Raw genomic sequence first — 65,588 nt, forward strand, 5'->3', positions numbered from 1 at the left:
CTCATTCAGTTCCGTTTTTATAAGGTTTTCAATGAAATGGGCCACAGAGGTCCCCTCGGCGCCTTCTTTAATACCGTAAATTCGGACGTTGTTGCGGCGGGAGTGTCCTTCGAGCTCTGTTATCTTTGATTTCAATTCGAGCTGAGTCAGGCGCAGCTCCTTTAGAGCCTCATCAACCTCCGTGCCGAGTGATTCCACCTCTTCAATGCGCCCCTCGGCCTCGTCCGTTCGGCGTGACACGGTCTCTGTTTTCCCCGCGGCCTCCTCCATCCTCCGGTTAATGTCTGCTCTCATCTCACCAAGCTGGTTCTTTACATCCAGTTGAAACTTAAACTGGAACTCCGATAGCTGTTTCGAGATCTTGTTTTCCAGTTCTGTCATTGCTTTGGTCATCGTCTCGCTTATGGTGTCCCGAACAAGAGCTAGCGGGGCCGTTTCTGCTAGCGTAGCCGCGCCAGCGCTAGCTACATCCTCCACATCTGTGTCTCTCCTCTTGCTCCTCAACGCCATGTTGCGGCCCTTTTCGTCTCCCCCTGACATTGGAACGTGCCGAGGGACACTTAAACACAAAATCTCCTGATTTAAAGAGGGATAAGTGGAAGTCCAGTCTGGAGCCGAGCTCTCACGCAGCCATCTTCACCCTCACGTGACCGGAAGTCCTCAAGAAGCTTTTCCAAGACATTTTCTTACTCTTGACTGACGTTTTTGGTTTCGTCAAGTTTCTCACTCAAACTGTCGTGTCCTTTTCTCCGGCAGGCTGCCGACCTCCCACACCTGTTTCAACGCCCTGCTGCTCCCCGAGTACTCCTCCAAGGACAAACTGAGGGAACGACTGCTCAAGGCCATCACCTACGCCAAAGGCTTTGGGATGCTGTGACGGAGCCGCAAAGAAGGTTTTACAACCGCTTTTTGACAACAGAGACAAGAAGGGAGTTTCAAAAAAAGAAAGAAAAACAGACAAAATCGCAATGAGAAAAGTTATTTAAGAAAATGCTGAAATAACTCTGTGCCTAGTCAAACTGTTGCAGTAAGGCAACATCTTTAATCACAGCCTGACGTCCAGACATGGAGGGTCTCATCCTCCACCTCTATGCTGTGTGTTCTATATGTTCTGTATGTTCTATATGGTCTATATGTTCTATATGGTCTATATGGTCCATATGTTCTATATGGTCTATATGGTCCATATGGTCCATATGGTCTATATGGTCCATATGGTCCATATGGTCCATATGGTCTATATGTTCTGTCAGTGCAGCCGTGAAGCTTTTTTACCTCTGAACAGCAGTAAACACACTGAACCAAACACACATCAACTTTCAAGTAATTATTATTATTATCATCAATTGACACCAAGAACCTTCTTATTCAACTAAACACCAGTACCACTTATAGACATTTATTGCGAACTGAATTGGAAAAAGTTGTCGTTTTCTTGACCTCATGAAAACTCGTATGCAGTCAGACAAAACAATTAAATTAATTTAGTGGAAATCAAATGCATGTTTGCTGAGAATTTTGCTGTTTAACTGAATTGGATTAGAAAATGTTTATTGGTGGACATTTTTACTTCAGTTCAATAGTATTAAGTTTTCAAGTTGTCGACCATTTGGTGACACTATTTACTAGTTCTGGGCATCGATTGACTGTTTAATCACAATTTAGCGTTTGATTTCCCGCAATTAATCACATTGTTTGGCACAATATTCACACAACAAAACAATGGTGATAAGTTAACAAAGAAACATGCAACATTTAATTGAAAAAAATCTTTAATTTTTCTTTATTTTTATCAACATTTAGGTTTTACTCTGCTAAAAACTGCTGAAACTTCCACAATCATTCATTAACTAAAAGAAGAAGCTTCACATTGACAGGAGTGCCGTCATGTGTCTGATTTTTTAAAGACTGATTTCGCACAAACTGCTTGTGGATGCTGCCTCGCTGTGAACGCCACCGTTAGTCCTCCCTGCTGACGCCTCGCCTTCTGTAGAGTCACTCGATTCCCCAAAGAGGTCGAAACCGAAGCCTGCTAGTTTGTTTTGATCATTTTTCACGTGTGTTTTTGTTTGATGACATTAATAATATTTGATGTAATAGACTGTGAAAGTGCACTTACACTGAGCACACACAAAATATTTATTAATTCAGTTTGAAGTTGTTTTATTTTGCAGAGCAGTGTTTTCAGGCTCTGGGCATTATGGTGCTCTTTGGGTGCAATTGCCAATGTAGGCTATTGAAGTGAAGCCTTTTGTATTACTGTGGATTCAAACAAGTCTCACAGGCAACTTTGAATTGAAACTTGTGTGTGATGACGAGCACGCCGCCAAACTTAAACCTATTTTAACTATTCCCACGTAGTGTTGTGCCTCTTTTACTATGTATGTCTTGAACACTGTTTGTTGTCGACCTGGCTTGAGTTTGTTTTCCACAGCCGGCAGGCTTCTAGCAAGTTTTCACTGACTCGGTTCAGACTTTCACATCACTTTGAAAGAAAAAAGCCTTCTGTTCCTACGGGTTGATTTGCCGACACGCTGTGGCTGCTACCAGTGTAGGTGCAGTCACCAAAGGTGAAATGCTTTTCTGAATAAAAACATCCACGGAGAATGTTTCTTAGCCAAATATCTCAGGTACATGAAGAACGTGCAAGGTAATGTGAAACTCCTCTGTAAAGCCACTATTATGCAAAGTAAATAAAGGTAAAAACAAATTTACAAACTTTGTTTGAAGCGCCTTAATGAGTGTCGTCCAGCCGTGTGGTTTACGTTAATAATCATATTGTGCAAAATTCACTTTAATGGTTTTCCAGCAGTAATATGTGTCACTATCAGTGTTGCCACAGTTATCTTGAAAAAGTAATGCAATTGCTGATGAGTAGTTACTCCTTCAAAAAGTAAATTAGTTACTTTACTGTAAAAGTAACTGGTTACAAGTAACATTTTAGTTACTTTTAGCAGCTACTGACATCCCCCACCATAGAAATAACAACTGGTTTGACCAAAAACTCAGTTCTGGTCACTGCCTGGCCTCCTGCTGATACATATTTAACCTTTGACCTTCATTCTTTGTATTTATATCTGACTGATTTTTACTATTACTGGTTTTTATTTATCTGATGATGTAGTTGTAGTCTCTTGTTGCATTCTTTATTTGTTTGTGTAGCCCAGCTATTCCTATTCTCTATTGGAAAGGGCTCCGAGTTCTGTGACACATAACTCTCGTATTTTGATAAGTCTAACTTGACTATCTTTTGTGTCTTTCTGTGCTTGGGCTTCTGATATTGTTGACACTAACGGCACAACTACTTATTTGAAATGAATACTTCCTGGAAAACAGCATCCAGCGGTCCTTTCACAGTCCTCTCCCAGATCGTCTCACCGACAGATCTGTCCACCGCGGCACGCAAAACACCCGCTTCGCTCCCTGTGTGCGGACCGGTGTGTCTCAATCACCAACGCGCCTCGAGTCTCCAGCTGACCTCCTAATTAAATCAACCACTCCCTTCACCTGATCTCTGACGCTCCTTTCCCCGTCACAGGTGAAGGTTCACACAACCAATCAAAACAGAACAACCTGAAGCATTGCTGCGATTGAAATAAAAAGGAACTAAAAAATCACAGACTTGAAATTGACATTTTAACTTAAATGAAATACATGAAAAAAAAACATTCTTTTACACAATTTTACACCTGGCTACATTTGTATATTTATTCCGATTCTTTTGTGTTACTTGAATGTGTTAGAGCGAGTTGGCCTGTGATTGGCTGAGAGTGAAGAAGGGGGCGGGTCAAGTGTGCCTGCAGAGACTGCGCGTGTGTGTGTGTGTGTGTGTGTGTGTGTGCGTGTGCGTGTGTGTGTGTGTGTGTGTGTAGGAAGGAGGCTCTGCTCAATAATAAATCGGCTTCACAAACAAGAAAGTCGTCCTGTGAGACTCTACAATAGTAACGCACAGTAACTTTAATCTGATCACTGGTTTGGAGATAGTAACTCGTTGGATTACTTGTTACTGAAAAAAGTGGTCATATGAGAGTAACGCAGTACTAATTAACACGGTGCCGACATCACTGGGTGACGGTGTCAAATGCTGCAGAAAGGTCGAACAGGATGAGGAGGGAGGATGAGGTCCCTCCTCATCCTCCCTCCACATCCTGTTCATCCTGAGGATGAGGGAGGGTTAAGGAGGGAGGGTGAGGAGGGATGAGGAGCGAGGATGAGGAGGGAGGGTTAAGGAGGGTGAGGAGGGAGGATAAGGGAGGATGAGGAGGGAGGGTGAGGAGGGAGGGTGAGGAGGGAGGGTGAGGAGGGAGGATGAGGAGGGAGGGTTAAGGAGGGTGAGGAGGATGAGGAGGGAGGGTGAGAGAGAATGAGGAGGGAGGGTGAGGAGGGAAGATGAGGGAGGGTGAGGAGGATGAGGAGGGAGGATGAGGGAGGAGGGTTAAGGAGGGAGGGTGAGGAGGAAGGAGGGAGGGTGAGGATGAGGATGGAGGGTGAGGAGGGAGGGTGAGGAGCGAGGATGAGGAGGGAGGGTTAAGGAGGTTGAGGAGGGAGGGTGAGGAGGGAGGATGAGGGAGGATTAGGAGGGAGGGTGAGGAGGGAGGATGAGGGTGAGGAGGGAGGATGAGGAGGGAGGATGAAGAGGGAGGATGAGGGAGGATGAGGAGGGAGGATGAGGAGGGAGGGTTAAGGAGGGTGAGGAGGGAGGATAAGGGAGGATGAGGAGGGAGGGTGAGGAGGGAGGATGAGGAGGGAGGATGAGGAGGGAGGGTGTGCAGGCCGGAAACCAGATAGAAACTTTGGAAGAGCTGGTTTGGTTTGAGGTGGTCATGGAGTTGTGAGGCAACAACCTCTTCCAGTCCCTAAGAGAGGATTGAGAGGTTCTCTGGGTCTGAGATTAGTCAAGTGTTCTGGCTTTTTTTCAGGTTTTCATTTGGGAGGGAACGGAGCCAGACTGGAGACACTGACTGACCATGGCGGTGACAACAGGTGCAAAAGTGAAGAAGTGAGTCTTGACCAGGCGACGGTTCAGGGCTCGAGGTGGACTTCATCTTCCTGACACTGTCCTGGATCTCCTGCTGGGAAACAAGGAGGAAGGAGCAAAGAAGCTGGAAGATCTTGAACTGTGTCCCGGTGGTCAGGCCGATGGGAGTGGGAGCAGGACACTGGGCAGTGCGGCTGCTGTGGATTTTAGTAGGAAAGAAGTCCAGGAACTTATTGCAGTGATCATCTGCTACTACCATATATACTGTATAGCCACATGACTGCTGTTTAAACACGTGACTGAAGGTTTCCCTGAGCGGATGAAGCAGCTGCTTAGGATGTCCTCCATGTCCTCATGTTTGACTAAACTATTTCAGTATTATTTTGTCCAACATATCTCCTTGAAAACTCCTCCGGACACACAATTGTTCCCCATGAATCCCAGTTAATCTCTCACTTTCTCACCAGTTTATTCGTTGTTGGTGACGTTTAATGATAAAACCTGATCAGACAGTTTGACTGACAGGACAGATGATCAGAGGTGCAGAGTTTTTACCAGCACCATTACCAAACGGACAGAAGAACGGGAGGAGTTTGCCAGTGAAGCAGCAGCTAGTGAAGGAGTAGATCAGAGCTGCAGCATCTACATCATAGAAAGAGACCAGACCCTCCTCGTAATCCACAAACACCCCCACCTTCTCAGGAACAAACCTCAGAGACAGATCAAGAGAACAGTTCCCACAAGCAACGTACTGATTTCCATTTCTCAAGTGTATTGTCCAGAAACCTTCTTCAGGGCTCAGTGTGATATATCTCTTCCTGTTGATCGACTCTTTGCTCACTCCTAAAGTCCAGCCAGTCTTTCCTTTAACCTGAACCTCAAAGTAAAATTTACCTGAAGAGAAACTTTGTTTTCCTAAAACAATACTACAATGAGAAAATCTTTCTGGGTTGTCTGGAAGCTTCTTCCTCACATCACCATGGCTCACTTGTTTTCCATCATCAGACAGGATGAGTTCAGGATGAGCTGAATCAGGATCAAGAGTCACATCCACTGCAAACTGCTGCTTCTTCTTCAGCTCAGCCTCAGACTGCTTCTTCTTCAGCTTCTTCATCAGCTTCTTCATCTCCGTGCTGAGAGTCTCCTCCAGCTGAGCCACAGCTCTCTCCACAGTCCCCTCATATGATGATGGTCGGACGCTGACCTCCGTCCAGTCCTTGGTGGGTGGAGCTGCTTTCAGGGAGGAGAAGCCTTGGAGGAGGTGGAGCTGGTCTTCAGAGAGAAGGAGCTGCTGCACCTCTGAGCTCCTCTTCGTCAGCTCACAGATCTCCTCTTCCAGGCCTTTGAGGAGACCTTCAGCCTGTTTCTCTCTGGCTTCCTCTTCCTCTTCAATCTTCTCCTTCAGCTGCTTCAGAGCTCTCTCCACCCACTCCATCAGAGCAGTGAACACCTCAACACCTTCTGCTTTCTCTCTGTCTGCAGCAGCTTTACTCTTCTTCAGACTCTCTCTGATCTCCTCCATCTTCACTCGTCTCTTCTGGATCATCTGCTTCATTTCAGCCTCCGTCTTCCTCAGCTCCGTCTTCTTTTCTTCACATCCTTCACTCAGAGGAACAACCTGGTGAGTCTTGTGCTCTAAAACAGTGCACATCATGCAGACAATGGTCTGCTCGCTCTTACAGAACAGCTCCAGAGGTTTCTGGTGCTTCGGACACATCCTGCCTTCCAGGTTCTCCACAGGCTCCATCAGCTGATGTTTCTTCAGGACTGGAACTGTCAGATGAGGCTCCAGGTGAGTCTGGCAGTAGGAGACCAGGCACACCAGGCAGGACTTGAGGGCCTTCACTTTGGTTCCAGTGCAGACGTCACAGGGAACTTCTCCTGGTCCAGCAGCTTGTTGCTCTGAGCTGCTGCTGCTGCTGACTTTGTGTTCAGCTCCATGTCGGAACTGAGCAACAACCTCAGAGAGCAAAGTGTTGACCCTCAGCTCAGGTCTCTTGTAGAAACACTCTTTACACAGGGGACAGTCACATTTGACCTTGGAGTTCCAGTACTGCCTGATGCACTGGTTGCAGAAGTTGTGTCCACAGGGTGTGGAGACTGGATCAGTGAACACGTCCAGACAGATGGAGCACAGAAACTGATCTTCAGAGGGCAGATTGCTGGCAGCAGACATCGTCACACTCTGAGGACAAGAGACAGAGAGTGAACACAACAGAAACAGCAGAACAGACAGTGATCTTACTCCTGATAACAGTGTTGAGAAATGTCCACAGAAATAGAGGAGAGAAAAAAAATATTGACATTTGTACAAAATCGATGATGAACAAGCTGAAATTGTCTGACAGGAAAACAAAGTTCCATGTGAAATGTGAGCTGGAACGTTTCTCTTCACACTAACCTGTCACTTCTCAGAACTCAGGATCTCTGCAGTAAAGGAAGAAATAGGTGTTATGACTTATCAACGCACTAGCTTACATACCAGTATAATCCGCTTGTATCTGTCAGGCCCTCCACTTCTCAACCCTAATTTGGTCCGTTGGCACCATCTGGTGGCCTCCTCTCTCATGGGCATGACCTCGCACTTTCAATAAACTCAACTGCTTCCAGCTGCGGCGGGGAGTGGCCTCACCACCTGCACCTCCTATATAAACACGGCATGACCACTAACCGCCGCCAAACCGTAAAGTACTTCAGCCTGGTCCTATGCGTAACTGGATTCCTGTCTGCCTCCTGCCTGGAACTACGATCCCCTCCAACCTTCCCACTCTGCAGCTGAGTCTCCCCACTCCTGTGCCAGACTCCTCCGCCTGCCCTCTTTGGCTGCGATCATTTGTACTTTGTTTTCTAGTAGTTTTCCGTCAGGAGTTTCCCGATCGTTTTCTGTTTTCTTCTTAGTATTAGTTTTTGCCTGCGTAGGTTTTTCTTGTTTCCGCTCTTCCTTAGTTTGAATAAATCCGTAAATCAAATTCTGTGTCTCCTGTTTTGCTGTCTGCACTTGAGCCTCAGTTCCGTCCCATGACAGTATCGCTTTTGCTCAGAGCTGTTAATAACATGACCATATATGGGAGAATGCAACTACAGGCACCAGTTTGCAACATATGTCGACCTGACATCCTGCTTGTCTGAAGAAAGTACGATTGTGATATCTACAATTTCTCGGGACAGAACACGAGATGTGATATCCACACCATATGTGCAGGGAGGGGTGAAAGAAATGCTTATAAACCAACGTTTTCGTGTACTCTGGGCTCCTGACCATGGAAGCCTGATCCTCCCGGACAGACTGGTGCTTGAGCCCGAGATCTCGCTTTTATTCCATGTATTCTGCTTAAGGTAATGATCAGTGAAACTGTGTGATTAATTCCACTCGTTTCCTCATCAATAAAAGAACACATTAATGACTGTTTTTCCTTCAATTTGGTGACCCCGATGTGATTGGTGTCGGAGACAACGTGCGGACCCTCAGACCAGACTGGTTTCAAGGCGCGCCTCAAAATAACTGGTAAGATTGAAAATTTTAAATTGTGATCTAGTCTGGTCTGTCATCCCACGACTTAAAGAATAATGGTAATGATAAAATACCTGTGACAGAATACAAGTAATAAAAAACTTTGCATATGTTTTAAGGTGATAGAGACTGTTCCCGTTGAGGGCTGATCGACCTAGAAGAAATAAGATAAAAGTGATCGAGACTGTTCCTCGTAGAGGCCGAACGACTTGAAAACTGACGTGATCGAGATTTTTTCCCTGTGTGGCCGATCGACGGGCAGTATTGAAATAGTGTAGGTTAAGGGTAGGATTGCTGTGTAATTTTTTGTGTTTTTGGTTACGTGGTGGCTGGACCACGTGATTTTGAGAACAATAAAAGAGACCCGCCGAGGTCCACCGTGTAGATGGTAGTCATATACGAAGTATTCCTGTCCGGAATTCGTTAATACGAGTGTGTCAAGAAAGGAAGAAAAATATTGTAAGAACTACAGAATCATACAGCAAGTGAAAGGTCTAAAAGAATTTGTGGTTTTGCGAAAAGACGCCCAGTTACACTTTGTTTACAGCTTGTTCACCTGCTATTAGTCCAACTGAGACTATATAAATCACATGTTCCACAATACAGACTTAGATTACAACTGAGTCAAGAATGCTATAGTAGAAATAAACCAAAATATTACTACTGAGCAGCACATTTTATCATGGTGTCACAGGCTGTATTATTCACTTGTAATTCTTTCACCCTAACAGAAGTGGAGAGGCGAGAGAAGAAGACTCCACCCACATGGTCCAAAGAAATACAAATACCTCAGAGACTCCAAATGTACCGCTCCCTCATCCACATACATTGCAAAGGTAGTCTTAATGTTGTCCAGTGGAAGTTTTGGAAATGACTCTTGTAAATATCTTCAATAGCTGCTTGTCAATATTTGAACAAGCCTGAACAAGATGCTGCTGGATCTGCTGGAGAGAAGATGTGAGGAAGACCAGGCTGAATATGGACGTGTTGCTCTCACGTTGGAGGCCATGGCCATCAGAAAACATTTGCAATATAAACTATTACATTACATTACATTATAAAGAGGTTTAAGGCAGGGTGGTGTCCTCTTCTTGTGTTTAACTTGAGGATTTCTATCAATCTAAAGCACTACATATCCTATACTGTTCATTAATACTTCCATATTTGAATTACTGTGGTGAAGTTTAGGGAAACACCTACAAATCATCACTCCGACCGTCGTGCACACTCCAGAAAAGAGCCATCAGACTGGTTCAGAAGGCTTCCAGGACCACACTAATGCCTTACATATTGATTCTGCCCTACTAAACTCTGGTTGAAGTTTAAACAGCAAAATTAATGCACAAAGCTAGAAATAAACAACTAATAGACAACATACAGAAAGTTTTTACTGATAGAGGGGAAGGTTTGATTACAGGAGGAATCTGGACTTCAGAACCAAGAGAGGAAGGGGAGCACTGTCTGAATGAAAGTGTATGAATGCAGACCTTATTTATTCTTTATAAATGTTTACTATATATATATATATATATATATATATATATATATATATATATACTGTACATATGTGTGTGTGAATTTGCATGTGTATATATACGGACTATATGGATATTGGTTAAGTATATGATTGTACTCATGTAAAGTGCCATATGCCTAAAATGAATAAAGAAAATGTTTTAATTAATTTTATGTCCTGTATCAGATCTACATGTATGACGTTTGCAGGAAAGAAAACCAGGTGAAGATCAGTTTAGTATTCAGCGAGTTCTGATTGATTAAAGTCGCTGACACTTCATCGCCCCTGTCAAACGGTCACACTGAGCAGAACGGCGACCAGACCAAGATGGTGATGCGGCGTCTATGATTGTAACCGCCGTGTTTTGAAACTGTAGAATCCATTCTAGTGGTTCACTTGGTGAAGTTTGAATCTTGGTCACAGTCTGTTTTTGTGGGAGCTCATCTCAGGAAAAGACCTCAAGTTCATGCAGATCCTCTGGTAATGGAGCGTCATGTTCTGAAACTCTTCAGACCAACGCAATGGGTTTGACTCGATCAGCATTGGCCCCGCCCACTGAGTTTGATGAGTGAGTTTGACAGATAAAATTCATTCATGAAGCCGTGCAACACCAGACAATGAAATAATTAATTAAATAGTGAAATGATTAAATGTTTTAACATAAAATATTTCATATTTTAATGAATTAGACACATTTATATATTTAATTCCAATTTTGATTAATTAATGACACATTTAGGCAATGAAATAATTAATTCAATGGTGAAATAATAATACATGTGTTTTACATAAATTTAATTGATATTTTAATGAATTAATAACACATTTCATTAATTGTTTTCCAATTTTAATAAATGATTGACACATTTAGTTAATTAATTAATGGTCTATTTATTTATTTAATGTTGGCACAATCAGCCCTCCATAAGTTTTGTCCTGCAGGTTCCAGCTTTAAAGGCTTTTTCCTACAAATACTTCATGACTCCATTTTAAAGTTTACACTGCTAAGAATTTTATTTAAGTATAGGTAGACGTCTCATCCGTGCTGCAGAGTAAACCCGCGTCACCACCATATTGGATGGGGCATCTCACTGTCGGGTAGCACTAGAGTCAAGCGGAGTTAACCCAGAACCAGCAACTTTGTCCCTGTTTTGTTTCCAAAAACTTGAAGGAATTCTGACGAGAGCCGACCAGACCAGTGAACCTTTCTCAGCCTTACCCTGAAAGTGAACCTCAGCCCGATGATGTGAGTATTTATATTTGATATGTCCCATACAGCTGTGAGCATCATGAGTCTACTCACATTAAATTGCCTCCTTGCTTTCTGCAACTCTTTTCACACGTACACTTCTTACATGTTGTAAATAAATAAGTTATTCTCTCTCTTGCGCGCGCTCTCAGAAGAAAATGCACAGGGTGCGCGGGGTGACCCATCCAAGATGGCGTCGTGAGGCGGCAGCGCCAGTCAACGAGGATTGCAGGACAACTCATCTGGACAACTCGTCCACGGATGAGATTTCAGAATATTTGGGAGAAAATAAATCCTGTACAATGTACTTTTACATATTATTTCTAATTAATGTTTCATATAAGTTTCATACAGCTAGTATTTGTCCATATATATTTAGTATAATTATCATATGTCTTTTATTCTCACGAAGAATGGTCTGTCTCGCGCACATGACGCCGTGTACTGCGCATGCATGTTCCAGCTTACTCATGACAGTGTGCACGGTGCGCCCCTGTTGACTTTGCGGCTCTGTTCACCGTCCACAGTCAACGAGGCGTGTCCGTGTATTACGTCTATTGACGCCACGGAGAAGAAAATCAAACACATGTTGTGGATGTTTGCTGTGAATTCTGTCTGCCGGTTGGTCTTAAAAAAAGAACGTCAAAACGGAGAAAGTTTCTCTGGATCATTCTAGAATACTGACCGTTGCTGCTCCAGTTGTTTACGTGTGAGCTGCAACACTTTCACTTTCGATTTAATTCGAGCTGCGCAACACATTTAGTCATTATATAGCAGGACTTTCTGTCAAGTGATTTCTTTCTGTTTTACCCGGATTGATAAACACCAGTCAAAAACCTTCAAAATAGAATTTTCCACCTGAGCTGCATCCCAGAGTTTGTACTTTTCGACTTTTCCCTGAAAGTTGGTGGACTTTGACTTCAATGTGCTTGTTGAAAGTTAGTGTAAACGAGAGCAGCAGTACTCACCAGTATTTGATCGAATCCAAGTGAAATCAGTAGAAAGGCCCTCACACCCAAACTGAAACGTTTGTCTGAAGAACTGAGGGAGCCAGAGGGAGCCGGAGGACCTCCTCTTTCTGGCTCCTCCTCTCAGCTTTACACCTTTTTTATTTTATTGCACTAAAACTTCAACAATATACTCTTTTCTTGCAACCAGAGCAGATAAGTGTGACGTCTGAATGAAATAATGTTTTAATATGTCATAAATAAAGTGGACTTCCTGACTCCTTTCATAAAAACGGTTTGATTCAATGTGGACAGACAGACAAGACATTTCTCACTTCCTCTTCTCTTCTTTCCTTAAATTCCTCAATGCAACATAAACTACAGTTTTGAGTCACAGAGCAAAACAACATATTAAAGCTTGTGATATTCCATTGTCAAAGGGACAAATGTCTCTCCTGGTGGTCAAGGTTGCAGAAACATGTGTTCAGTAAAAACAAACCGGAGCTCATATTGATCATCTTTGATGCACAAAGAGAAAATTAAGCGGTTTGTCTCATTTGGTTTGTCTCATTTCTGAAATGGGATTACTTTGTGTTTTTCAAAACAATGGGTTCAAACATCAGGACACTCGGTTGATGTTTCACTACACTTTTGGATTTCTTCTGCTTTCACAAAAATGCTCCTCTTGTTGTATTTCAACCGCTGGTTTGTTTCAGGACTGTTTGTGTGCATAAAGAAAAACTAATCAAACAGAATCAATCAATCAATCAACATTTATTTATAAAGCCCTCGAGATGACCAAAGTGCTTTCTGTTCAAATCAGACAGTAAAATGAGAATGAAATGAATAAAAAGAGAACAAGAGTAAAAACATACACTATCTTGACAATTTAATTCAATTCAATTCAATTCAATTCAATTCAATTTAATTTAATTTAATTTCACCATATTACTGAATATTAAAAGCCAGCCTGAATAAATGGGTTTTGAGCCTGGATTTGAAGAGGCCAAGGTTGGTGATGCTTATGTCAGGGGGGCAGTTTGTTCCTGAGTCTGGGGCCAGCGGCTGAGAAAGCCTGATCCCTCCAGAGTTTATACCTGGCTCTAGGGACTTCCAAAAACTCTGCTGATCACTGCCTGGCCTCCTGCTTATACATATTCTAACATTTAAACCTTCATTCTTTGTTGTATTTATATCTGACTCAGGCTTTTATTATCAGATTTTTAATATTACTATGTATTTATTTAGCTGCAGATTTAGTTGTAGTCTGTTGTTTCACCATTTATCTCTTTATTTATTCTGATTCTTTTGTGTTACCTGAATGCACTGTTCGAGCGAGTTGGCCTGTGATTGGCTGAGAGTGGAGAAGGGGGCGGGGAAGGTGAGTGCAGAGACTGCATGCAGGCACTGCATCATGTGTCTGAGTCAGTTTGAAGGAGAGTGGAGGAGCGGCCGGTTCTGTTTGATAATAAAGCAGCTTTGCAGACAGAAACTCGTCCTGCGGGACGTTATGATAGTGAGTGAATAGCACAGTGACATGGAGAAGTAACTGTAATCTATATATATAATATTACTGGTTTGGAAATAGTAACAACGCATTAGATTAATTATTAATGCGTTACAGGCATCACTGGTCCTCTCTCTCTCTGGCTTGTTTCAGGTTTTAAAAAGTGTGTTGCTCCAACCAGCCAATCAGAAATCAAACCCTATATAGTGTCATCAGGGGTTTAGCCAATGACAATCAAGGTAGGCTCCTCCCTTTGACTCCTCCCACAGTTAGGCAGCTCTGCTCTGGCACATGGCACCACAAGAGGAAGTACTTCCTCCTCTTCCCAAGATGGGCATGTGTGGGCGGAGTCAGTCCAGCACACACAGACACAGCAGATTCTGAATGTAGCTCCTATGATCCAATATTTAAATGGAGGAAAATCAAGGAAAAGCTGGATTTGGGGCAATAAACTTTGAATAGAACGTTTCTAGAGCATCGAGACCATGTGAAAGTGTTGAAACACTGGATAATATCACCCCATTTAAGAAAACAGCAGTGAGACACTTTTCAGCCTGGGAACTTGTAGGACGCTTCCCTCCGGGTTTTGCTCATGAGAGTGGTTATATATCAGTGTAGTGTTTGGAGAGGGGCTCTGCAGGATTTCTTCGGGGGCCTCCAAAAAAAAAAAAATGTTTGGAATCACTAAACTAGTCAAATCTTTGTTGTATAGAGCTGGGTAGCATGTTATCACAACTTTGCTCTTCCATTTACTTTCACAAAGCTGTGGAGTCCTCAAGGGGCTGGAGCCGATCCTGGCTGACTGGGTGAAGGCACAGGTCAAATGGAAACAATCACACACACTCACATTATCTACAAGCAATTCACTAACCGGTTAACCTTTAGTGCATGTTTTTGGACTGTTGGATGAATCAGGCCTTTCTGAAGAAACGGGAGAAAATGCAACTAACACAAGTTTCATTAACCCCTATAGTGAGAGCGCTATAGGGGCTGGTTGGTTGGTTGATGTTTACAATATGCAGCTTTACTTTGTTCACTTTGTTTTTGCTGCTATTAAAGCCAGACTGTCTGCTGGAACAGGGAACCTCTTTTAGCCAAAAATACTTCTCCCTGGGAGCATCAACAACATGTGCTTCAAATAAATAAATGAAGAAAATGTGAGGCTCTACTGAAGCAGTTTGCTGCCCTCAAGTGGTCAAACATATTTTTGCAGGGTTTCAATTCCATGAAGATTGTAAAAAAAAAAAAGAAGCTGATTGTCTTAAAGGAGACATATCATGCTTTTAAATCCTTCCTTTTTACATATAAATCATACAGTTGTGGTCTATATAAAGCGGAACTGCAATGCTTGGGTCTGAATTCCTCATTATTAGAGCTCCACAGGCCCCTTTTCAACCCCTTTTCTGATGTGCTTCTGAGAGCAACTCGTTTTGGGGCGGTCTCTTCATACCCCGCCTCCTCTCCAGGTTGCAGAGGTGACACTCGGTTCAACTCCACCCTGTTCGGCCATCTTTGTAGTTTGATAGAACAGATACAATTATCTAGCGGCGCAGAAACTTCATATTCACACATTATTTACAAAATGTCAACAAGGGAAGATTTGTCCATCCAGCCATACATGTTGGAGCCAGAGTCGGACCCGGCGGAGCGAGATGAAAATGACGATGATGCACCTGCAGAACAACGTCTTCATATGGATGTAACGCAATGGTGTGTTACTATATTTACACTAACTTCTCCATCCATGCCCACTACTACAATACTGCCTGTATTACAACGACTATTTAACACAGAAGTTACATTATAATCTAAAACGAGCACACAGCGCTAACATATGAAGACGGTGCAACTGCTAATGCTAACAAAACAATGACAGGGACGTCTTATCATCACACTTTTTAGCGTTATATACAGCTTACCGAAGTGCTCTGTTCGTCGTCTCCATAGATAGAAGGAACTGACCGCTCAATCAGACCAAGTCTTTCGGCAAATCCTTCTTTATACTGGCGGAGGTTGCTGAAGCAGTCGTCCTTAAAGTGATTCGCGCACACAAAAATGACCTTACCCACAGATGTGGGTACATTTCTGTGAAAAATAAAACTCAACCAGGCACTTCGAAAAGGTTCTGATGCTGGGAGACGGTGTAACGAAGCTTGTGGGTTACTACATCCAACAACCGAACATTTCGACTTATCCTCTCGTAACTTCGGTTGGACTACAAAATCGCAGCGAGAAACAAAAATGGCGGATTGCTCGAAGTGTCGATGTCCTAATTTGGCAGTTCCGCTGCGAATACTGTGACGTCATTGTTCAAAAAACGTAATAGAGAATAGAAAAATCGAAACCGATCGCAAAATATGACCAAAACAGAATATAAAGATATCAACGGAGCACCTGAAGAGACTACTTTGAACTTTTCTGTACTTCTAAACACTCTAAATATACAACAACATGCATTTAAGGGCTAAAAAAGTGGATTTAGCATGATATGTCCCCTTTAAGTACTATGTATTAGCAAGAATGAGATGGAACATCACCAAATCCATATTTCTATGCAACTCGAACTTCTAAATGTCTTTTTTCCCCACTATGGGTGAAGGCAGGCTGTGTCCAGGAGGAATCAGCAGTGCATCACAGGGACAGACTCACATTCACACCTGCCTGCAACTAATTTACCTCAAATGTATGTTTTTGGACTGTGGGATCAAATCACATTTTGTGAACGTCCATGTAAAAATGCTGCACTGATGAAAGAGTAATTTAAGCACACCCCACCTAGTGATTATGTTGTATGAATCCTCAGTCTTTTCTATCAGGTGGACAAAAGTGGAAAAGGAGCAGGAGTCAAACCATGTTGTCAATATGTCCTCACAATAGTAAAACGCTGGTGTGTAAACATTAGTTCCTGAAGAGGAAGTGTGTGAGAAGGTGATAGTCCCTTCTCCCTTTAAAATAAAGACTTGAGGTCACCTGCACACGGTGGAAAAAGGGGAGTGCTTGTGAACGTTGGGAGTGTGGGTTGGAGACGGGTTGTGGCGTTGCGTCACCCACACTGACGTGGGTGGGGCCGGAGTGCGCATCAGCGCACATTTTGCCACAACAGAGACATAAAAATCAATCCATCACCACTGCGGACAGTAGTTATCCAACATCCTGGGCCTGTAGGGAGGTACCCCCTACATCCCGTGTCAGTGGCACACCGTATAACTTCTGTCTAGTGGCAAAACTCCCAACAGAACTCACCGCACGCACTTCCTGCACTGCCAGTCAGACTTTACTCAGCGGAGCGCGCGCTGCTGGAGTAGCTGCATTTCAGCCGTCAGACTGCAGCTGGCACAGTCCACTGGGTGTAGGGGTGCATTGTTTGTAGATGTATGTGTAAATATGTATAGTGGGAAATTGGTGACGGGTTAAAATAGTGTATTGTATGGAGGTGTAATGTTATAATGGTTTTCTGATGGCTCAGCTACTTTATTATTATAATTTTTCAGTCATGTTAATTTCGGGTGGGTTAAACACCCCTTGGACATTTGTTTTATTCCGGCCTGTCCTGATTGGCTGAATTAAGGGTGGGGCGGGCCTTATTTAAGGAGTCACACCTTCAGTGTGCAGGGGGCTGACAGACTGACAGAGTAAGACTGTGGCAGCCAGCCTGCTGTGAGGCTGGAAACAAATGTTTGTGTCAACTTTTGGAACAAGAACATTTAAAATAAACCTGATTTCATTCTGAAACGCCGACTACCACCTCATCCTTTCCTCATCCTCGCAACCACCACCAGGCCGAACACATCCCGAGTCGGGGTGACCGCCTCGGTGGTCCGTGTACCTTCCGGCCATTCGATTTTCGTTTTGATGTCGGAGAACGAAAAACCGGAAACCATCCGATTTTCTTTTTTCGATTTGATATCGGGAAACTGTTGCTGTTCTTTTTCTGAGCGGTACTTTGTGAAATTGACGTGCTCTGATAATTAATATTCTGATGATTAAATCCTGATGTTGCTTTGCAGGAATGGTATTGTTAAAAAAAATTATGTTTTACTTTATCATGCATTTAAATCTTTTGTTGTTGTTTACGTGCACTCAGAGGTTATTTGTGATATGCAAATCCCTTCTCTTTACTTTCAGAACCATCACATTGAAAGGAGTTGGGGGGAGGATTGTATGTTTTTCTTACTGTGAGCCATTAAGTCCGTTGAACTAAAATTGGAATTATATTCAACTGAGCTCCAACAAAATGTAATTCTCATGTTTGCATGTCTTATTTTTTTATTGGAAAGGTTGTACTGTGACATTCTCTTCTTTCAAGAATAATGGAATAAAATGGTCTTAAACTTTGTGTATTCTGTCTCCCTGAAGTTTTTTCTAGGAAATTCTCCTGACAACTTTGTAGATGAATATCAACTATAAAATAAAGGGCTGCCTGACTCATTTGCTGGATCAAGAGTTCCTCAGTCTACAAGATGGTGTTGCCAGGTTCTTTGTCTCAAGCCTTGCCTGCCAGGTCACCAGCTTTGGCATCAGCCAGTTTGAGTCCTTACTGCCACCGAGTGCCGACCCTACGTCCTTTCTGGAGGCTCTGCAGCTCCTCATCCGGCTCAGCAGTGAATGAAAAAGCAAAGGAAAAAAGTGCAACATGTGATTTTAACAAAATATTCATTCTTAATGAGGGAATTTGCTCTTTCAATAAAGTTAGTTGAAAAAAGGTGGGATTTCCATTTGTATTTAAATCTTTTTTATATTAAATATTAAGACAAGGTTTGTTCATGAATTAAATGAATAAAAAAAAACATTTAACCAACACCTGGGATATGAAATAATGCTAAATTTATTCCATGCTATTTCAAATAACATAACAAAAGTAAGGTTTTATTTAGTCATTTTTTGTTTAATTTCAAACACAAAAGGGAAAAAACATAGATTGCAGTAGAAAAGCTAACATGCTTGAAAAGGAGTAGGGGTACGCTTAATAAATCCTAGCCCCTCTCCAGTCAATCTATTTGCACCGTGTGTATTTTTTATTTATTTTTTTATTAAAACTGCAGCAGCCAGATAAACATCTAAATCAACTGGTGGGCGAGTTTGAAGCTCACACAGACAGCCTGAAGAGGGCAGCAACGCGATGCGCCGTTGTTTACTCTCATCAAGCGAAGAAGAGGGTCGACTTCCGGGTTTTCCGAGAGGCTGCCAGTGGGGAATCCAAAATGGCCGACAATATGGCTGCTTCCTTATGATCGCCGCCACATTGTTCCGCCATTTTGTTCTGAATCACCACCACAGCGCCACTCTCGGTGGGAGGCGGTAGTACATGAAATATGGCCGCTTCCTGCAGGTCGCCGCCATTTTGTTCCAAAGCACAATCACAGCGCCACCGTCGGTGGGAGGCAAGAGTACATGATCCGCAGTGCGACCGTACTTCTCCAGAATTGAAACCCCGCCAGTGCGGTATCAAGATGGTGGCTTATGGCCGCTGACATACTTGTTTGCGGGTGCTGACATAGTTGTTAGCGGTCGCCGCCATAATGGCACACGGACAGCGCCATACTATTCTCAAAATTGAAACCCCGCCAGTGCGGTATCAAATAATGGCGGCGTAAGGGCGCCGTCATACTTGTTTGTGGTTGCCGACATGCTTGTTTACGGTCCCCGCCATACTTATAGTGGTCGCCGCCATATTTAAAAGGCAGAATGACGTCAGTGGCTAAAGTTGCTTCATGGCTAGTTCTGGGAAGAGCTGGGTGACAGTCTGAGCACTGTCACCCAGATCACATCGCACCAATTAAGAACCTTCCTGCAGGTGGTGAGCCCACGGGAAGGTGGTGCCTGGCGTGGGATACGAACCCACTACCTAGAGCTTGTTAGTCTCAGGCGCTACCAACTGAGCTAGCCGGGCAACCATCATATCCCACATTCAGCCTAGAAAGAAAAGATTCACTCTCATGATGAATGGGGAAGAATACTTAGAACCAAAAAGTATAGTGAAGGAGATCTTGAATTTCTTTAGATACCTGTATGATTCTTCTTATTCTAAACAAAATGCTGAATTACTTTAAATCATTTATTACTGTAAATGATGAAACCTTTATGTGAGGAGGATTTAAATTAAAGAATCATGATGAAAACAGCCTCTGACTGATCTCCAGGCTCAGATGGAATCACTACAAACCTTCTGAAAAGAAATGAAAACATTGCTATTTGAGGCAATAATGTATGACTAGAAATGAATTGACAATGAAACAAGGTAGAATTAGTTCAGGATGTCTATTTGTCATATTTCCTCCAGGTCAGCTACCAAACTGATCTGCCTCCTTCATTCATCCGTGACAATGTGGCTGCATGAAGCAAAACAAAGGACCAGAATGGAGAATAACTGTAGTTTCTTCAGCAGGAAGGAGGAAATGTCCATGACAAACCTTCAACAAACACCTATGACACCTTTAAAAGAATAAAGCCATCATAAATCATGTCATTGTTCTTTATTATATATACAATCACTGGGCACTGTAACAGAGAAAACCCAACAAATCCACATGAGCGACTGTGGAAAGGAAGAACTCCCTCTAACAGGAAGAGACCTGCAGAAACCAGACTCAGAGGTGGAGGCTTCCTGCTGGCCGGGTGGGGGGAGAGGACAGAGGACAGAGGAGAGGACAGAGGAGAGGACAGAGGAGAGGACAGACAGACAGATAAGAGAGAGATCCACTCTGTGAAGACTGATCAGGACAGGAGGCTTCAATCCACCTTCAGCTCTACTGTCAGACATCCAGCAGGGAGGTTGAGAGACAGACTACAGGAGAGAAAGGTAAATGTTAGTGACATGTAATAGTGACATGTAATAGTGGTGAATAAAAAAGGAAAGAAGCTCAGTTTAGGTCCTCCAGCAGTCTGAACCTCTGGCAGCTAAACTAGAAAATGGTGTCAGGTGTCCTGAAGCAGCTCTCACTGTAAACTTTAATAGAAAAGTCTTCATCCTAACCTTCAAATGAGAGGCTGTGTCAGACTCTTTAACTGAAACTGGATCTGGTTCCACATCAGAGGAACCTGAAAGCTGAAAGCTCTGCCTCCATTCTACTTTTAGAAAAGCTAGGAACCTCCAGTAAGCCAGCACTCTGAGAACCAAGTGTTCTGGGGAGATCTGGGACCAGTAGTTCTTTAAGATCTTTTGATTTAGTTGAAGACTTTTTAAGCAGTGACTTGGACCCCCTGATAATAGGGAGTTACAATAGTTACTCTGGAAGTAAATGCATGGATTAACTTCTCAGTGTCACTCTATCAATATATTCTTGATTTTAGAGAAATTATGCAAATGTACAGATTCCAATAGATAAGATAGTGTTTAGCGACAGCAGTGCAGCATCACACTACTATCAGATGAACACAGGAAGATGTAGGATTACTACTACATCACCGGATGCCTTCAGACTCTCTTGTTCATCATGTACGGTTGGTTCCCCTGTGAGAGGATGATAGAACTTTCTCCCACTGGCTATGATGACCTCTGCCTCAAGCCTTGTAGGACCTTCGGCCATCAGGATGTTGATGATGATCTGAAAAACATTGACAAGGTGTATGTAGATAGCTTTCCAAAAACTCAATATATTGAGCACTCTACTTCTATGATGTCCTCCATTCCATTGATCATCTTACTTCTGGGAGAAAAACATCAAAACGTAACGGATGAGTCTCTGGTCCTCCTTCTGGATTCCTGTGACTTCCTCCATCTCCTTCAGCATCTCCAAGATCTGCTGCAACACAGAGGAATAAAAGTAAACAAATCAAGCTTATGTTATGTAAAAACTCTCAAACTTGATTGATGAGGTGTTTTCTTACCTGCTGCTCACTGAAAGGAAACATCCTCAGTTTGAGCTGCTGCTTCAGGGAAAGTGATGCTGACGGCATCTTCCAGAGGTTTATTCTGTCTGAACAGACCCTCGACTCCATGACATCATCATGTAAGATCTGAAGACAAAGAGAGAACATATAGCAGCTCTAGGGAATAGAACCACTAACAGCACAGTTAGTTTCACTCACCTTGATCTGCTCTCTGGAGAATACAGTCAGGACCACCCCCCTTCAACACCTCAATCATCCTGCAGATTAAAATGAGTTAAAATGAGATAAAAAGCAGCACCAACTGTGACATTTACACTTTGATTAAAGTCAAAACTACTGGAGTTTATTTGTTCCTGTCATTTAACAAAAGGAATCAGCACACTGTTGAATCAGCTGACATGTTGCTTTCACAAGGTGATCATCAAACTGTTCTATTCAACATAAAGGAGTGCAGCTCAATATGTCACCAGGTGTTTCTCTCATTCTGCCATACCACCTGCATCTATTGAAGTACTGAACCAACTATTGGAGTACCTGTACTCTCTTTTTGGGTATTACATCCACAGCTGAATGATGCATTGGGAAAATTTGTGGATTTTCCAGCACAATGGACATGAAGCCAGCCTCTGGAAACTGTGACCTCCACCCATTCTCCACCCATTCCAGAATGTAAACATGTAGATATAAAATCCTGCAAAACAAACAAAAAATCATTTCCTTTATGTCTTATAAAGAATCAGAGAAAAAAAAAACGTAATATGAATTATCTGAATCCTAGACACACACACACACACACACACACACACACACACACACACACACACACACACACACACACACACACACACACACACACACACACACACACACACACACACACACACACACACACACACACACACACACACACACACACACACACACACACACACACACACACACACACACACACACACACACACACACACACACACACACACACACACACACACACACACACACACACACTGGCTGGAGACAAAGTAATACTCTAACATCATTTCACGAGGCAGAGGCTGAGGAATCAGATGGATTAGGTGTGATCTTTTTATCAGTGGATATGTAGGTGGATGAGTGATGGTTCATGTGTGTTACATGTTGTTAGTTCAAACTAAAAGCCAACCAGGCTGAGCAGAGTCTGGCTCCATGCTGGAGGCCTGAGTGATGCGGTTGAAGGAGTGAGAAGGTCCTTTTGCCACTTCTTTTCATTTCAACAAACAGCTTTTCAACCCACATTTACTTTAGCAAGTTTTCTTGTGGTAATAAAACAGGTTTTTAATAAACCAACACATGGAACAAAGATCGAAAGAGCAACATAAACATTCGAGCTGATCTTACGTGCATTGCTCCTAACAAAACTATAAAACTATTCCTACTCTCATTAATACTGATATAACTACAGCTACCATTTCATTCTTATTAGTGCAGGCTGATATGTTCTACATAGACAAGAAAGCAATTATTTACCTTAACAGAAGAAAATCCTTTACTCCGTTGAGCTTCGAGTACACGTGTGAAGAATCCAAAGACGAAAAAAGAAATGTTGCCCGATTTAATTTCGGTCGAGTGGGTCTCGCCACGTCACTTCTGGCATTTGCGTGTCGTCTACGTAACTTCCTGCATGTTTGGTCCACACGTCACTTCCTGTGGGTCGGCTTTCGTGTACGTATCTTCCTTCACGGTCAGTCCATTTCGTCACATCCGGTGGGTCGGCTTCTACATACGTCACTTCCGGCGCGTCATTTTGCGTCTTTTCCGTCCATGCTTCCGCATTGCACCATTTCAAGATGGCGGCGACCAAGAAATAAATATGGCGGCGCCCACAACACCGCCATCTTGGTTTTCCCCACTGGCATCTCTTGGGAATACACGCATCCGGGTCATCGGTGTGTGAAATCTGATGCCCGCCGCCTTCAAAGCCTTCTTGATTGGCAGGTATGCTTTACGTTTTTCCATCACTCCGGTCGCATAGTCATGGTCAAAGAATATCCGCTTCCCTTCCACCGTAATGGGCTTTTTCCACGCCGCACTGATGATCTTTTCTTTTGTTGAATATTTCAGAAATCTTACAATAGTGGATCTGGGAGGGGCCGTATCTGCAGGTTTAGGTCCAAGCGCACGGTGTGCACGCTCAATACCCAGGTCATTCATTACGGCGCTCTCATTCAGTTCCGTTTTTATAAGGTTTTCAATGAAATGGGCCACAGAGGTCCCCTCGGCGCCTTCTTTAATACCGTAAATTCGGATGTTGTTGCGGCGGGAGTGTCCTTCGAGCTCTGTTATCTTTGATTTCAATTCGAGCTGAGTCAGGCGCAGCTCCTTTAGAGCCTCATCAACCTCCGTGCCGAGTGATTCCACCTCTTCAATGCGCCCCTCGGCCTCGTCCGTTCGGCGTGACACGGTCTCTGTTTTCCCCGCGGCCTCCTCCATCCTCCGGTTAGTGTCTGCTCTCATCTCACCAAGCTGGTTCTTTACATCCAGTTGAAAATTAAACTGGAACTCCGATAGCTGTTTCGAGATCTTGTTTTCCAGTTCTGTCATTGCTTTGGTCATCGTCTCGCTTATGGTGTCCCGAACAAGAGCTAGCGGGGCCGTTTCTGCTAGCGTAGCCGCGCCAGTGCTAGCTACATCCTCCACATCTGTGTCTCTCCTCTTGCTCCTCAACGCCATGTTGCGGCCCTTTTCGTCTCCCCCTGACATTGGAACGTGCCGAGGGACACTTAAACACAAAATCTCCTGATTTAAAGAGGGATAAGTGGAAGTCCAGTCTGGAGCCGAGCTCTCACGCAGCCATCTTCACCCTCACGTGACCGGAAGTCCTCAAGAAGCTTTTCCAAGACATTTTCTTACTCTTGACTGACGTTTTTGGTTTCGTCAAGTTTCTCACTCAAACTGTCGTGTCCTTTTCTCCGGCAGGCTGCCGACCTCCCACACCTGTTTCAACGCCCTGCTGCTCCCCGAGTACTCCTCCAAGGACAAACTGAGGGAACGACTGCTCAAGGCCATCACCTACGCCAAAGGCTTTGGGATGCTGTGACGGAGCCGCAAAGAAGGTTTTACAACCGCTTTTTGACAACAGAGACAAGAAGGGAGTTTCAAAAAAAGAAAGAAAAACAGACAAAATCGCAATGAGAAAAGTTATTTAAGAAAATGCTGAAATAACTCTGTGCCTAGTCAAACTGTTGCAGTAAGGCAGCATCTTAAATCACAGCCTGACGTCCAGACATGGAGGGTCTCATCCTCCACCTCTATGCTGTGTGTTCTATATGTTCTGTATGTTCTATATGGTCTATATGGTCCATATGTTCTATATGGTCCATATGTTCTATATGGTCCATATGGTCCATATGGTCTATATGTTCTGTCAGTGCAGCCGTGAAGCTTTTGTACCTCTGAACAGCAGTAAACACACTGAACCAAACACACATCAACTTTCAATTAATTATTATCATTATTATTATTATTATTATCAATTGACACCAAGAACCTTCTTATTCAACTAAACACCAGTACCACTTATAGACATTTATTGCAAACTAAATTGGAAAAAGTTGTCGTTTTCTTGACCTCATGAAAACTCGTATGCAGTCAGACAAAACAATTAAATTAATTTAGTGGAAATCAAATGCATGTTTGCTGAGAATTTTGCTGTTTAACTGAATTGGATTAGAAAATGTTTAATGGTGGACATTTTTACTTCAGTTCAATAGTATTAAGTTTTCAAGTTGTCGACCATTTGGTGACACTATTTACTAGTTCTGGGCATCGATTGACTGTTTAATCACAATTTAGCATTTGATTTCCCGCAATTAATCACATTGTTTGGCCCAATATTCACACAACAAAACAATGGTGATAAGTTAACAAAGAAACATGCAACATTTAATTGAAAAAAATCTTTAATTTTTCTTTATTTTTATCAACATTTAGGTTTTACTCTGCTAAAAACTGCTGAAACTTCCACAATCATTCATTAACTAAAAGAAGAAGCTTCACATTGACAGGAGTGCCGTCATGTGTCTGATTTTTTAAAGACTGATTTCGCACAAACTGCTTGTGGATGCTGCCTCGCTGTGAACGCCACCGTTAGTCCTACCTGCTGACGCCTCGCCTTCTGTAGAGTCACTCGATTCCCCAAAGAGGTCAAAACCGAAGCCTGCTAGTTTGTTTTGATCATTGTTCACGTGTGTTTTTGTTTGACATTAATAATATTTGATGTAATAGACTGTGAAAGTGCACTTACACTGAGCACACACAAAATATTTATTAATTCAGTTTGAAGTTGTTTTATTTTGCAGAGCAGTGTTTTCAGGCTCGGGGCATTATGGTGCTCTTTGGGTGCAATTGCCAAGGTAGGCTATTGAAGGGAAGCCTTTTGTATTACTGCGGATTCAAACAAGTCTCACAGGCAACTTTGAATTGAAACTTGTGTGTGATGACGAGCACGCCGCCAAACTTAAACCTATTTTAACTATTCCCACGTAGTGATGTGCCTCTTTTACTATGTATGTCTTGAACACTGTTTGTTGTCGACCTGGCTTGAGTTTGTTTTCCACAGCCGGCAGGCTTCTAGCAAGTTTTCACTGACTCGGTTCAGACTTTCACATCACTTTGAAAGAAAAAAGCCTTCTGTTCCTACGGGTTGATTTGCCGACACGCTGTGGCTGCTACCAGTGTAGGTGCAGTCACCAAAGGTGAAATGCTTTTCTGAATAAAAACATCCACGGAGAATGTTTCTTAGCCAAATATCTCAGGTACATGAAGAACGTGCAAGGTAATGTGAAACTCCTCTGTAAAGCCACTATTATGCAAAGTAAATAAAGGTAAAAACTAATTTACAAACTTTGTTTGAAGCGCCTTAATGAGTGTCGTCCAGCCGTGTGGTTTACGTTAATAATCATATTGTGCAAAATTCACTTTCTAATGGTTTTCCAGCAGTAATATGTGTCACAATCAGTGTTGCCACAGTTATCTTGAAAAAGTAATCCAATTCTTGATGAGTAGTTACTCCTTCAAAAAGTAAATTAGTTCCTTTACTGTAAAAGTAACTGGTTACAAGTAACATTTTAGTTACTTTTAGCAGCTACTGACATCCCCCACCATAGAAATAACAACCGGTTTGACCATAAACTCAGTTCTGGTCACTGCCTGGCCTCCTGCTGATACATATTTAACCTTTGACCTTCATTCTTTGTATTTATATCTGACAGATTTTTACTATTACTGGTTTTTATTTATCTGGTGATGTAGTTGTAGTCTCTTGTTGCATTCTTTATTTGTTTGTGTAGCCCAGCTATTCCTATTCTCTATTGGAAAGGGCTCCGAGTTCTGTGACACATAACTCTCGTATTTTGATAAGTCTAACTTGACTATCTTTTGTGTCTTTCTGTGCTTGGGCTTCTGATATTGTTGACACTAACGGCACAACTACTTATTTGAAATGAATACTTCCTGGAAAACAGTGAACTAAAATCCTTCCCATTTTAATAAAAAAACAAACTCCATTAAACAGGTGCGTAAACAAAAGACACTGGCAACAATTCACAATAACTCAAAATTATCCAATTGATATAATCAGGTTAAATAAAATGTATTTTCTATCACAGTGTGCACACTGGTAATTAGTTCATAATCATTTTAACCCCAAAACTCAAAGCGCAGGCCTGCTTCGTTGCCCGGGATTCCACACAGCAAAATAAGGAATATCCTCAGTCCTTTCCTCCCTGAGGAGGAGAAAAAACAAAACAAAGTGGTACCTGGTCCCACAGAACTGGAAGGATTCCCTCCTACCCGTCTGACAGGCTCAGTCCGGGAACAGCTGATCGGCGCCGGTGGAAGTTATCTGTTGCGCATCCAGCTGTCCTTTCACAGTCCTCTCCCAGATCGTCTCACCGACAGATCTGTCCACCGCGGCACGCAAAACACCCGCTTCGCTCCCTGTGTGCGGACCGGTGTGTCTCAATCACCAACGCGCCTCGAGTCTCCAGCTGACCTCCTAATTAAATCAACCACTCCCTTCACCTGATCTCTGACGCTCCTTTCCCCGTCACAGGTGAAGGTTCACACAACCAATCAAAACAGAACAACCTGAAGCATTGCTGCGATTGAAATAAAAAGGAACTAAAAAATCACAGACTTGAAATTGACATTTTAACTTAAATGAAATACATGAAAAAAAAAACATTATTTTACACAATTTTACACCTGGCTACATTTGTTTATTTATTCCGATTCTTTTGTGTGACTTGAATGTATTAGAGCGAGTTGGCCTGTGATTGGCTGAGAGTGAAGAAGGGGGCGGGTCAAGTGTGCCTGCATTGACTGCGTGTGTGTGTGTGTGTGTGTGTGTGTGTGTGTGTGTGTGTGTGTGTGTGTGTGTGTGTGTGTGTGTGTGTGTGTAGGAAGGAGGCTCTGCTTAATAATAAAACGGCTTCACAAACAAGAAAGTCGTCCTGTGAGACTCTACAATAGTAACGCACAGTAACTTTAATCTGATCACTGGTTTGGAGATAGTAACTCGTTGGATTACTTGTTACTGAAAAACGTGGTCATATGAGAGTAACGCAGTACTAATTAACACGGTGCCGACATCACTAGGTGACGGTGTCAAATGCTGCAGAAAGGTCGAACAGGATGAGGAGGGAGGATGAGGGACGGTGAAGAGGGAGGATAAGGGAGGATGAGGAGGGAGGATGAGGGACGGTGAAGAGGGAGGATGAGGAGGGAGGATAAGGGAGGATGAGGGAGAATGGGGGAGGGTTAGGGAGGATGAGGAGGAGGGTGAGGAGGGAGGGTGAGAGAGAATGAGGGAGGGTTAGGGAGGATGAGGGAGGAGGGTTAAGGAGGGTGAAGAGGGAGGGTGAGGAGCGAGGATGAGGAGGGAGGGTGAGGAGGATGAGGAGGGAGGATGAGGGAGGAGGGTTAAGGAGGGTGAGGAGGGAGGGTGAGGAGGGAGGAGGGAGGATGAGGGAGGATGAGGAGGGAGGGTGATGATGAGGATGGAGGGTGAGCAGGGAGGGTTAGGAGGGAGGATGAGGAGGGAGGGTGAGGGAGGGAGGATGAGGGTGAGGAGGGAAGATGAGGAGGGAGGGTGAGGGAGGATGAGGAGGGAGGGTTAAGGAGGGTGAGGAGGGAGGGTGAGGAGAGAGGATGAGGAGGGAGGGTGAGGAGGGAGGGTGAGGGAGGGAGGATGAGGGTGAGGAGGGAGGAGGGAGTGTGAGGAGGGAGGGTGAGGAGGTAGGATGAGGAGGGAGGATGAGGAGGTAGGATGAGGAGGGAGGGTGAGGGAGGGAGGATGAGGGTGAGGAGGGAGGATGAGGAGGGAGGATGAGGAGGGAGGGTGTGCAGGCCGGAAACCAGATAGAAACTTTGGAAGAGCTGGTTTGGTTTGAGGTGGTCATGGAGTTGTGAGGCAACAACCTCTTCCAGTCCCTAAGAGAGGATTGAGAGGTTCTCTGGGTCTGAGATTAGTCAAGTGTTCTGGCTTTTTTTCAGGTTTTCATTTGGGAGGGAACGGAGCCAGACTGGAGACACTGACTGACCATGGCGGTGACAACAGGTGCAAAAGTGAAGAAGTGAGTCTTGACCAGGCGCGACGGTTCAGGGCTCGAGGTGGACTTCATCTTCCTGACACTGTCCTGGATCTCCTGCTGGGAAACAAGGAGGAAGGAGCAAAGAAGCTGGAAGATCTTGAACTGTGTCCCGGTGGTCAGGCCGATGGGAGTGGGAGCAGGACACTGGGCAGTGCGGCTGCTGTGGATTTTAGTAGTAAAGAAGTCCAGGAACTTATTGCAGTGATCATCTGCTACTACCATATATACTGTATAGCCACATGACTGCTGTTTAAACACGTGACTGAAGGTTTCCCTGAGCGGATGAAGCAGCTGCTTAGGATGTCCTCCATGTCCTCATGTTTGACTAAACTATTTCAGTATTATTTTGTCCAACATGTCTCCTTGAAAACTCCTCCGGACACACAATTGTTCCCCATGAATCCCAGTTAATCTCTCACTTTCTCACCAGTTTATTCGTTGTTGGTGACGTTTAATGATAAAACCTGATCAGACAGTTTGACTGACAGGACAGATGATCAGAGGTGCAGAGTTTCTACCACCATCATTATCACAGGGACAGAAGAACGGGAGGAGTTTGCCAGTGAAGCAGCAGCCAGTGAAGGAGTAGATCAGAGCTGCAGCATCTACATCATAGAAAGAGACCAGACCCTCCTCGTAATCCACAAACACCCCCACCTTCTCAGGAACAAACCTCAGAGACAGAGCAAGAGAACAGTTCTCAACAGCAAAGTACTGATTTCCATTTCTCAAGTGTATTGTCCAGAAACCTTCTTCAGGGCTCAGTGTGATCTTTCCCTTCCTGTTGATCGACTCTTTGCTCACTCCTAAAGTCCAGTCAGTCTTTCCTTTAACCTGAACCTCAAAGTAAAATTTACCTGAAGAGAAACTTTGTTTTCCTAAAACAATACTATAACGAGAAAATCTTTCTGGGTTGTTTGGAAGCTTCTTCCTCACATCACCATGGCTCACTTGTTTTCCATCATCAGACAGGATGAGTTCAGGATGAGCTGAATCAGGATCAAGAGTCACATCCACTGCAAACTGCTGCTTCTTCTTCAGCTCAGCCTCAGACTGCTTCTTCATCAGCTTCTTCTTCTCCGTGCTGAGAGTCTCCTCCAGCTGAGCCACAGCTCTCTCCACAGTCCCCTCATATGATGATGGTTGGACGCTGACCTCCGTCCAGTCCTTGGTGGGTGGAGCAGCTTTCAGGGAGGAGAAGCCTTGGAGGAGGTGGAGCTGGTCTTCAGAGAGAAGGAGCTGCTGCACCTCTGAGCTCCTCTTCGTCAGCTCACAGATCTCCTCTTCCAGGTCTTTGAGGAGACCTTCAGCCTGTTTCTCTCTGGCTTCCTCTTCCTCTTCAATCTTCTCCTTCAGCTGCTTCAGAGCTCTCTCCACCCACTCCATCAGAGCAGTGAACACCTCAACACCTTCTGCTTTCTCTCTGTCTGCAGCAGCTTTACTCTTCTTCAGACACTCTCTGATCTCCATCTTCACTCGTCTCTTCTGGATCATCTGCTTCATTTCAGCCTCCGTCTTCCTCAGCTCCGTCTTCTTTTCTTCACATCCTTCACTCAGAGGAACAACCTGGTGAGTCTTGTGCTCTAAAACAGTGCACATCATGCAGACAATGGTCTGCTCGCTCTTACAGAACAGCTCCAGAGGTTTCTGGTGCTTCGGACACATCCTGCCTTCCAGGTTCTCCACAGGCTCCATCAGCTGATGTTTCTTCAGGACTGGAACTCTCAGATGAGGCTCCAGGTGAGTCTGGCAGTAGGAGACCAGGCACACCAGGCAGGACTTGAGGGCCTTCACTTTGGTTCCAGTGCAGGCGTCACAGGGAACTTCTCCTGGTCCAGCAGCTTGTTGCTCTGAGCTGCTGCTGACTTTGTGTTCAGCTCCATGTCGGAACTGAGCAACAACCTCAGAGAGCAAAGTGTTGACCCTCAGCTCAGGTCTCTTGTAGAAACACTCTTTACACAGGGGACAGTCACATTTGACCTTGGAGTTCCAGTACTGCCTGATGCACTGGTTGCAGAAGTTGTGTCCACAGGGTGTGGAGACTGGATCAGTGAACACTTGCAGACAGATGGAGCACAGAAACTGATCTTCAGAGGGCAGACTGCTGGCAGCAGACATCTTCACACTCTGAGGACAAGAGACAGAGAGTGAACACAACAGAAACAGCAGAACAGACAGTGATCTTACTGATAGTGATTTCTATTTGGATTTAAACAGTGCGCCCCCAGTGGACACATGAGGAAAAGAAAGTCCTTTTTTTTTTAATTGAGAAATTATTTCTTGAGTTTACACTTTGCAAGGTCATCTGAAGGGCCGGTTTTTATGGAGGGCTGATTGTGTCAAAATTAATTGAATAAATACACCATTAAATAATTTATTTAATGTGTCATTACTTCATTCAAATGTGAATTCAATTATTTTAAAAACATATTTAATTATTTTACAATTGAATTAGTTATTAATTATTTTATTTATTTCATGGTCCGGTGTTGCACTGCTTCATGAATTCATCTGTCAAACTCGCCCATCAAACTCAGTGGGCGGGTCCTTTCACCTGATTGGTTCTCCTGCACATCAAGTCAGAACAGATTGATCTCAGATAACGGATTGCTGCAGAGCAAGTGAATATGTTCAGATACACTGGGTGGCTCTGGATGTTAAAGTCGGCTCCCGACTGGAAACTCCAGACTCGTCTTGTTTCCACCATAGACTTTATAAAGAAGAGACGCAGCATCGGCTGCCACGGAGCAGGAAATACAGCCGCCATCTTGGTCGGCCGTATTTCCTGCCATCTTGGCCCGGTCGTCAAGCCTGTAAACACAAACTGCAGCAGCAGAGAATCCAGGACACCAGAGCACCATGGGGAGTCTTCCTGTAAGAATCGGCGGACTGTAGAAAGCAGGGCTCGGGGGATTACTTTTCACAGGTAAGATGGAACATTACTGTTGTTTGAATTTTGGGAATATAAACTTATTGTTCTGTATTTCTGTCGACCAATGAACTCATAGCAGCTGCCATGAGTTACACTTTGTTTACAGCTTGTTCACCTGCTATTAGTCCAACTGAGACTATATAAATCACATGTTCCACAATACAGACTTAGATTACAACTGAGTCAAGAATGCTATTGTAGAAATAAACCAAAATATTACTACTGAGCAGCACATTTTATCATGGTGTCACAGGCTGTATTATTCACTTGTAATTCTTTCACCCTAACAGAAGTGGAGAGGCGAGAGAAGAAGACTCCACCCACATGGTCCAAAGAAATACAAATACCTCAGAGACTCCAAATGTACTGCTCCCTCATCCACATACATTGCAAAGGTAGTCTTAATGTTGTCCAGTTGAAGTTTTGGAAATGACTCTTGTAAATATCTTCAATAGCTGCTTGTCAATATTTGAACAAGCCTGAACAAGATGCTGCTGGATCTGCTGGAGAGAAGATGTGAGGAAGACCAGGCTGAATATGGACGTGTTGCTCTCACGTTGGAGGCCATGGCCATCAGAAAACATTTGCAATATAAACTATTACATTACATTACATTATAAAGAGGTTTAAGGCAGGGTGGTGTCCTCTTCTTGTGTTTAACTTGAGGATTTCTATCAATCTAAAGCACTACATATCCTATACTGTTCATTAATACTTCCATATTTGAATTACTGTGGTGAAGTTTAGGGAAACACCTACAAATCATCACTCCGACCGTCGTGCACACTCCAGAAAAGAGCCATCAGACTGGTTCAGAAGGCTTCCAGGACCACACTAATGCCTTACATATTGATTCTGCCCTACTAAACTCTGGTTGAAGTTTAAACAGCAAAATTAATGCCCAAAGCTAGAAATAAACAACTAATAGACAACATACAGAAAGTTTTTACTGATAGAGGGGAAGGTTTGATTACAGGAGGAATCTGGACTTCAGAACCAAGAGAGGAAGGGGAGCACTGTCTGAATGAAAGTGTATGAATGCAGACCTTATTTATTCTTTATAAATGTTTACAATATATATGTGTATATATATATATATATATATATATATATACTGTACAAATGTGTGTGTGAATTTGCATGTGTATATATACGGACTATATGGATATTGGTTAAGTATATGATTGTACTCATGTAAAGTGCCATATGCCTAAAATGAATAAAGAAAATGTTTTAATTAATTTTATGTCCTGTATCAGATCTACATGTATGACGTTTGCAGGAAAGAAAACCAGGTGAAGATCAGTTTAGTATTCAGCGAGTTCTGATTGATTAAAGTCGCTGACACTTCATCGCCCCTGTCAAACGGTCACACTGAGCAGAACGGCGACCAGACCAAGATGGCGATGCGGCGTCTATGATTGTAACCGCCGTGTTTTGAAACTGTAGAATCCATTCTAGTGGTTCACTTGGTGAAGTTTGAATCTTGGTCACAGTCTGTTTTTGTGGGAGCTCATCTCAGGAAAAGACCTAAAGTTCATGCAGATCCTCTGGTAATGGAGCGTCATGTTCGGAAACTCTTCAGACCAACGCAATGGGTTTGACTCGATCAGCATTGGCCCCGCCCACTGAGTTTGATGAGTGAGTTTGACGGATAAAATTCATTCATGAAGCCGTGCAAAACCGGACAATGAAATAATTAATTAAATAGTGAAATGATTAAATGTTTTAACATAAAATATTTCATATTTTAATGAATTAGACACATTTATATATTTAATTCCAATTTTAATTAATTAATGACACATTTAGGCAAATAAATAATTAATGAAATAGTGAAATATTAATATATGTGTTTTACATAAATTGAATTGATATTTTAATGAATTAATAACACATTTAATTAATTGTTTTCCAATTTTAATAAATGATTGACACATTTAGTAAATTAATTAATGGTCTATTTATTTATTTAATGTTGGCACAATCAGCCCTCCATAAGTTTTGTCCTGCAGGTTCCAGCTTTAAAGGCTTTTTCCTACAAATACTTCATGACTCCATTTTAAAGTTTACACTGCTAAGAATTTTATTTAAGTATAGGTAGACGTCTCATCCGAGCTGCAGAGTAAACCCGCGTCACCACCATATTGGATGGGGCATCTCACTGTCGGGTAGCACTAGAGTCAAGCGGAGTTAACCCAGAATCAGCAACTTTGTCCCTGTTTTGTTTCCAAAAACTTGAAGGAATTCTGACGAGAGCCGACCAGACCAGTGAACCTTTCTCAGCCTTACCCTGAAAGTGAACCTCAGCCCGATGATGTGAGTATTTATATTTGATATGTCCCATACAGCTGTGAGCATCATGAGTCTACTCACATTAAATTGCCTCCTTGCTTTCTGCAACTCTTTTCACACGTACACTTCTTACATGTTGTAAATAAATAAGTTATTCTCTCTCTTGCGCGCGCTCTCAGAAGAAAATGCACAGGGTGCGCGGGGTGACCCATCCAAGATGGCGTCGTGAGGCGGCAGCGCCAGTCAACGAGGATTGCAGGACAACTCATCTGGACAACTCGTCCACGGATGAGATTTCAGAATATTTGAGAGAAAATAAATCCTGTACAATGTACTTTTACTTATTATTTCTAATTGATGTTTCATATATGTTTCATACAGCTAGTATTTGTCCATATATATTTAGTATAATTATCATATGGCTTTGTTTCTCACGAAGAATGGTCTGTCTCGCGCACATGACGCCGTGTACTGCGCATGCATGTTCCAGCTTACTCATGACAGTGTGCACGGTGCGCCCCTGTTGACTTTGCGGCTCTGTTCACCGTCCACAGTCAACGAGGCGTGTCCGTGTATTACGTCTATTGACGCCACGGAGAAGAAAATCAAACACATGTTGTGGATGTTTGCTGTGAATTCTGTCTGCCGGTTGGTCTTAAAAAAAGAACGTCAAAACGGAGAAAGTTTCTCTGGATCATTCTAGAATACTGACCGTTGCTGCTCCACTTGTTTACGTGTGAGCTGCAACACTTTCACTTTCGATTTAATTCGAGCTGCGCAACACATTTAGTCATTATATAGCAGGACTTTCTGTCAAGTGATTTCTTTCTGTTTTACCCGGATTGATAAACACCAGTCAGAATCCTTCAAAATAGAATTTTCCACCTGAGCTGCATCCCAGAGTTTGTACTTTTCGACTTTTCCCTGAAAGTTGGTGGACTTTGACTTCAATGTGCTTGTTGAAAGTTAGTGTAAACGAGAGCAGCAGTACTCACCAGTATTTGATCGAATCCAAGTGAAATCAGTAGAAAGGCCCTCACACCCAAACTGAAACGTTTGTCTGAAGAACTGAGGGAGCCAGAGGGAACCGGAGGACCTCCTCTTTCTGGCTCCTCCTCTCAGCTTTACACCTTTTTTATTTTATTGCACTAAAACTTAAACAATATACTCTTTTCTTGCAACCAGAGCAGATAAGTGTGACGTCTGAATGAAATAATGTTTTAATATGTCATAAATAAAGTGGACTTCCTGACTCCTTTCATAAAAACGGTTTGATTCAATGTGGACAGACAGACAAGACATTTCTCACTTCCTCTTCTCTTCTTTCCTTAAATTCCTCAATGCAACATAAACTACAGTTTTGAGTCACAGAGCAAAACAACATATTAAAGCTTGTGATATTCCATTGTCAAAGGGACAAATGTCTCTCCTGGTGGTCAAGGTTGCAGAAACATGTGTTCAGTAAAAACAAACCGGAGCTCATATTGATCATCTTTGATGCACAAAGAGAAAATTAAGCGGTTTGTCTCATTTGGTTTGTCTCATTTCTGAAATGGGATTACTTTGTGTTTTTCAAAACAATGGGTTCAAACATCAGGACACTCGGTTGATGTTTCACTACACTTTTGGATTTCTTCTGCTTTCACAAAAATGCTCCTCTTGTTGTATTTCAACCGCTGGTTTGTTTCAGGACTGTTTGTGTGCATAAAGAAAAACTAATCAAACTGATTCAATCAATCAATCAACATTTATTTATAAAGCCCTCGAGATGACCAAAGTGCTTTCTGTTCAAATCAGACAGTAAAATGAGAATGAAATGAATAAAAAGAGAACAAGAGTAAAAACATACACTTTATTGACAATTTAATTTAATTTAATTCAATTCAATTCAATTCAATTCAATTCAATTCAATTCAATTCAATTCAATTCAATTCAATTCAATTCAATTCAATTCAATTCAATTTAATTTAATTTAATTTCACCATATTACTGAATATTAAAAGCCAGTCTGAATAAATGGGTTTTGAGCCTGGATTTGAAGAGGCCAAGGTTGGTGGTTCTTAAGTCAGGGGGGCAGTTTGTTCCTGAGTCTGGGGCCAGCGGCGGAGAAAGCCTGATCCCTCCAGAGTTTATACCTGGCTCTACGGACTTCCAAAAACTCTGCTGATCACTGCCTGGCCTCCTGCTTATACATATTCTAACCTTTAAACCTTCATTCTTTGTTGTATTTATATCTGACTCAGGCTTTTATTATCAGATTTTTAATATTACTATGTATTTATTTAGCTGGAGGTTTAGTTGTAGTCTGTTGTTTCACCATTTATCTCTATATTTATTCTGATTCTTTTGTGTTACCTGAATGCACTGTTCGAGCGAGTTGGCCTGTGATTGGCTGAGAGTGGAGAAGGGGGCGGGGAAGGTGAGTGCAGAGACTGCATGCAGGCACTGCATCATGTGTCTGAGTCAGTTTGAAGGAGAGTGGAGGAGCGGCCGGTTCTGTTTGATAATAAAGCAGCTTTGCAGACAGAAACTCGTCCTGCGGGACGTTATGATAGTGAGTGAATAGCACAGTGACATGGAGAAGTAACTGTAATCTATATATATAATATTACTGGTTTGGAAATAGTAACGCATTAGATTAATTATTAATGCGTTACAGGCATCACTGGTCCTCTCTCTCTCTGGCTTGTTTCAGGTTTTAAAAAGTGTGTTGCTCCAACCAGCCAATCAGAAATCAAACCCTATATAGTGTCATCAGGGGTTTAGCCAATGACAATCAAGGTAGGCCCTCCCTTTGACTCCTCCCACAGTTAGGCAGCTCTGCTCAGGCACATGGCACCACAAGAGGAAGTACTTCCTCCTCTTCCCAAGATGGGCATGTGTGGGCGGAGTCAGTCCAACACACACAGACACAGCAGATTCTGAATGCAGCTCCTATGATCCAATATTCAAATGGAGGAAAATCAAGGAAAAGCTGGATTTGGGGCAATAAACTTTGAATAGAACGTTTCTGGAGCATCGAGACCATGTGAAAGTGTTGAAACACTGGATAATATCACCCCATTTAAGAAAACAGCAGTGAGACACTTTTCAGCCTGGGAACTTGTAGGACGCTTCCCTCCGGGTTTTGCTCATGAGAGTGGTTATATATCAGTGTCGTGTGTGGAGAGGGGCTCTGCAGGATTTCTTCGGGGGCCTCCAAAAAAAAAGAAATGTTTGGAATCACTAAACTAGTCAAATCTTTGTTGTATAGAGCTGGGTAGCATGTTATCACAACTTTGCTCTTCCATTTACTTTCACAAAGCTGTGGAGTCCTCAAGGGGCTGGAGCCGATCCTGGCTGACTGGGTGAAGGCACAGGTCAAATGGAAACAATCACACACACTCACATTATCTACAAGCAATTCACTAACCGGTTAACCTTTAGTGCATGTTTTTGGACTGTTGGATGAATCAGGCCTTTCTGAAGAAACGGGAGAAAATGCAACTAACACAAGTTTCATTAACCCCTATAGTGAGAGCGCTATAGGGGCTGGTTGGTTGGTTGATGTTTACAATATGCAGCTTTACTTTGTTCACTTTGTTTTTGCTGCTATTAAAGCCAGACTGTCTGCTGGAACAGGGAACCTCTTTTAGCCAAAAATACTTCTCCCTGGGAGCATCAACATGTGCTTCAAATAAATAAATGAAGAAAATTCAGTTCAATTCAATTCAATTTTATTTGTAAAGCGCTAAATCACATCACCAAACATCTCAGAGCCTCTTACAATGATAGAGAACAACAGAACCTAACTAAACCTTCCAGAGCAGCAGATGTAACAAGCAACAGTGGAAACCAGGAAAAACTCCCTCGCATGGAGAGAAGTTCAAGAACTCCCTCTTCAGGAAGAAACCATGGGGCGGACCCTAGACTCTGGAAGGACGGCCATCCGCCTTGACCGGTTGGGGGGAGAAGTACATGGGATAGGACAGGGAGAGAGAGGAATAGAAGAGGGAGAGAGAGAGTGGCAGACAGGCCAGAGAAGTACAAATACTAAGAAAAGTCTATGATGAGCGTTGGTCTGATGATGAACCAATCTCAGTCTGGAGTTTAAGGGCCGAGCCGTTGCGGTGGGGTCCCGGTGCTGTGGTGGGGTCGGGTAGTAGGACCGTGGTAACTCCACTCTGGGAGTCTTGGGTCTGATCCCCTGGATCCTGCTCCCCTCCTGTCAGGGAGAAAAACAGACGGCGGCAGTATCTGGTGGCTCCAGTAATGTTGTTACACAGAGAGAAAGAAAGAAAGACAAGAAACAGAAGCTCCAAATGTAGAGTTACTCCCTTCAACGGGAGAGAGGAAATCCCCTCAGCAGTCTAGGCCTAGAGCAGCACAATGTGAGGCTCTACTGAAGCAGTTTGAAGTCTCTCTGGTGTTTGCTGCCCTCAAGTGGTCAAACATATTTTTGCAGGGTTTCAATTCCATGAAGATTGTAAAAAAAAAAAATAATAATAATCTGATTGTCTTAAGTACTATGTATTAGCAAGAATGAGTTGGAACATCACCAAATCCATATTTCTATGCAACTCGAACTTCTAAATGTCTTTTTCCCCCACTATGGGTGAAGGCAGGCTGTGTCCAGGAGGAGTCAGCAGTGCATCACAGGGACAGACTCACATTCACACCTGCCTGCAACTAATTTACCTCAAATGTATGTTTTTGGACTGTGGGATCAAATCACATTTTGTGAACGTCCATGTAAAAATGCTGCACTGATGAAAGAGTAATTTAAGTACACCCCACCTAGTGATCATGTTGTATGAATCCTCAGCCTTTTCTATCAGGTGGACAAAAGTGGAAAAGGAGCATGAGTCAAACCATGTTGTCAATATGTCCTCACAATAGTAAAACGCTGGTGTGTAAACATTAGTTCCTGAAGAGGAAGTGTAATATCAGTCAGAATGGGTCTAAGATGAGCATTAACAATAATGTCAAACAAGGAGTTTTATAGTTTCTTTAACAATTAAGCAAAAAACAAAATGAAGAATAACTAAAACAGGCCTGTTATTATTCACCAGCAGCCTGGAATTCAGCCGGAGCTTCATGAATTTGTCCGCCAATACATGCATGTCAGGGAGAGCCAGAATTCTAGATTCATACCAGCGTTTCCTAACAAGTTCATTTCACTTTGGTGAGCCCTCAAAGTACACACTGGTCCTGCCTCCTGTTCATTGCAACTTCCAAATGTCAATTAAAAGTGGAGAAAAGAGGAGAAAAGAGGATTAGTGTGGGAGATCAAACTAATGGCAGGTTTATCATTTCAGCTACAGATTTATATAGTAGTTTGTTTGAACTCTTTCCTCCCCTCAAAAGTTGTAATTCCATTTGAATTTTATAGTTTGTTGTGGTTTTTACCTTTGGTTCATAAACATACTGGTGTCACGATCCGAGAGTCAAACAAAGCATCATTAACTCTTCTGAGGTCAGGCTGCAGAGGCCAGAGGCGGCGGCCAGAGGCGGCGGCCAGAGGCGGCGGCCAGAGGCGGCGGCCAGAGGCGGCGGCCAGAGGCGGCGGCCAGAGGCGGCGGCCAGAGGCGGCGGCCAGAGGCGGCGGCCAGAGGCGGCGGCCAGAGGCTTGTTCAAACCCCATGTGTAACGACCACCCGGATTGTTAGATAATATAATGTCATTTAACCCGAAATATAAAAACTGGTTAATAATGTAACAAGAGGCTGAGCCCAAAATGTAAAACTTTAAATATTACATTATGGGGCAGAAAAAAATATTTTTCCACTAATATTGTTATAGTTTTATTACATCATAAAGTGAATTATGATTGATTTATGGATTGGACTTGGAACTGCTTCAATTTGAATAATATTGAAAGAATGAGTAAAGTTTGGACTATCAGTTGTTTTCTAACGTATATATCTATATACAGTCTGAGGTATTCATGTAGGATTGCTGTTGCCCAAGTCATGTATAGTCTTCTGTTCTCTATAATCTGTAATCTATGTCTCCAATCACCAGTACAAAATAATGTATACCATTAAACATATTAAGATCCCATTTAAATTCTTGTTAAATCTTTTTACATTATTCAGCAGTTATTACATTTTGGGTTTCATTACAACATATTTCATAACAACTTGTTACATAAGAGGCTGTAACAGGACCAGTGAGACTGCATGTTCTCCCTGAGCCTGTTTGGGCTCACTGCCCTGCAAAATGGACAGTATTAGTGAAAGTCAATTCATCTGTGACTCTGGTTCTCTGTGTTTGTCCACGATGTTCCCTGCATTCGCTCCTCGTCAGCAGAGTTTGACTCCAGCTCCTGGAAACCCCGAGTTGAATAAAACAGTCCAGAAGATGGATTAGTGGATTGGGCATGTTTACAGTTACTGATATTTTATGCTCTTTACAGTCTTTTTGGGCCTCTATTGTAACTTTCCAGAAATGTGTTGCTTTCGTCAAAGTTTTTCAAATGCAAAAAATATTCTTAGTTTCAGTAATAAATGTATTTTTTATTTTATTGTTTCAGTTTCACATTAATTGAAAGGGTTTACATGATTTATTTTTATTGTGGCAGAAAATACTGACAACCTTTTCTTGTCTTGGCTGATTTCACATCCTGCAGGTTCCCCAAACACAGAACTCTCAGATTTATTGCTGAAAAAAAGAGAAAACGGTGCACTAGCACTTGAAAAGCGTTTCATTTTTTTCCCTCCTGCTCTTTGCATGTGTGGTTCGTTGTCAGGAGTTCATAGATCTGTACGCTGACTACGTCTTGAACACAAGCGTTGAGAGACAATTCAAAGCCTTTAAGAAAGGTTTCCTGATGGTCACCAACGAGTCCCCGCTCAAATACTTGTTCCGACCAGAGGAAGTCGAGCTGCTCATCTGTGGAAGCAGGGTGAGGACACGTGTCCTGATTTATTTTCGTCTTTGTTTCTCGCAGGTGGCTCGTTTCTTTATTAACCGCTCTACACTTTGTCGCCCCTCAGAAGCTGGACTTTGAAGCTCTTGAGAAGACGACGGAGTACGACGGAGGCTACAGCCGAGACAGCCGAGTCATCAAGTAGGCGGAGCTGATTCAGTGGAGCACTTTCTGTTTTGGTGTGGAGGCGTCTCACAGTTTGATCTTGGCGCTTGCAGAGACTTCTGGGAAACCATTCACTCCTTCGGAGAGGAGCAGAAGCGGCTGTTTCTCCAGTTCACCACCGGCACAGACAGAGCGCCAGTGGGAGGCCTGGGAAAACTGAAAATGATCATCGCTAAGAACGGCTCCGACACGGACAGGTCAGGAGGTCTGGACCCACCCGGCAGGGAAATGTTCCAACACGCGTTAAAAAGGTTCCGGTTGCTCATTTAAAACCAAAGTGTGTCCAACTTCTGCTTCACTTTGACTGAAGATTCATGATGGAGACTGAAGGAGGACGATACATTTGTCCCTCTGATGCTTCGTAACGTCGCAGTCCCTCCCCCCTCAACGTTATGCTAATGCTAATGGCGCTCCACACACTAGTAACTGGGAGTTCAGTTACTCACATAGTTACTTTACCTGATGCTCCAGTGGAGCCGCCGTCTCCCCGTCCCACTAATTGAGCTAATAGCTTCACCGTTACTAGAATCCTGAGCAAACATCCCCAGTGAGAAGCAGATCAGTTACTATTTCACTAAACAACCAGAGTCTGGTGAATCCTGAATTAATGAGTCGTTTTTAAATTCAAGCAGAACGACTCCTGGTGCATGAATCGCTGCTCTGAGCGTCCTGCTGCTGTCTGCACGTTGTGGTTGACCTGGGATGTCAGTTGATAAATCTCTTTCTTTAAATGAGCGCTAACATCCAGGTTGTAGAGCATCTTCCTCCCACTGACTGATGTAACTCCAGTTGAACTGTTGAGCTCATATTCAGTAACTTGCACAATTCTGTCCAAATTTTAAAGGATCCATTTTAAGACGACAAAGCGAGACCAAACTCCGAAACGCCTCCGTTTTGCTGTAATGTTATGAAACAGTGAATTCTGAGCTTCGGTAGTTGATCTGCTGCAGCCGGTCACATGACTTGCTAGTTTACTCAGTCTGGATGAATTGTACACAGTGCTACTTGAATTTCTGTGTAAAATTGCAAATATGATCATCCATGCAGTGACAAATACTGAGGAATGCAGGTCCTGACTCTTGAGAGTCGTTTAACATCTTGGGTTTGACAGTTACTGTCAAGAAGCTTTTCCAAGACATTTTCTTACTCTTGACTGACGTTTTTGGTTTCGTCAAGTTTCTCACTCAAACTGTCGTGTCCTTTTCTCCGGCAGGCTGCCGACCTCCCACACCTGTTTCAACGCCCTGCTGCTCCCCGAGTACTCCTCCAAGGACAAACTGAGGGAACGACTGCTCAAGGCCATCACCTACGCCAAAGGTTTTGGGATGCTGTGACGGAGCCGCAAAGAAGGTTTTACAACCGCTTTTTGACAACAGAGACAAGAAGGGAGTTTCAAAAAAAGAAAGAAAAACAGACAAAATCGCAATGAGAAAAGTTATTTAAGAAAATGCTGAAAAAACTCTGTGCCTAGTCAAACTGTTGCAGTAAGGCAGCATCTTAAATCACAGCCTGACGTCCAGACATGGAGGGGCTCATCCTCCACCTCTATGCTGTGTGTTCTATATGTTCTATATGGTCCATATGGTCTAAATGGTCCATATGTTCTATATGTTCCATATGGTCTATATGGTCCATATGTTCTATATGGTCCATATGTTCCATATGTTCTATATGGTCCATATGTTCCATATGTTCTATATGGTTAAGGGTTAAGGGAGGATGAGGGGGGAGGATGAGGGACGGTGAGGAGGGAGGGTGAGGAGGATGAGGATGGAGGATGAGGGAGGGTTAGGGAGGATGAGGAGGGTGGGTGAGGAGGGAGGATGAGGAGGGAGGGTGAGGAGGGAGGGTGTGGAGGGAGGATGAGGAGGGAGGGTCAGGAGGGAGGATGAAGAGGGAGGATGAGGAGGTAGGATGAGGAGGGAGGATGAGGGTGAGGAGGGAGGAGGGAGGGTGAGGAGGGAGGGTGAGGAGGGATGATGAGGAGGGAGGATGAGGAGGGAGGGTGTGCAGGCCGGAAACCAGATAGAAACTTTGGAAGAGCTGGTTTGGTTTGAGGTGGTCATGGAGTTGTGAGGCAACAACCTCTTCCAGTCCCTAAGAGAGGATTGAGAGGTTCTCTGGGTCTGAGATTAGTCAAGTGTTCTGGGTTTTTTTCAGGTTTTCATTTGGGAGGGAACGGAGCCAGACTGGAGACACTGACTGACCATGGCGGTGACAACAGGTGCAAAAGTGAAGAAGTGAGTCTTGACCAGGCGACGGTTCAGGGCTCGAGGTGGACTTCATCTTCCTGACACTGTCCTGGATCTCCTGCTGGGAAACAAGGAGGAAGGAGCAAAGAAGCTGGAAGATCTTGAACTGTGTCCCGGTGGTCAGGCCGATGGGAGTGGGAGCAGGACACTGGGCAGTGCGGCTGCTGTGGATTTTAGTAGGAAAGAAGTCCAGGAACTTATTGCAGTGATCATCTGCTACTACCATATATACTGTATAGCCACATGACTGCTGTTTAAACACGTGACTGAAGGTTTCCCTGAGCGGATGAAGCAGCTGCTTAGGATGTCCTCCATGTCCTCATGTTTGACTAAACTATTTCAGTATTATTTTGTCCAACATGTCTCCTTGAAAACTCCTCCGGACACACAATTGTTCCCCATGAATCCCAGTTAATCTCTCACTTTCTCACCAGTTTATTTCAGTTGCAGCTCTTTTTCCTTCTTCTTCTGGTTCAGTAGCACTCAGACCACAAACTGTGTATTTCTCTTTCATGAAGATGCATTTAAAAAATATTTATCAGAATGTAATATTAGTAGCTAATAAGGTAGTACTCTGTCAACAAAACTGCATTTCTTTATCAAAAATAGGTAGTGGATTTATTAATCTAATATACAAATATAAAAATATTTCACTATGTTATGACGTTATTGTCAAGTTAGGGTTAGTGGATAATATGAATATATGTATGTATGTAGGAATATTTAATGAGCTCTAATTTGCAATAGTTGCAGTTTTGTCATTTCTCTTACCTTGATGGCTAAAATACAGGTAAGATAAACAGACAAATAAAACACTGAGTTTCACACAGTTGTTTAGAACAGGCGTGTCAAACATGAGCCCCACGACCAGAATCAGCTCGCATTAACTGCAATACATTTATTTGACCATCAGGGGCGCACTAGTATCTGTATTATGTGGTGGGGCAGTTCAGGGGATCAGGATTACTGCTCAGATGTAGAAATGTGTCGACATTAAAGATAATTTCTAGAATTTGACAACTTATTCTGATCATACTATGAACTAGCTTCTATATTTTGGAGTTCCAGCAAAGTTTGAAGATGTAAACATTGTTGGGCTGAAGATTCCAGTGAACTCCTCCAGAAGTTTCTCTGACTGAGGAGAATCACCAGGGACAGTGAACAGGCCATAAAACAGCAGGGGAGCGAGCCAGTTTTACGACCCCCCAGGTTGACAGCCAAGGAGGATGATCGAACTCGACCCAAACACCACAGGGGTCCGAAATTCAAGCCTTGGTGAAACTTTTCCAACCAACTCTCTCTGCTTCTCAATCTGACCATCGAGGGAGAGACATGTCTCTCCTACCTCAGGATGGTATAGAGAGCACCCAATAGGAATAAAAGACACACTAGGACCAGCCTTCTGGACGAGCAGGACCCAGTTTGGACTACGTCGTCTGTTTCTTCTATTTTTCCTTCTTTTGGGGGGATTCTGGAGACCAGAGCCAGCGTCTCCTCTCCAAATCATCTGCCCCGCTGTTCAATGTGTTTCATTGTGCCGCTCAGAAGGCCGCAGCATCACATATGTTTGTGTTCAAGCGCACCAACCAAGTCCAGGACTCTGGTTTTCCACCTCAGAACCAGAGGTCCACGTGAGCTCCAGGCCCACTGGGAGCTCTGTGTAGAGGAACCAGGGTTCAGAACCGAGCGTCGTCAGAATTCTCTGTTGTTCTCTTCTCTCCCCCTCTTTCACTAACCCGCAGCTACGTGCCCCCCTTACCTGATCAAGATAAGCTCACACACCAACTGCATGTAACACCCAACTGTTACCTGCTGCAAGAGCAGATCTCCCTCGATCACAAGAGTCTAACTGCAGGTCCCAACCTCCACTTAGAACTCCGGCGCTCAGAACCGGGCCAACGGAACCGCCCGTTCGTTACGCCCTCGGTAGACTGCCTCGCTCCGAGATGCGCGCTCGACGGACGTCTTGTTCATCTGGCCGCTAAGCAACTGCCGCGTCCCCAGAAAGAGCGAGTCAAACGCCTCTAGTGGTCGCGTGGGTCATCGCAATCCCTCTCACACTCACCACTCCAGACCACACACACACACACACACACACACACATACACACACACTCACTCTTTGTACATAGTGTTTGCTGTTTAATAGATTAGATCTCTGTGTTAGATGTCGTTTGCTATTTGAATGTGTTGATTTATGGAATGATTTCAGAATTATTGATGAATTAATACATTTTATTATTAAACGCCTGTCAGCTGAATTGAACGATTCTTGGTGATTATTGTGTATTTATTGTTGACAATTCACTGGTTTGTAACAGTCTGTGCTCGGATCTCACACCTTCCCTTTGTTTGTTATATTTTATGCAGAATTATTAACCAACTTAAATAAACTTTTTACAAAGGAGACTGATATTTTGGTATTAGTTATTTCCAGTTTATCTGGTGGTGCCCCAATTTATCATTAATACATACATAACAAATTTATGCAAATTAATAATTTTTTTTATTAATAAATAATTTTTGAAAATGTTTTTTTTTTGTTAAAGAAATTATTCAATTACTTTAGGAGTTGTTAATGAGTAAATGACCGTTTACTTCCATTAATAATTTCAATTTTTCATAAATTACTTCCAGTGATTTATTACTTTCAGTAATCTATTACTTACAGTAATTTAATGCTAATAACCAACCATAAATCCCACCATCTTAATAGAAATCCACTGGGATCTGTAAGTTGTAAAGCACACGTTAAACTTAAGCAGAATATTGTTGAAATTGCAGATCTCTTTTTCAAATTTCAGGTTTGTGGTGTGTTTTAAAATGTTGGTTTATTAAAGGTGAACTTCTTAATGATATATTAATATTTGTTGTACTAAAACAAAGTGTTAAGAGTTATTTATAGGTTATGATTCGATTATTTCCTGGTCTACTTGAGCTCAAATTGCACAACGTGGCCTCTAAAGTAAAATGAGTTTGTGTTGAAGGATGCAGCAGACAGAGTGAATTTTTATTAACACTTTTATTAACACTTCATCCACATAACATTATATTCTCATCATCATCATCATCATCATCATCATCATCATCTCTCTGAGAGTTTGGCTCCAGTCAGCAGCTGGGACTGGAACGCGGGTCTGTTACCTAAAGAGTGTGTGTTGTGTTAAAAGCCGAATACAGAGCATCAAATCTGTGAATTTAAAATGTTAGTAACTACTGACTGTATTATTAAACCACTTTGTACAATCTTCCATTTAAAACAGGTGTTTTCCCCAGACAGGACGAAAATAGCGACGGTGTGTAAATATTGACGAGGGTTTGGGAAAGTTCAGGCCGTCACAAATGCAGCAGTTTGGCGCAGTATTAGAAAGTAAAAGAAGAATAGTAATTCCTTTCATTCCTACAGGGTCTCGCTCGGACCCTGAATGTCCTGATGGAGCAAGATTACTGTTGCAACACATCCTCAGGAGGGTGAGACTGACCTGTCTGACGGAGGTCTAAACCCAACCATGAAGGTGCTCTGCCAGGAAGAATCAGGTTTATACTGACTGGCGGCTCAGTGGTTCCTCTTCCCGTCACATCTTTACTTGTGTTGTACAAAGTGTCAGATGAAGCTTTTCTTTGAGGTACGGACTGCTGCTCAATGAAATCATACAATTGTTCCCCATGAATCCCAGTTAATCTCTCACTTTCTCACCAGTTTATTCGTTGTTGGTGACGTTTAATGATAAAACCTGATCAGACAGTTTGACTGACAGGACAGATGATCAGAGGTGCAGAGTTTTTACCAGCACCATTACCAAACGGACAGAAGAACGGGAGGAGTTTGCCAGTGAAGCAGCAGCCAGTGAAGGAGTAGATCAGAGCTGCAGCATCTACATCATAGAAAGAGACCAGACCCTCCTCGTAATCCACAAACACCCCCACCTTCTCAGGAACAAACCTCAGAGACAGAGCAAGAGAACAGTTCTCACGAGCAAAGTACTGATTTCCGTTTCTCAACCGTATTGTCCAGAAACCTTCTTCAGGGCTCAGTGTGATCTTTCCCTTCCTGTTGATCGACTCTTTGCTCACTCCTAAAGTCCAGCCAGTCTTTCCTTTAACCTGAACCTCAAAGTAAAATTTACCTGAAGAGAAACTTTGTCTTCCTAAAACAATACTATAACGAGAAAATCTTTCTGGGTTGTTTGGAAGCTTCTTGCTCACATCACCATGGCTCACTTGTTTTCCATCATCAGACAGGATGAGTTTAGGATGAGCTGAATCAGGATCAAGAGTCACATCCACTGCAAACTGCTGCTTCCTCTTCAGCTCAGCCTCAGACTGCTTCCTCTTCAGCTGAGCCTCAGACTGCTTCTTCATCAGCTTCTTCATCTCCGTGCTAAGAGTCTTCTCCAGCTGAGCCACAGCTCTCTCCACAGTCCCCTCATATGATGATGGCCGGACACTGACCTCCGTCGAATCCTTGGTGGGTGGAGCAGCTTTCAGGGAGGAGAAGCCTTGGAGGAGGTGGAGCTGGTCTTCAGAGAGAAGGAGCTGCTGCACCTCTGAGCTCCTCTTCGTCAGCTCACAGATCTCCTCTTCCAGGCCTTTGAGGAGACCTTCAGCCTGTTTCTCTCTGGCTTCCTCTTCCTCTTCAATCTTCTCCTTCAGCTGCTTCAGAGCTCTCTCCACCCACTCCATCAGAGCAGTGAACACCTCAACACCTTCTGCTTTCTCTCTGTCTGCAGCAGCTTTACTCTTCTTCAGACTCTCTCTGATCTCCTCCATCTTCACTCGTCTCTTCTGGATCATCTGCTTCATTTCAGCCTCCGTCTTCCTCAGCTCCGTCTTCTTTTCTTCACATCCTTCACTCAGAGGAACAACCTGGTGAGTCTTGTGCTCTAAAACAGTGCACATCATGCAGACAATGGTCTGCTCGCTCTTACAGAACAGCTCCAGAGGTTTCTGGTGCTTCGGACACATCCTGCCTTCCAGGTTCTCCACAGGCTCCATCAGCTGATGTTTCTTCAGGACTGGAACTGTCAGATGAGGCTCCAGGTGAGTCTGGCAGTAGGAGACCAGGCACACCAGGCAGGACTTGAGGGCCTTCACTTTGGTTCCAGTGCAGACGTCACAGGGAACTTCTCCTGGTCCAGCAGCTTGTTGCTCTGAGCTGCTGCTGACTTTGTGTTCAGCTCCATGTCGGAACTGAGCAACAACCTCAGAGAGCAAAGTGTTGACCCTCAGCTCAGGTCTCTTGTAGAAACACTCTTTACACAGGGGACAGTCACATTTGACCTTGGAGTTCCAGTACTGCCTGATGCACTGGTTGCAGAAGTTGTGTCCACAGGGTGTGGTGACTGGATCAGTGAACACTTGCAGACAGATGGAGCACAGAAACTGATCTTCAGAGGGCAGATTGCTGGCAGCAGACATCTTCACACTCTGAGGACAAGAGACAGAGAGTGAACACAACAGAAACAGCAGAACAGACAGTGATCTTACTCCTGATAACAGTGTTGAGAAATGTCCACAGAAATAGAGGAGAGAAAAAAAATATTGACATTTGTACAAAATCGATGATGAACAAGCTGAAATTGTCTGACAGGAAAACAAAGTTCCATGTGAAATGTGAGCTGGAACGTTTCTCTTCACACTAACCTGTCACTTCTCAGAACTCAGGATCTCTGCAGTAAAGGAAGAAATAGGTGTTATGACTTATCAACGCACTAGCTTACATACCAGTATAATCCGCTTGTATCTGTCAGGCCCTCCACTTCTCAACCCTAATTTGGTCCGTTGGCACCATCTGGTGGCCTCCTCTCTCATGGGCATGACCTCGCACTTTCAATAAACTCAACTGCTTCCAGCTGCGGCGGGGAGTGGCCTCACCACCTGCACCTCCTATATAAACACGGCATGACCACTAACTGCCGCCAAACCGTAAAGTACTTCAGCCTGGTCCTATGCGTAACTGGATTCCTGTCTGCCTCCTGCCTGGAACTACGATCCCCTCCAACCTTCCCACTCTGCAGCTGAGTCTCCCCACTCCTGTGCCAGACTCCTCCGCCTGCCCTCTTTGGCTGCGATCATTTGTACTTTGTTTTCTAGTAGTTTTCCGTCAGGAGTTTCCCGATCGTTTTCTGTTTTCTTCTTAGTATTAGTTTTTGCCTGCGTAGGTTTTTCTTGTTTCCGCTCTTCCTTAGTTTGAATAAATCCGTAAATCAAATTCTGTGTCTCCTGTTTTGCTGTCTGCACTTGAGCCTCAGTTCCGTCCCATGACAGTATCGCTTTTGCTCAGAGCTGTTAATAACATGACCATATATGGGAGAATGCAACTACAGGCACCAGTTTGCAACATATGTCGACCTGACATCCTGCTTGTCTGAAGAAAGTACGATTGTGATATCTACAATTTCTCGGGACAGAACACGAGATGTGATATCCACACCATATGTGCAGGGAGGGGTGAAAGAAATGCTTATAAACCAACGTTTTCGTGTACTCTGGGCTCCTGACCATGGAAGCCTGATCCTCCCGGACAGACTGGTGCTTGAGCCCGAGATCTCGCTTTTATTCCATGTATTCTGCTTAAGGTAATGATCAGTGAAACTGTGTGATTAATTCCACTCGTTTCCTCATCAATAAAAGAACACATTAATGACTGTTTTTCCTTCAATTTGGTGACCCCGATGTGATTGGTGTCGGAGACAACGTGCGGACCCTCAGACCAGACTGGTTTCACGGCGCGCCTCAAAATAACTGGTAAGATTGAAAATTTTAAATTGTGATCTAGTCTGGTCTGTCATCCCACGACTTAAAGAATAATGGTAATGATAAAATACCTGTGACAGAATACAAGTAATAAAAAACTTTGCATATGTTTTAAGGTGATAGAGACTGTTCCCGTTGAGGGCTGATCGACCTAGAAGAAATAAGATAAAAGTGATCGAGACTGTTCCTCGTAGAGGCCGAACGACTTGAAAACTGACGTGATCGAGATTTTTTCCCTGTGTGGCCGATCGACGGGCAGTATTGAAATAGTGTAGGTTAAGGGTAGGATTGCTGTGTAATTTTTTGTGTTTTTGGTTACGTGGTGGCTGGACCACGTGATTTTGAGAACAATAAAAGAGACCCGCCGAGGTCCACCGTGTAGATGGTAGTCATATACGAAGTATTCCTGTTCGGCATTCGTTAATACGAGTGTGTCAAGAAAGGAAGAAAAGTATTGTAAGAACTACAGAATCATACAGCAAGTGAAAGGTCTAAAAGAATTTGTGGTTTTGCGAAAAGACGCCCAGTGAGGGACCGCGTGTGGCATTAGGTCGTACGTAGAAGCTTGTCCTTCTGAAACCACTCATTTGTCCTTGAGACATTCCTTCACGGAACAGTATGTCTGGAGAATCTGTCCAGGAGGGCGGACAGTAACGGAGTCAGATTGAACAAAATATTTAATGAATAGAATCTGGTAGTTCAAAGACAAAATGGATGGGGAATTTGACAGAGAGACAGAATGGTTTAATTTACAATTAAAAAAAACAGCAGGATCAGACGGTTTGTCAACAATTCTTAAAAGCAGTAAATGTAATCATAGCTGGTCAACCAACTAAAAAAACTCCAAAAACACTGGGGAGGAATGTTGAAAAACAACCTCCTTCCGCGAGATAAAGAAAAACACGATCTATTTGAAACAATATGCGCGGCTGAACCTTGCCTGTTAAAAATGATACGTACATTAGAAGAGCAAAAAACCTCTGCATTGACTCGACGCAGACGTGACCGCGACAGATTTATTGAACAATATAAAAATTGAAGATGGTGTATTCGCATCGGACAAGCTGCCTCTCTGGCTCATGTGAACAGAATGAGAAAGCAGGAAGCGACAGGAGACCAGACTCAGAGGGGCGGTACGACTGAACGGGAGGGTGTGACCTCTGACAAACATGGAGGGTTTGACTCAGACTGCAACACCTCGACTAATCCCTTTCTGAGTATGCCATCTGGTGGCCAGATCCCCTCATTGTACCCTCAATTACACACTACCCCGACACCAGCTGCAGGAAACCCAAAATAAATTTAACACTGGTAAAAAGCAGACTCAGGTTCAGGCCCCAGTTACTGCAGCTCCACCTGTGCCTCCCCCACCGGCTGTGTACGTGGTTCCACAGATGCCAATGCCCAATCAGCGCCCTCCCAACAGGGGAAGAGGCCGTTTTAATACAGGTCAAAGGGGAGGAGGAGGTCGTTTCGGACCCCGCCCCATGCCGCAACCAAACAATGCCTGCTACATTTGCGGACAAGTTAGCCATTTTTCACAAAGCTGCCCCATCAATCCACGAGCTCAGTGGGGACCCCCACAAGGGTATCCGCAGGCCGCACCACCTGCCCAGCCGACCCTTCAACCCCCACAGCAGCCTCCTCCGCACCAAGCGCCAAACCCAAGCCAAGCTCCCGGCCCGAGCTGGGGAAATTACCCCAAGTACTGACGGGGCCCGAGAGGCCGGGAGGATGACGTGTTCACCGACCCCATCCTCCCAATACTAGTGAACGGCACAAAGACTGAACTCATGGTAGACACAGGAGCGCGCTACTCCTTTCTCTCCACTCTTCCTCCTGGAGTGAAACTGTCTTCCAAATTGGAAAGAAGCAGGTGCAGAGAAGGACCAGGGAATGTGGCAAGGGCCGGACGGACGTCCAGTCTCAACTGCTAGGTTATTGAAGGATCTGATAAGTGAAGCACATGGGCCGTGCCATGTTGGCCAGAGTGAAGTCCGGAGGTTGTTACAGAATTTGTGGCACCCCTACCTAAACAGAATGGTGGAAGAACAAGTGAGTCAGTGTGAAACATGTCAACAATTTAATACCAGACCCACCACCAAGGTGGGACAGGGAAAGCAGAGGTTTCCTCTGCTTCCAGGACAGGAGATGGTAATGGATTTTACTGACATGGGAGTCAGATCTGGGGGATATAGGAACCTGCTCGTCCTGGTGGATGCATACACCGGATGGCTGGAGGCTTATCCCTGCAGAAAGGAAGACTCCCGGTCAGTAATAAAGGCATTGGTAAACCATTATATCCCACATCATGGTTTTCCAAAAGCCATCAGGTCTGACAATGGTACACATTTCAAAAACAAAGACCTGCAGGAGGTTGAAAAGCTACAAGGGCTAAAACACAGATTTGGTACAGTTTATCATCCACAATCCCAAGGGAAGGTGGAAAGAATGAACCGCACATTAAAAGAAAAGATTGCCAAAGTGTGCAAAGACTCGAGTTTAGTGTGGACAGATGCACTCCCTGTCGCACAAATGACTGTTCGAATGGCAATCAACTCACAAACAGGGTTCACTCCTTTTGAGTTACAAACAGGAAGACCGTTTCCTGGACCTGCAAGCACCCCACCGCATCTACAAGCTACAGGTAAGATCGCACATCGACAATACTATAAACTTGTACAGTGTATGCACTCCAGGTTCGCCAGACAGATCGGAGACCAGCAGACCCAGCCAGGGTGGGGGCGTCGGGGCCCTGGGGGTGCAGGGCCTCCCCCTTTCTGGTGGAGGTGCCCGCTGCGGCGCTGGGGGTGAGTCCTCCCTCTGCCACCCTCCCCCGGTGGGGCGGGCTGGCCCCTGCTGCCGCGCTCCCCCTTTCTGGTCGCTCTGGTGTCGCTACGGGTCCCCCCACAACAGTTCCGGCCACACCCAGTGGACAAACCACACACACACACACACACACACACACACACACACACACACACACACACACACACACACACACACACACACACACACACACACACACACACACACACACACACACACACACACTTCCACTCCTCATGAAAGGTGCTTCTGAAATTGCTTGTTCTCTGTCATCATTTGCTCAAACTTTAAAAATCATGTTCCTCTTTTGTTGTTTCCTCTTTGTTAATTCATGTTCCTGCTTCATGTTACTGTCTAGACAGAGCTGCTCAGGCTGGTTAATCTAATAACTGTTGTAATGTATTTGGATCAGTGTGATAACTGCAAATAATATATGTAGCACAACAAGGGTATTGTATGTTATCCCCTCCCCCCTCCCCCTCAACTTCCCTCTCCTCTCCTCTCCTCCCCTCCCCTCCCCTCCCCTCCCCTCCCTTCTCTTCTCTTCTCTTCTCTTCTCTTCTCTTCTCTTCTCTCTCTCTTTGTGCGTTCCCCCCCCGGTCATGTACGGCAGCCATGCCAACTTCTGATGGAGGCAGCAACAGGAGGAGACTCCAGGTCTCTCCCTGTTGCAAGACCAAAAACTGTTCTGACTCTGAAGGCTCTCAATCACATCATATTGTTGGCCCAAGCTGCCGAACAAGACAAGGGCAAAAAAAAAAGAAAAAAAAGAACGTCTCACGCCGTGCGTCTGGCCGGAAAAGGGAACACGTGGTTCCACCTGTCTTCCTGTGCACCTGTGCGTGACATCTAAAAGGGGGACTCTCAACCACAGGGCAGAATAATCCCTGAGTCACCCCTGGCCGTCAGGTAGTCTGCCCTGACCCGCCCGACTCCGAAGAAAGAGGGAAAAGGTGAAAGACCTCCCCTCCAACCCAAGGGAGAGAGAAGGAGTTCTCCCCGTCATGTAGCGTGCCAAGCTGCCAACGACAAGAATAATAAATAAAAGTGTTTGTGATTGAATTACATATCTCGCTTCCACGCGGAAACTATACCCTAAGGTTTGGTGTTATGTAGACTATAGGAATGCGCTGCTTTGCTACCGCCATCATCCCAGGGAGACGGTGAAGATAGATATCCCTACCCGCCTCCCAGCCCCTCTCATTGCGCTCTTGCTACGGCTATTTAAGGTATGTTGACATCAGGTCTTACCAGATGTCAAAAGGGGGATTAAAGGAAGAAATAGGTGTTATGAGTTATCAACACATTAGCTTGCATGCCAGTATAATCCGCTTGTATTGCTTTTGCTCAGAGCTGTTAATAACATGACCATATATGGGAGAATGCAACTACAGGCACCAGTTTGCAACATATGTCGACCTGACATCCTGCTTGTCTGAAGAAAGTACGATTGTGATATCTACAACTTCTCGGGACAGAACACGAGATATCGTCAGTTTCGATCAAGACAACATGTGATATCCACACCATATGTGCAGGGAGGGGTGAAAGAAATGCTTATAAACCAACGTTTTCGTGTACTCTGGGCTCTTGACCATGGAAGCCTGATCCTCCCGGACAGACTGGTGCTTGAGCCCGAGATCTCGCTTTTATTCCATGTATTCTGCTTAAGGTAATTACCAGTGAAACTGTGTGATTAATTCCACTCTTGTTTCCTCATCAATAAAAGAACACATTAATGACTGTTTTTCCTTCAGCAGCCTTCAGCGTGTTTTCACAAACTCTCCCTCTTGAAACATCTTTCATGCTGACGCTTTTCTGCATCAATAAAGAAACTCGCTTTCACTGCAGCGTCGCTTATCTCTGGCTGAGAGTGTTGCCGCCCCCTGCTGGTCAATTCTGTCTCTCAGTGTTGTGCTGTGATTTCTATTTGGAATTAAACAGTGCGCCCCCAGTGGACACATGAGGAAAAGAAAGTAATTTTATTTAATTGAGAAATTATTTCTTGAGTTTACACTTTGCAAGGTCATCTGAAGGGCCGGTTTTTATGGAGGGCTGATTGTGTCAAAATTAATTGAATAAATACACCATTAAATAATTTATTTAATTTGTCATTAATTCATTCAAATGTGAATTCAATTATTTTAAAAACATATTTAATTATTTTACAATTTAATTAATTATTAATTATTTTATTTATTTCATGGTCCGGTGTTGCACTGCTTCATGAATTCATCTGTCAAACTCGCCCATCAAACTCAGCGGGCGGGTCCTTTCACCTGATTGGTTCTCCTGCACATCAAGTCAGAACAGATTGATCTCAGATAACGGATTGCTGCAGAGCAAGTGAATATGTTCAGATACACTGGGTGGCTCTGGATGTTAAAGTCGGCTCCCGACTGGAAACTCCAGACTCGTCTTGTTTCCACCATAGACTTTATAAAGAAGAGACGCAGCATCGGCTGCCACGGAGCAGGAAATACAGCCGCCATCTTGGCCGGCCGTATTTCCTGCCATCTTGGCCCGGTCGTCAAGCCTGTAAACACAAACTGCAGCAGCAGAGAATCCAGGACACCAGAGCACCATGGGGAGTATTCCTGTAAGAATCGGCGGACTGTAGAAAGCAGGGCTCGGGGGATTACTTTTCACAGGTAAGATGGAACATTACTGTTGTTTGAATTTTGCGAATATAAACTTATTGTTCTGTATTTCTGTCGACCAATGAACTCATAGCAGCTGCCATGAGTTACACTTTGTTTACAGCTTGTTCACCTGCTATTAGTCCAACTGAGACTTTATAAATCACGTTCCACAATACAGACTTAGATTACAACTGAGTCAAGAATGCTATAGTAGAAATAAACCAAAATATTACTACTGAGCAGCACATTTTATCATGGTGTCACAGGCTGTATTATTCACTTGTAATTCTTTCACCCTAACAGAAGTGGAGAGGCGAGAGAAGAAGACTCCACCCACATGGTCCAAAGAAATACAAATACCTCAGAGACTCCAAATGTACCGCTCCCTCATCCACATACATTGCAAAGGTAGTCTTAATGTTGTCCAGTGGAAGTTTTGGAAATGACTCTTGTAAATATCTTCAATAGCTGCTTGTCAATATTTGAACAAGCCTGAACAAGATGCTGCTGGATCTGCTGGAGAGAAGATGTGAGGAAGACCAGGCTGAATATGGACGTGTTGCTCTCACGTTGGAGGCCATGGCCATCAGAAAACATTTGCAATATAAACTATTACATTACATTATAAAGAGGTTTAAGGCAGGGTGGTGTCCTCTTCTTGTGTTTAACTTGATGATTTCTATCAATCTAAAGCACTACATATCCTATACTGTTCATTAATACTTCCATATTTGAATTACTGTGGTGAAGTTTAGGGAAACACCTACAAATCATCACTCCGACCGTCGTGCACACTCCAGAAAAGAGCCATCAGACTGGTTCAGAAGGCTTCCAGGACCACACTAATGCTTTACATATTGATTCTGCCCTACTAAACTCTGGTTGAAGTTTAAACAGCAAAATTAATGCCCAAAGCTAGAAATAAACAACTAATAGACAACATACAGAAAGTTTTTACTGACAGAGGGGAAGGTTTGATTACAGGAGGAATCTGGACTTCAGAACCAAGAGAGGAAGGGGAGCACTGTCTGAATGAAAGTGTATGAATGCAGACCTTATTTATTCTTTATAAATGTTTACTATATATATATATATATATATATATATATATATATATATATATATATATATATATATATATATATATACTGTACAAATGTGTGTGTGAATTTGCATGTGTATATATACGGACTATATGGATATTGGTTAAGTATATGATTGTACTCATGTAAAGTGCCATATGCCTAAAATGAATAAAGAAAATGTTTTAATTAATTTTATGTCCTGTATCAGATCTACATGTATGACGTTTGCAGGAAAGAAAACCAGGTGAAGATCAGTTTAGTATTCAGCGAGTTCTGATTGATTAAAGTCGCTGACACTTCATCGCCCCTGTCAAACGGTCACACTGAGCAGAACGGCGACCAGACCAAGATGGCGATGCGGCGTCTATGATTGTAACCGCCGTGTTTTGAAACTGTAGAATCCATTCTAATGGTTCACTTGGTGAAGTTTGAATCTTGGTCACAGTCCGTTTTTGTGGGAGCTCATCTCAGGAAAAGACCTCAAGTTCATGCAGATCCTCTGGTAATGGAGCGTCATGTTCGGAAACTCTTCAGACCAACGCAATGGGTTTGACTCGATCAGCATTGGCCCCGCCCACTGAGTTTGATGAGTGAGTTTGACAGATAAAATTCATTCATGAAGCCGTGCAACACCGGACAATGAAATAATTAATTAAATAGTGAAATGATTAAATGTTTTAACATAAAATATTTCATATTTTAATGAATTAGACACATTTATATATTTAACTCCAATTTTAATTAATTAATGACACATTTAGGCAAATAAATAATTAATGAAATAGTGAAATATTAATATATGTGTTTTACATAAATTTAATTGATATTTTAATGAATTAATAACACATTTAATTAATTGTTTTCCAATTTTAATAAATGATTGACACATTTAGTTAATTAATTAATGGTCCATTTATTTATTTAATGTTGGCACAATCAGCCCTCCATAAGTTTTGGCCTGCAGGTTCCAGCTTTAAAGGCTTTTTCCTACAAATACTTCATGACTCCATTTTAAAGTTTACACTGCTAAGAATTTTATTTAAGTATAGGTAGACGTCTCATCCGAGCTGCAGAGTAAACCCGCGTCACCACCATATTGGATGGGGCATCTCACTGTCGGGTAGCACTAGAGTCAAGCGGAGTTAACCCAGAACAAGCAACTTTGTCCCTGTTTTGTTTCCAAAAACTTGAAGGAATTCTGACGAGAGCCGACCAGACCAGTGAACCTTTCTCAGCCTTACCCTGAAAGTGAACCTCAGCCCGATGATGTGAGTATTTATATTTGATATGTCCCATACAGCTGTGAGCATCATGAGTCTACTCACATTAAATTGCCTCCTTGCTTTCTGCAACTCTTTTCACACGTACACTTCTTACATGTTGTAAATAAATAAGTTATTCTCTCTCTTGCGCGCGCGCTCTCAGAAGAAAATGCACAGGTTGCGCGGGGTGACCCATCCAAGATGGCGTCGTGAGGCGGCAGCGCCAGTCAACGAGGATTGCAGGACAACTCATCTGGACAACTCGTCCACGGATGAGATTTCAGAATATTTGAGAGAAAATAAATCCTGTACAATGTACTTTTACATATTATTTCTAATTGATGTTTCATATATGTTTCATACAGCTAGTATTTGTCCATATATATTTAGTATAATTATCATATGGCTTTGTTTCTCACGAAGAATGGTCTGTCTCGCGCACATGACGCCGTGTACTGCGCATGCATGTTCCAGCTTACTCATGACAGTGTGCACAGTGCGCCCCTGTTGACTTTGCGGCTCTGTTCACCGTCCATAGTCAACGAGGCGTGTCCGTGTATTACGTCTATTGACGCCACGGAGAAGAAAATCAAACACATGTTGTGGATGTTTGCTGTGAATTCTGTCTGCCGGTTGGTCTTAAAAAAAGAACGTCAAAACGGAGAAAGTTTCTCTGGATCATTCTAGAATACTGACCGTTGCTGCTCCAGTTGTTTACGTGTGAGCTGCAACACTTTCACTTTCGATTTAATTCGAGCTGCGCAACACATTTAGTCATTATATAGCAGGACTTTCTGTCAAGTCATTTCTTTCTGTTTTACCCGGATTGATAAACACCAGTCAAAAACCTTCAAAATAGAATTTTCCACCTGAGCTGCATCCCAGAGTTTGTACTTTTCGACTTTTCCCTGAAAGTTGGTGGACTTTGACTTCAATGTGCTTGTTGAAAGTTTGTGTAAACGAGAGCAGCTGTACTCACCAGTATTTGATCGAATCCAAGTGAAATCAGTAGAAAGGCCCTCACACCCAAAATGAAACGTTTGTCTGAAGAACTGAGGGAGCCAGAGGGAGCCGGAGGACCTCCTCTTTCTGGCTCCTCCTCTCAGCTTTACACCTTTTCTATTTTATTGCACTAAAACTTAAACAATATACTCTTTTCTTGCAACCAGAGCAGATAAGTGTGACGTCTGAATGAAATAATGTTTTAATATGTCATAAATAAAGTGGACTTCCTGACTCCTTTCATAAAAACGGTTTGATTCAATGTGGACAGACAGACAAGACATTTCTCACTTCCTCTTCTCTTCTTTCCTTAAATTCCTCATTGCAACATAAACTACAGTTTTGAGTCACAGAGCAAAACAACATATTAAAGCTTGTGATATTCCATTGTCAAAGGGACAAATGTCTCTCCTGGTGGTCAAGGTTGCAGAAACATGTGTTCAGTAAAAACAAACCGGAGCTCATATTGATCATCTTTGATGCACAAAGAGAAAATTAAGCAGTTTGTCTCGTTTGGTTTGTCTCATTTCTGAAATGGGATTACTTTGTGTTTTTCAAAACAATGGGTTCAAACATCAGGACACTCGGTTGATGTTTCACTACACTTTTGGATTTCTTCTGCTTTCACAAAAATGCTCCTCTTGTTGTATTTCAACCGCTGGTTTGTTTCAGGACTGTTTGTGTGCATAAAGAAAAACTAATCAAACAGAATCAATCAATCAATCAACATTTATCTATAAAGCCCTCGAGATGACCAAAGTGCTTTCTGTTCAAATCAGACAGTAAAATGAGAATGAAATGAATAAAAAGAGAACAAGAGTAAAAACATACACTTTATTGACAATTTAATTTAATTTAATTTAATTTCACCATATTACTGAATATTAAAAGCCAGTCTGAATAAATGGGTTTTGAGCCTGGATTTGAAGAGGCCAAGGTTGGTGATGCTTATGTCAGGGGGGCAGTTTGTTCCTGAGTCTGGGGCCAGCGGCTGAGAAAGCCTGATCCCTCCAGAGTTTATACCTGGCTCTAGGGACTTCCAAAAACTCTGCTGATCACTGCCTGGCCTCCTGCTTATACATATTCTAACCTTTAAACCTTCATTCTTTGTTGTATTTATATCTGACTCAGGCTTTTATTATCAGATTTTTAATATTACTATGTATTTATTTAGCTGCAGATTTAGTTGTAGTCTGTTGTTTCACCATTTATAGGCCGTAAGGTGAACCACGAAAAGTCTTTCAGAAATTGAATTCCGTTCCGACGTCTGCGAACTACACAATCTTTGGTTCATAAAAAGAAGGAGTTATGTTAAGCTTACATCTAAAAGTTCGTCGCAAAAAATCCTTCCGATTATTTACGGCGAGGCATTTTATACAGAACTAGCGTTCATTGTTCTTCTTGGAGGCGGTTATGTATAAAGCACTGTTTAGTATCCATTTGACCCGCTTTAGAAGACTTTTGGTAGAATTCCTCTCTCTCTCTCTCTCTATATATATATATATATTTGGTTTTTTTTTATTGAATAAATTTTACAAAACGAACAAGGTATACGTTCCTGTGCAACAGCACATCAAGTACAAAGGGACAGCACAACAATACAGCAATATATCGAATACAGCTTGAAAATAACAAAATAATAACACTACTGTAGTAGTAGGAAGAATAAATAAATAAAAATAAGTCAGCAATAGGTACAACAAGGATGATACATAAAATAAAATAATAGAATTCCTCTATGTGGGTGATGTTGAATAAAGCTATCGACGTCGCCATGTTCCGGGCTGTTGTCATAATGGAGCTACGCGATTGGTCTAGCACGATCACGTGACGAGCCGTGCCACCACAATCTTATTACGCTCTGAAGAATCTAGTTCGACATGAAATGCCTCGCCGTAAATAATCGGCAGGTTTTTTTGCGACAAACTTTTGGTTGTATACTTAACAGAAGTCGTTCTTTTTTATGAGCTAAAGATTGTGTAGTTCGCAGACGTCGGAGCGAGATGAAACGATAACAGGGTTCACCTTACGGCCTATTATCTCTTTATTTATTCTGATTCTTTTGTGTTACCTGAATGCACTGTTCGAGCGAGTTGGCCTGTGATTGGCTGAGAGTGGAGAAGGGGGCGGGGAAGGTGAGTGCAGAGACTGCATGCAGGCACTGCATCATGTGTCTGAGTCAGTTTGAATGAGAGTGGAGGAGCTGCCGGTTCTGTTTGATAATAAAGCAGCTTTGCAGACAGAAACTCGTCCTGCGGGACGTTATGATAGTGAGTGAATAGCACAGTGACATGGAGAAGTAACTGTAATCTATATATATAATATTACTGGTTTGGAAATAGTAACAGCGCATTAGATTAATTATTAATGCGTTACAGGCATCACTGGTCCTCTCTCTCTCTGGCTTGTTTCAGGTTTTAAAAAGTGTGTTGCTCCAACCAGCCAATCAGAAATCAAACCCTATATAGTGTCATCAGGGGTTTAGCCAATGACAATCAAGGTAGGCTCCTCCCTTTGACTCCTCCCACAGTTAGGCAGCTCTGCTCTGGCACATGGCACCACAAGAGGAAGTACTTCCTCCTCTTCCCAAGATGGGCATGTGTGGGCGGAGTCAGTCCAGCACACACAGACACAGCAGATTCTGAATGCAGCTCCTATGATCCAATATTCAAATGGAGGAAAATCAAGGAAAAGCTGGATTTGGGGCAACAAACTTTCAATAGAACGTTTCTGGAGCATCGAGACCATGTGAAAGTGTTGAAACACTGGATAATATCACCCCATTTAAGAAAACAGCAGTAAGACACTTTTCAGCCTGGGAACTTGTAGGACGCTTCCCTCCGGGTTTTGCTCATGAGAGTGGTTATATATCAGTGTCGTGTGTGGAGAGGGGCTCTGCAGGATTTCTTCGGGGGCCTCCAAAAAAAAAAGAATGTTTGGAATCACTAAACTAGTCAAATCTTTGTTGTATAGAGCTGGGTAGCATGTTATCACAACTTTGCTCTTCCATTTACTTTCACAAAGCTGTGGAGTCCTCAAGGGGCTGGAGCCGATCCTGGCTGACTGGGTGAAGGCACAGGTCAAATGGAAACAATCACACACACTCACATTATCTACAAGCAATTCACTAACCGGTTAACCTTTAGTGCATGTTTTTGGACTGTTGGATGAATCAGGCCTTTCTGAAGAAACGGGAGAAAATGCAACTAACACAAGTTTCATTAACCCCTATAGTGAGAGCGCTATAGGGGCTGGTTGGTTGGTTGATGTTTACAATATGCAGCTTTACTTTGTTCACTTTGTTTTTGCTGCTATTAAAGCCAGACTGTCTGCTGGAACAGGGAACCTCTTTTAGCCAAAAATACTTCTCCCTGGGAGCATCAACATGTGCTTCAAATAAATAAATGAAGAAAATGTGAGGCTCTACTGAAGCAGTTTGCTGCCCTCAAGTGGTCAAACATATTTTTGCAGGGTTTCAATTCCATGAAGATTGTAAAAAAAAAAAAGAAGCTGATTGTCTTAAAGGAGACATATCATGCTTTTAAATCCTTCCTTTTTACATATAAATCATACAGTTGTGGTCTATATAAAGCGGAACTGCAATGCTTGGGTCTGAATTCCTCATTATTAGAGCTCCACAGGCCCCTTTTCTACCCCTTTTCTGATGTGCTTCTGAGAGCAACTCGTTTTGGGGCGGTCTCTTCAAATGCAAATGAGACACTTCATACCCCGCCTCCTCTCCAGGTTGCAGAGGTGACACTCGGTTCAACTCCACCCTGTTCGGCCATCTTTGTAGTTTGATAGAACAGATACAATTATCTAGCGGCGCAGAAACTTTATATTCACACATTATTTACAAAATGTCAACAACGGAAGATTTGTCCATCCAGCCATACATGTTGGAGCCAGAGTCGGACCCGGCGGAGCGAGATGAAAATGACGATGATACACCTGCAGAACAACGTCTTCATATGGATGTAACGCAATGGTGTGTTACTATATTTACACTAACTTCTCCATCCATGCCCACTACTACAATACTGCCTGTATTACAACGACTATTTAACACAGAAGTTACATTATAATCTAAAACGAGCACACAGCGCTAACATATGAAGACGGTGCAACTGCTAATGCTAACAAAACAATGACAGGGACGTCTTATCATCACACTTTTTAGCGTTATATACAGCTTACCGAAGTGCTCTGTTCGTCGTCTCCATAGATAGAAGGAACTGACCGCTCAATCAGACCAAGTCTTTCGGCAAATCCTTCTTTATACTGGCGGAGGTTGCTGAAGCAGTCGTCCTTAAAGTGATTCGCGCACACAAAAATGACCTTACCCACAGATGTGGGTACATTTCTGTGAAAAATAAAACTCAACCAGGCACTTCGAAAAGGTTCTGATGCTGGGAGACGGTGTAACGAAGCTTGTGGGTTACTACATCCAACAACCGAACATTTCGACTTATCCTCTCGTAACTTCGGTTGGACTACAAAATCGCAGCGAGAAACAAAAATGGCGGATTGCTCGAAGTGTCGATGTCCTAATTTGGCAGTTCCGCTGCGAATACTGTGACGTCATTGTTCAAAAAACGTAATAGAGAATAGAAAAATCGAAACCGATCGCAAAATATGACCAAAACAGAATATAAAGATATCAACGGAGCACCTGAAGAGACTACTTTGAACTTTTCTGTACTTCTAAACACTCTAAATATACAACAACATGCATTTAAGGGCTAAAAAAAGTGGATTTAGCATGATATGTCCCCTTTAAGTACTATGTATTAGCAAGAATGAGATGGAACATCACCAAATCCATATTTCTATGCAACTCGAACTTCTAAATGTCTTTTTTCCCCACTATGGGTGAAGGCAGGCTGTGTCCAGGAGGAATCAGCAGTGCATCACAGGGACAGACTCACATTCACACCTGCCTGCAACTAATTTACCTCAAATGTATGTTTTTGGACTGTGGGATCAAATCACATTTTGTGAACGTCCATGTAAAAATGCTGCACTGATGAAAGAGTAATTTAAGTACACCCCACCTAGTGATTATGTTGTATGAATCCTCAGTCTTTTCTATCAGGTGGACAAAAGTGGAAAAGGAGCATGAGTCAAACCATGTTGTCAATATGTCCTCACAATAGTAAAACGCTGGTGTGTAAACATTAGTTCCTGAAGAGGAAGTGTGTGAGAAGGTGATAGTCCCTTCTCCCTTTAAAATAAAGACTTGAGGTCACCTGCACACGGTGGAAAAAGGGGAGTGCTTGTGAACGTTGGGAGTGTGGGTTGGAGACGGGTTGTGGCGTTGCGTCACCCACACTGACGTGGGTGGGGCCGGAGTGCGCATCAGCGCACATTTTGCCACAACAGAGACATAAAATCAATCCATCACCACTGCGGACAGTAGTTATCCAACATCCTGGGCCTGTAGGGAGGTACCCCCTACATCCCGTGTCAGTGGCACACCGTATAACTTCTGTCTAGTGGCAAAACTCCCAACAGAACTCACCGCACGCACTTCCTGCACTGCCAGTCAGACTTTACTCAGCGGAGCGCGCGCTGCTGGAGTAGCTGCATTTCAGCCGTCAGACTGCAGCTGGCACAGTCCACTGGGTGTAGGGGTGCATTGTTTGTAGATGTATGTGTAAATATGTATAGTGGGAAATTGGTGACGGGTTAAAATAGTGTATTGTATGGAGGTGTAATGTTATAATGGTATTCTGATGGCTCAGCTACTTTATTATTATAATTTTTCAGTCATGTTAATTTCGGGTGGGTTAAACACCCCTTGGACATTTGTTTTATTCCGGCCTGTCCTGATTGGCTGAATTAAGGGTGGGGCGGGCCTTATTTAAGGAGTCACACCTTCAGTGTGCAGGGGGCTGACAGACTGACAGAGTAAGACTGTGGCAGCCAGCCTGCTGTGAGGCTGGAAACAAATGTTTGTGTCAACTTTTGGAACAAGAACATTTAAAATAAACCTGATTTCATTTTGAAACGCCGACTACCACCTCATCCTTTCCTCATCCTCGCAACCACCACCAGGCCGAACACATCCCGAGTCGGGGTGACCGCCTCGGTGGTCCGTGTACCTTCCGGCCATTCGATTTTCGTTTTGATGTCGGAGAACGAAAAACCGGAAACCATCCGATTTTCTTTTTTCGATTTGATATCGGGAAACGAAAAACGGGAGACAGCTCGTCTCCCGTTTTTCGTTTTACAATTGAAAATCGAAAAACGAAAATCAGATGGTTTCCCAATATGCGTTTCTTAAACA

General features: G+C 43.3%; 4 protein-coding genes and 1 long non-coding RNA gene across 6 annotated transcripts; 1 reads left to right on the forward strand and 4 right to left on the reverse strand.

Moving 5' to 3' along the window:
- Positions 1–4,164: 4,164 nt before the first annotated feature.
- Positions 4,165–12,328, reverse strand: LOC308128254 (E3 ubiquitin-protein ligase TRIM21-like). 2 transcript variants are annotated; one of them, XM_080493956.1, is made up of 3 exons: positions 12,223–12,297; positions 7,380–7,405; positions 4,165–7,163 (listed from the first exon to the last, which is right to left on the reverse strand). In XM_080493956.1, exon 3 carries the CDS (start codon positions 7,152–7,154, stop codon positions 5,484–5,486), a length of 1,671 nt encoding a protein of 556 aa, XP_080350082.1. In that variant the 5' UTR covers positions 7,155–7,163; positions 7,380–7,405; positions 12,223–12,297; the 3' UTR covers positions 4,165–5,483. The 2 variants fall into 2 exon arrangements, with proteins under 2 accessions (XP_080350082.1, XP_080350081.1); XM_080493955.1 differs by lacking the exon at positions 7,380–7,405 and having other exon boundaries at positions 12,223–12,328.
- An 8,784-nt stretch (positions 12,329–21,112) lies between these two features.
- Positions 21,113–23,905, reverse strand: LOC308128256. The gene is made up of 6 exons (XR_013936547.1): positions 23,045–23,905; positions 22,073–22,229; positions 21,737–21,795; positions 21,536–21,664; positions 21,353–21,450; positions 21,113–21,252 (listed from the first exon to the last, which is right to left on the reverse strand). It is a non-coding gene; the product is annotated as an uncharacterized lncRNA (long non-coding RNA).
- Positions 23,906–25,197: 1,292 nt separating this feature from the next.
- LOC308128255 (E3 ubiquitin-protein ligase TRIM21-like) lies at positions 25,198–35,476 on the reverse strand. The gene is made up of 2 exons (XM_080493957.1): positions 35,392–35,476; positions 25,198–31,296 (listed from the first exon to the last, which is right to left on the reverse strand). Exon 2 carries the CDS (start codon positions 31,285–31,287, stop codon positions 29,638–29,640), a length of 1,650 nt encoding a protein of 549 aa, XP_080350083.1. The 5' UTR covers positions 31,288–31,296; positions 35,392–35,476; the 3' UTR covers positions 25,198–29,637.
- A 5,625-nt stretch (positions 35,477–41,101) lies between these two features.
- LOC308128251 (ubiquitin-protein ligase E3A-like) lies at positions 41,102–42,806 on the forward strand (the record flags this gene model as incomplete). Its single annotated transcript, XM_080493953.1, has 4 exons — positions 41,102–41,283; positions 41,375–41,448; positions 41,526–41,669; positions 42,686–42,806. Exons 1-4 carry the CDS (start codon positions 41,209–41,211, stop codon positions 42,804–42,806), a joined length of 414 nt encoding a protein of 137 aa, XP_080350079.1. The 5' UTR covers positions 41,102–41,208.
- Positions 42,807–46,738: 3,932 nt separating this feature from the next.
- On the reverse strand, positions 46,739–59,337 carry LOC308128252 (E3 ubiquitin-protein ligase TRIM21-like). Its single transcript, XM_080493954.1, has 2 exons — positions 59,277–59,337; positions 46,739–49,150 (listed from the first exon to the last, which is right to left on the reverse strand). The coding sequence occupies exon 2, from the start codon at positions 49,139–49,141 to the stop codon at positions 47,462–47,464; it is 1,680 nt and encodes a 559-aa protein (XP_080350080.1). The 5' UTR covers positions 49,142–49,150; positions 59,277–59,337; the 3' UTR covers positions 46,739–47,461.
- Positions 59,338–65,588: the final 6,251 nt, after the last annotated feature.

The sequence above is a fragment of the Lipophrys pholis genome (assembly GCF_963383615.2).
Source record: "Lipophrys pholis genome assembly, contig: SCAFFOLD_128, whole genome shotgun sequence".
Taxonomy (NCBI): Eukaryota; Metazoa; Chordata; class Actinopteri; order Blenniiformes; family Blenniidae; genus Lipophrys; species Lipophrys pholis.

Coding starts and splice junctions, on each gene's coding strand:
- LOC308128252 (XM_080493954.1), bottom strand. CDS start 49,141: ATGTCTGCTGCCAGCAATCTGCCCTCTGAAGATCAGTTTCTGTGCTCC.
- LOC308128254 (XM_080493955.1), bottom strand. CDS start 7,154: ATGTCTGCTGCCAGCAATCTGCCCTCTGAAGATCAGTTTCTGTGCTCC.
- LOC308128255 (XM_080493957.1), bottom strand. CDS start 31,287: ATGTCTGCTGCCAGCAGTCTGCCCTCTGAAGATCAGTTTCTGTGCTCC.